This window comes from Zootoca vivipara, chromosome 2, assembly GCF_963506605.1.
Source record: "Zootoca vivipara chromosome 2, rZooViv1.1, whole genome shotgun sequence".
NCBI classification, from domain to species: Eukaryota; Metazoa; Chordata; class Lepidosauria; order Squamata; family Lacertidae; genus Zootoca; species Zootoca vivipara.
The window spans coordinates 95,762,622-95,832,860 of record NC_083277.1 but is presented as its reverse complement, the minus strand read 5'-3'; the positions used below and the strand labels follow the sequence as shown (position 1 = coordinate 95,832,860).

The 70,239-nt window shown below is 46.5% G+C and overlaps 2 protein-coding genes across 4 annotated transcripts; both read left to right on the top strand.

Annotated features, from left to right (window-relative positions):
* Positions 1-6,067: 6,067 nt before the first annotated feature.
* Positions 6,068-36,002, top strand: TIMP2 (TIMP metallopeptidase inhibitor 2). The gene is made up of 5 exons (XM_035104202.2): positions 6,068-6,603; positions 30,663-30,763; positions 32,120-32,228; positions 33,006-33,130; positions 33,272-36,002. The coding sequence occupies exons 1-5, from the start codon at positions 6,474-6,476 to the stop codon at positions 33,467-33,469; spliced, it is 663 nt and encodes a 220-aa protein (XP_034960093.1). The 5' UTR covers positions 6,068-6,473; the 3' UTR covers positions 33,470-36,002.
* A 2,443-nt stretch (positions 36,003-38,445) lies between these two features.
* On the top strand, positions 38,446-69,876 carry USP36 (ubiquitin specific peptidase 36). 3 transcript variants are annotated; one of them, XM_035104204.2, is made up of 21 exons: positions 38,446-39,073; positions 42,049-42,104; positions 43,177-43,495; positions 43,592-43,807; positions 45,970-46,080; positions 46,638-46,740; positions 47,089-47,156; positions 47,517-47,587; positions 48,679-48,761; positions 49,358-49,469; positions 49,752-49,892; positions 50,741-50,841; positions 53,034-53,172; positions 55,584-56,276; positions 57,508-57,623; positions 60,544-61,068; positions 63,962-64,218; positions 65,483-65,641; positions 66,174-66,289; positions 67,418-67,553; positions 68,058-69,876. In XM_035104204.2, the coding sequence occupies exons 3-20, from the start codon at positions 43,243-43,245 to the stop codon at positions 67,547-67,549; spliced, it is 3,396 nt and encodes a 1,131-aa protein (XP_034960095.2). In that variant the 5' UTR covers positions 38,446-39,073; positions 42,049-42,104; positions 43,177-43,242; the 3' UTR covers positions 67,550-67,553; positions 68,058-69,876. The 3 variants fall into 3 exon arrangements, with proteins under 3 accessions (XP_034960095.2, XP_034960096.2, XP_034960094.2); XM_035104205.2 differs by lacking the exon at positions 42,049-42,104 and having other exon boundaries at positions 48,682-48,761; XM_035104203.2 differs by lacking the exon at positions 42,049-42,104 and having other exon boundaries at positions 38,447-39,073.
* The last annotated feature ends 363 nt before the right edge of the window (positions 69,877-70,239 follow it).

Here is a 70,239-nt window from a genome sequence, read left to right as displayed (position 1 = left end):
GCCGGCATACAGGTTCCAAGTCATGTGGCCAGCATGACTAAGCTGCTTCTGACGAACCAGAGCAGCGCATGGAAACACCGTTTACCTTCCCGCTGGAGTGGTACCTATTTATCTACTTGCACTTCGACGTGCTTTCGAACTGCTAGGTTGGCAGGAGTAGGGACCGAGCGACGGGAGCTCACCCCATCACGGGGATTCAGAAAAGAAAAAAAAACAGAGGACGGGCTTCTGTTTCCCAGCCCCCAACCTATAAAACTGCAATAAAATGCAGTATCTGTAATTTTTCTGCCCTATGTGGAACCACTACTTTCATATCCTCTTATCCAGGATAGGGGTGAGTTGTTGCGGGAAAGCTAGATGTGTTGTTATTTGTTTCTAAACTGCCCTTCACTCCACAGGATCATAGTGTGGTATACAGCAAAGTAACACATCACAAATGTAATAAAACAGATTTGAACCATAGCATCAAATTCACCCCCCCAACTACAAATCAGCTGTGGACATTGTTCCAATACCCAAGCCTACCCTTTCCCCCCAAACATCAGCATAAAGAAGTATATATTGAGCCATCAGCAAAAGTTCATCAGTGAAGAACACAGCCGTATTCCAAAGGCGAGGGAGTTCCACAAATTGTCCAGGGCTGGGGGAAGAGGGCACAGAGAAGGCGGCCCTCTCCAAGGTCGCCACATGGTGAGCCAAGCTTATCTGTGTAACCATAAAAAGGGCCTCCCCTGCAGATCATAAGCCAGGGCTGGCAGGTATGAGAAGAGACTGATGCTTTTTCATGTATTTTGGTCTTAAATTGTCCAGGGCTTTATACGTCAGAGTTCAGCAGCAAATAAGCAGCCAGTGTAGCTCCTGGAGGACTGGTGTTATATGAATTCCCCTTGCTGTATCACTCAAAACTCTAGCAGCTCTGTTCTGCATCACTTGCAGCTTCTGGAGGATCTTGAAGGATAGCCCAACACAGAGGATATTACAATAGCCTAAACAGGAGGTGGGTAAGTGTGGTTGGGCTATCCTGGTCAAGGAAGTGTTGCAGCTGATAAACCAGAGATAGCTGGAAATAGTCACTCCTAGTCACCTACTCTCCAGTGACACAGCCAGAACCAGGAGTACCCTGCAATTCTGCCTAGTACATGCTGTTTCTTTAATTCCCAGGTTGGTTCCCAACCCAGGATTTCTATGAATGTGTAATGCAAGTGTTAATAAACCAGAATGATTCTGGATGAAACCATTATAAGGATTTGTGGGGCTCACCCTGCCATTTGGCAGAATGAAGCCATCTGGTTTAGGCAGCATAGGGTGGGGGGAATTGATGAAAGCTGAATTTGTTGCCTGGATAATAAAGCAGGACTTTCTAAAGTGTTGGCCCTAGCAGGGTGGGGCCCCCCCACTTGATTCAGGCAGGAAAATGTTTTGGATGTGCACTGAGAATTTCGTTAGACCAGCACCCTCCCTCCCCCCACCTCATGCCTGGGTCTGTGCTACAGTGGGTGTGGGAACTGCAGATGTCTGAGTTCCAGGATTGGACCAGCCCTTGGCCTGTGTTTACTAAGTGTCCACGCTTTCTGTGCTGTGAGCAATAAAGCCCGCAAATGGCTGCACATGTGTTTCCATTTATCTCCAGCCATGACTCACTGCTGGGCGCTCAGCCGGCTCCACTCCCTGGCCGTCAGCAGGACCCGCCTCCACCCTGGCTTCCTGACCTTAGCATTGTCAAAACACTCATGCAGATCCTTCTGCGCCTGTTGCAATTTTTCTGCACATCCCCAGGGCATTCTGAGGCTGCTGTACTGCGACTGGACCTCCTTCTCTTCGGCAACCTTGGCCTGAATTTAGAACATGGGGTCTGGGAGGGACCAAGTGGTCAATGCCATTGGCACGTTCAGAAATAAGGATGGGGTGGGAAAAGGGCAAGATCTGGTGACTACATGAAGTGCCATGGTAAAGCAGCAGAGTTATGACACAGAAAAGTTTGCCCTTGCCTGTTTTCAACAGAAGTGAGTTAGAGAGGAGCTCAGGGCAGTCATAGAATCATAGAGTTGGAAGAGACCACAAGGGCCATCTAGTCCAACCCCTGCCAAGCAAGAAACACAGTCCCGAAGCCCAAGGAGAGGAACAGATTACAGAAAAGAGAGATAATTTTTTTTCCTTTTATAAAATGGATCACATGCTCATCGTGAGCATGCTACTGATCTTGAATGGCCAGGCTTCCCATCAAGATAGAAGCCATCAGTGGAGGTGGCCAATTAGGGAGAATGAGGCACTGCCTCAGTCCGCCCCCACAGCCCCTGCCTTCTTACTTACAACCAGTCCAGAGGCCTTGGCTGTCAGCTTTGTCCTCCTTAGTCTCAGCAGGGAGGAAGATAGGGACAAAACCAGAATGAATTGGCTGTGTTTGCACCTGTCATTGGCTTTGGCTCCATTTCTGCTGACCTTATGCTCTACCAGTCCCAATGGACATCAGTCACCACTGGAAGTCAGTTGCTGCTGCAAGGAAGAGGCATCATTCAGAATACCCCTAACTTTGGAATTGTTTGAGGAAAAGCAGGGGGGAAGCTTACGGACAGCAGCTTAGATTTAGGGAATGCAGCGCCCAACAAACACACTGCTCCTTCAGCATGTTCAGGCCATAGCAGACCCCTAACTTATGTGGAATTACCTGGAACCTGGCTGAGATGAATGCGTGTGAAGAATATACAATACTATGTTGTACAATTCAGTTCAACTTAGTTAAAGTGCTTGGGAAGGCCTCTCAAGCTAATGAAAGGGAGACGCTAGAACATAGTATCAGAGGCTTTTGCCTCTTGATGTCATGTTGTTCTCACTTTCCTCTGTGACTAGACTCATGGTCTGAGGATTGAGAAATCCCTGTATTTTGGAAAGCAGCAGAAGCCACTTGGAAGAAGAAGCTGGGCAGTCTCCTGCCTTGCTGCCAACAGCTGAAATGCATTTCCTCCTCTTGCTATGAGATTCCATCTGGCACAACAAGGGTGGGAACTTACCATGTTTTTAAGAGTTGAGCTGCAGCGCTGAAAACAACTTCCGCAGCTTAATTCGAGCCAGGTCTCAATGGCATTTCACCTCAGAAACTATTTTCAGTGCCTTGGTTCATCCCTAAAACATGAAAAGGAGTAACAAATAAACAAGGTGGCACTATGCATGTGCAGAAGCCCTCTGTCTCACTGGAGTAATCATAAATAGCTCCCCAACATCTGGGATCAGAAGGCTGGTAGCAGTAGACCAGCTGATAGAATTCCAGGTGTTTTCAAAACCTTCGATTCATCACTGATAACAAAGATCAAGCTGGTCTAGAAATTTCACGTTCTGATCTGGAAGCACTTTGGTATCCCAGTGGTGAAGCTGCTTTATATATTCTTCTAGAACTCCTAGCATTTATATGCTGGCATTAACCAACTTCCTCAGCCCCCTGGAGAAGACAAAGGTAGAGAAATTGGAGGAACCAATTCACTGATTTTCTCCAAGGGAAGGAAAAATTATCCAACAATTTCTTGGTGGTCAGACTCAGTATTATTAGTGGCACTAGCACAGATTATTTCTCTACCCACCCCCCATTTTGGTACAGCTGGAGAAATGTGTTGTGGAAAGGTGTATTATTGGTTTCTTTCTGCTTTCCAGCCTTCGTAAAGCCGTGCTGTTTCTTTCTGATGAAGTGTGCATGCATACCAAAATAAAAACTTAGTTGGTCTTTTAGGTGCTACTGAAGGAATTTTTTTATTTGGTTTCTTTCTGTTCTTATTTTTATCATGTATTTTGTGCGAGGGGTTTTTTTATGTTGTCAACCACCCTGAGATCTACGGGTTATAGGGTGGTATACAAATTTAATAAACAAAACAAAACATTAAACAGCTGTGCTGGTATCCTGGTCACCATTTTTGTATCCTGCACAATATTCTGGAATCTAGCATACTTTTGGGTTGCAGCGAAAGGAAAAGTGGCAGCTGCTGCAAAAATTGTGGAAAATATTCAGAGAAAATTCTGCAAAGTAACCTTTTTCTAGGTGGGGGCAGGTGAGAAAAAAAATCTCAATTATTTTTCCTCAGAAAAATGTTGGCCCAGCTCCGCCATATTTCCTCTGGCAGCCTCCTGTCAGAATGCCTTGGGGAGTTCTATTGCCAACAATGGCTGCCTTGCCAACAGTGGCCGGGCCTTTTTTTTTTTTTAAGGCCACATCTGACATAGGACATCACTGGAGGACTTATCTCTCCTCAACTGTCACCCACATCACTTAGAGGCCTTCTCTCGCCTCAGCCATTATCAGACTGCTTCACTGGGAGAGCTGGCAGAGCTCAACTCCAGTCAGCTGTGCTGTGACAGGCCTGCTCCATCAGGCCTCTTCTCCCCTCAACTGCCATATGGGGGCAGCCATTCCATCAGGTGGCCTCCATGTGAGAGATAAGGCTCATTTCACCAGCTTAGGCACCTGAACAGTGCCAGCTGGTCAATATGAACTGTTGAGAAATTGGTGCCTGAATTTTGATTTCCCCCACTATATCCCTGTCCCTTTCACTTGTGTGTCTTTTTTTTAAATATATATTCTAAGCCTGAAGTTAGGGACCGTCTTGTTTTACTTGTAAGTCAGCTGCTGTGGGAGACTTTTTGGCTGATGCTCTAAATAAATCAATCAATAAATAAATCCTTTCTGACTGAATGGCCAGTTGACTTGTTTTCTGGATGTTTAGCTCTGCTGAATTAACATAAATGCATATCCCAGGGATCCTCTCTGCTGACAAGGAGCCAGGAAAACTTGGCTGGGCTTGCTGAATGATATTGGGGGCAAGATTTAAGGAAGGGGGCAGGAGGAACCAGTTTATATGGGTTAATCAGTGCCGCATTATTACTATTATTGTAGATTTATAAATAGACTTCTACGCTCAACTGAAGGAGATTTATAAACATACCATGAAAACAACTTTTAAAGCATTTTTTTTAAAAGTAGAAAAGCAACAACTTTGGACTGAAAGACAATACAAAATGAAAATCTAAGGCAGATATCTTTTTATTGAGTTGGAAAAAGCTTGTGGAAACAAAAATATATTCAAATGTTTCTGGAAAGGACAAGGGGTGGACACCTGTCCTATCAATTAGGATCAGTTAGGATCCTGTTCCACAGAACAGGGGCACCCACCCTAAAAAGCCCTGCTGTCGGTTATTGTGGAGTGACCTCCTCATGTTTGAGGGTCTTTGAGGGAAACTCTTCTGCTGCATGCAGTGACCTACAAGGAATAGAAGTAGTAATATATTGGGCTCACAGGTTTTATAGGGGGGTACTAATAATGGAGACAAAATACCAATATTGTGTAGCAGGGTGCTACGTCCTCACAGAGCCTCCTTTTAATCACATTTTTACAGCAATACTACTATTATTCTCTCTCTATAGAAAATGCATGCTGCCTTGTGGAGCGCCAAGCACACGCCTGGCCTTAAATAATTTATCTAAATCATGTCTATACACACACAAATATATATAATTTAGCACTCCTTCACAAGGTTCACATTATGAAGATGGAATTGAAGGTTTAAGTAGGGCTGTATGCGCTTACTCTTTTAGCAATGATAAACTATATACTATAAATCATTATATTACTATCTACAAATCACTATATTATACCCAGGGGTGCCAACTTGAATAAAATATTGGGGGGGGGGCAGGTAAGCCTCGCCCCACATCACAAGACGTGGCACACGCGCACCATTTAAATGTCAATGCCCATCAACTTTTTTGGGGGGGAGGAGGAAGCCCCCTCAAATATTTTATTCGTGGGTTGGGGGCGAAGGGACCTCGGCCCTAGGGGTTAACTGCCATGAATCTGTATCTCCGATAGCGCCAGGCGTGTGCTTGGCGCTCCACAGGGCTGCATGCTGTTCCTGAGCGGAGAGCTCCAGAGGGAAGGAGCTGTCAAGCAAAGAAAGCCCGCACGGGTCGCCAGAAGCCGAGCCTAGCCGGGACCGGAGGCGAAGGGATCGAGCAGCGCAAGAGGGCTGCCGGGAGCAGGCGAGCCGCCCGCTCTGGCCCAGTGCCACGGAGAGGAGGGGCAGCGAATCCCCAGAGCCCATTAAAAAGCCAGGCTTCGCCGAAGCTAGGAGAAGAAAACACCTCCATAGAAGGCAGCAGAAGCAGCAAGCAGCAGCAGCCACCACAATCTGCGAGGCTCCGATTCTTCCAGTGGCGGGATCTTTTTCCAACCCCCAACCAGCCCGAGAGAGAAGGCCGAGTGCAAAGCCCAAACTTTCGCGACTGCCTGCTGCTGCCGCCGCCTAAGCGCCAGGAGTCGCCCCGGGATCGCCACAGCAGCAGACGCAAAGAGAAGCACAGAAGATCGAGGCGGGCGCGCGCGCGCGTGTCTGGATGAGGCGGCAGCAGCAGTGAGCAGTCAAATCTCGCCCACCCGCCACCCCTCCTTCCTTCCCTCCTTCTCTCTCTCTCTCTGTTGGTCACTGTCCGCAAGATGAGCGCTACGATCCCAAGCCTCTTGGCCTCGCTGGCCGTGTTGCTCCTGGGAAGGATGGACCGCCTCGCTGACGCCTGCAGTTGCTCCCCGGTGCATCCGCAACAAGCGTTTTGCAATGCAGATGTAGGTAAGAAAAGGACGGCCACCCTCCCCTTCTCTGCGGCTCCCCTAGTGGCTTCTTACGCGGCGTGATCCCACCCCGCATTTCTATCTTTCTCTATGCCCCCACCAACCGCCGCCGCCGCCGCCACCGCCCGGGAGCCGCCTTCGCTCCCGCTGCAAACTCACTTGTTAGCAGCCAAAACAACCCCACCCCTTTATCCTGCAAGAAAAGAGCCGCGGTGCGCGCGGGGAAGGGAAAGGGGAGGTCGGTTCCCTCCTGCCCTGGCCTTGGCCAACAGTTGCTATTGTTAAGGAGGCTTTGGGGTTCATGAGATTGTTCCGCTGGCCCCATCGGTTTAAGGCACACGCAGTCACACATACACACACACCCCGAAGTGCAGTTCTCTGCTGGTATTGGCCGCTTCCCCCCGCCCTAGTACGCCCGCTCTGACCCGATCCACAGGAATTCATTGGAAAGCACAAAGGCAACCACGGACTCAAATTCCTCTTTTCTGACGATGGCTTTCTGCCTGCAAGATGCAGGCTGCCAGGGTTTGGTGGGAACAGCTTTGATACAGAGGGGTGGGGAGAGGTGGTGGAAAGGGGAAGGGAATGAAACCAGGAAATGAAAACTTCACAAAGGCAAACGGAAAACGTCGGGCCATCTTCTCTGAGTCGACTCGGTCACCTTAAAAAAATTCATTTGCCAAAAGAAACAGGGTGGGAGAGAGCCACATACTCCCCCACCCAAAAAAACCAACCCCCCCAATTGCTGAACAGTTCTAGTGTAATTTAGCATGTGCACCTAGTTCCTATTTCCATTTCTTGAACTCAAGGTACAGCTGTGCTGTTATCACTATTCTGGGGGTTGCAAGTTAATTTCCCTTGAACTAATTTGGTGGCGCTTCAAAATGCAGGGCTGGGCTGACAGCCTACACTACAAGGAGATCATCATCTAGTGGAGGAAGCCGGAGAGACAGATGGAGGGAGGCATGGGAGGATCTGAGGCTACAGAGCCTGTCTGATGGCACCAGAAGGGAAGCTGCAGGGCATGAGGAAGCTTGGTTGGGTCGGCGCAAAGCGGAAACCAGATTTCCATCGACTTACTGTATATAAATATCTTCACAGTTCCCTAAGCTCCTGGCTCAGGGGAAAGAAGCTGTTTTCTTTCCTATAGGAGAAGCTCTGCTCCCTTGACTATTTTTGCTGACTGCTGTTGCTTTTAATTGTCAGTACCGGTAATAAACAATAAACCTTGGCTTCCTACTTCTGGGTGCCTTGAGCAATCCTCCAGGGAAACAGTATTTTTGTAGCTAAGGGCCTTTTTTTGGCCCATCCGCATATCCTTCCTATGCAGTAATCAAGCTAGAGGCCCAGGTTGCTTAATGAGCAAGGGCTCTGAGCATTCTATATACAGTATATATATAATTTCATCATACCTGTGGCCCTTGTTGATCGGAAACAGCAAGTGTAGCAATGTTTAAGGAGAGGCATAAAGTCATAGTCACAGTATGTTGCCTCCTCACTTATTGCTTCTTAAGAGCTTCGTGTAGTAGAAGTTCCTCACTGGGTCATAAGAACACATTTAAAGCACATGGTTTCATTCAAAGAATCCTGGGAACTTTAGCTTGTTAAGGTGCTGGGAAATGTGGCTCTGTGAGGTGCAAATGACCGTTCTTGGGGTTCTTTGTGGGAAGCCATGTGCTTTAAATGTATAGTGTGCATGTGACTTGTGTCTGCCCAAGAAGCAGGAATGGAGACTGCCCCTTTAGTACTTGTGTGTATGGGTTTAGCTTTGCAATCCTTTCTTCATCATGAGAACAGAGGAATAGGGGCGTTCTCTTTCTGCACTCAGGGTCTCCTGTGTCTGATCACCTAGTCCAGGCAGTCAGGGCATAATCTAAGACACTTTGCCAAGGCCACAGAACCTGATTTCAATGTGAGGGTGTGTAGCCCTGGAAGATGTGAAGTAATAATACAGGAGAGGGGGTCTTGCCCTCACTACTGAATGAGGCTCCCCAATATTTGGGATTAGAGAACAGATTTCCAGGTTATTGGGTGTGTGTGGTGTAGGCCTGAGTCTCCAGGACTTGCCTTTTTAGAAATTAACTACTGCAAATCAGTGGATTCCCTTTTTGGAAGAGAGGAGAAAAGAACCCCGCCCCCCTTTCTGGCTGTCCAATCTGGATCTCTGTGGGCCTAAAAACACAGAGAAGACCTGATTTTGGATTGTGTTTTCTGTTCCACCTGCTGCTTCCCTGGCTTTGGGATGTGCAGGACTTTAGAGACCTTCCCCCCCCCCCAGGCGGAGCAGTGCACCATGGGTACTAGCTTTCAGTGTGAGTGGGGAGAAGTCTGCAGTGTGGCCTTCTGCCCAGCATTGCTGGGGCCCTCATGAGAAAAATCAGCACTGTGTCTTTCCATCTTGATTCAATCAAGAACTTCATCTGCCAGCTCAGCTAAATGCTGAAGAAGAGGGCTTGATCATTCCGTTTTGTGATGTCACAGTGTGCGTCCTTTGCACTTGGCAAATGGTGAAAAGGGCTGAATGGAGAGCGAGTGAGAGAGGCTGCCTTGCCCTTCTCAATGCTGGGTCACTCACTGGTGGCTCTTTATTCGTAGGCGTTGCCATTCTCTTTTCCTAATTTGCTCAGCTTGGAAGCTGCTGAAAGGCTGAGCCTGATAGGGCTGGGCCTCAAATTCCACTTTCCCTTGTGAATAATCCCCTTATTAAATCTTAACCTATTAAACAAACAGCCCTGGCCCCAGTTTCCAGATCTTGCTCTAGAGATGGAATTTGAAAATGCTCTGGCAGGGCAGCCTCTCTGCTGCAACAGTCTCGTCCATTAGAAGTTCCAGACTCTCAGGCTGCCCCAGCCTGCCTTCTCTGATATTGTAGTGTGTCCAGGAACTGAGCAGCTGCTGTCAGCAGCAGCCGTTTGCGGTTTCACTTTGCTTTTCAGTGTCACTTCCCTCCACACAAGTAGACATCTCTGAGATATGAGAACCAGTCATTGTATAGTGTCTGGAGCACATACTCTCAGCATATAAAGCCTTTCATGTGGGAATCTGGTGAGACCTCACAGGACCCTTTTCACTCCCTGCAACTAGCAAGAAAGATCCTTTTAACCCCCTTTAACAACAAGCAACAGTTTTAGTTCCCTACTGGCCATGCCTCAATTTCTATCAGGCTAGCAGAGAGGATGCCCCTAGCCCCATGCACTTTATAGTCTGGAATTGGACTGTAGTTTACCTTGCTCCCTTCTGTTTAGTATCCTTTCAATTGCACACCAAAGCCCAGTTTATAGTTACGACAGACTTGAAGTAATCTGCCAGTGTGCTTTATTCTGTAAATTATTGATTTGTGATATGAATGGATGTGAAGGTGACAAAGGCCTTTAGCAATACTGTATGCAGAAAAGTTTATTACTATGTATAACAAGCAAGTAGAAAGTCTATAGAGGACTGTTAGTAGCATAATAAAAATAAGGGTCAATATGGGAGAGAAGCCATATTGGTTATTTGGAAAAGAGAAAACAAAATGTGAAATCTAACATGCATTTCGATCAGTGTTTCCTGATGTTCAGTTTGACCAGATGTGATCTAAGCTGTGAAACAGTGCTGAATACAGCTATTTAAAGATACATCTTGCTATAGGGTCTGCCCTCTTCCTATGCAAATGAGTTTTTCAGACCTTTTATTATGTATTCATGGAACACCACATTTAAAGGTACTTTGGGTCCAGTCTGTTTAGGACTATGTGCATTAATACAAGAACCTCCTTGGATATGGTCTGGTAGCAAATTGGTAACCTCTTTTTAATAGGTACAGTTTGTTCATAAAAGACTTCCCAAGATAGTTTGTTGGTTAAAGAGTGTTGATTGTGTGAATAAAAGCAAAGGGAATTTGTGGGAATTACCTGGCAGGAAATGTGGAATGGCAAAAACCACTATTTGGAAACAGTCAGTACAACTATTGAAGTGTCACCCTCAGTCAGTTCTGCTGTGTGTGTGTGTGTGTGTGTGTGTGCATAGGCGTAGCCAGGGGGGCAGCTGCCCCCCATCAAGTAAACAAATAAAAATACTTAACTAAAAGTAAAAGTTGTAGAAATATTCTGACAGATTTTTCTGAGCACTTGGGTCAAAAGAAAGTAAGTTAAAGTAAAAGTTGTTGAGACATTTCATTCTGAATCTGCTAGACAGAGCCAGACAGAGGATGATGACAGGTCGGTGTCCTGCCCCCCCCCAAACACAAATCCTAGCTATGCATGTGTGTGTGTGTGTGTGTGTAAGTTATATATTCACACATAGGCTTTGTACACACCGCACATTTAAAGCACACACGCCTCCAAAAGAGTCATGGGGACTGTTGTTCACCCCTCAGAAAGCTATGTTTCTTGTACCCATAACAAACTACTGTACAGTTCTCAGGATTCTTTAGGGGAAGCCATGTGCTTTATAGGTATAGTGTTTACACAGCCACCCTGTTACACACGGAGAGTTGCTTTTAGAAATGATGAGTTGGATTTTAAAAGACGTTTAGACAAAAACAGTAAATGGGTTATGGATTTTTTATCCATAGTGATTAGCCACAGCTAAATAGAAACTCCTCAGTCAGAAGCAGTATACCTCCAGTTATCAGATGCTGGAAACAGACTATAAGGGATGGGCACTGCCTTCATGCCCTGCTTGTCAACCTTCCCAGAGGCATCTAGTTGGCCGCTGTTAAGAAAAGAATGCTGGACAAGATGGACCTTGGTCACACCCAGCAGGGCGCTTCTTATGTTCTTATCCCTTTCTCTCTCATGTGCAGGCAGGCACACATATCAGTTTGCAGAGAGAGAGATTTGTGCTGTTTTTATTCCTCTCGGGAAGCCCTCTTGGCTGACACGGCCCATGGAGAAACAACAGATGTCTGTTTACTCTGCTTGCATTCCATCGCACTGGCTTGTAGTAGAGTCTATAGAAAGCAGCCATGCTGCATTTTACTGTTTTCCTTCCCCTTCCCTGCAGTTGCTTTCATGTCATCAACTACAGCACCAGTTCATGGTGGCCTATGGTGCTATGATCTACACACTTTAATTGGGGTCCACTTCACATCTTGGCTCTGCAGTGGTAACTTTGTGCAGCATCATGCTGTGGATGATTATATTTGTCCTCCTGGCTCCTATGAGTTCCCCAAAAGCACTCCTCTCTCCACTCAATTGCCTGTCAGGTTAGATCATCTGGATAGGACTTGTACTGAGCAAGGCCAAGGAACAGGGCTGGGATTGCAAATGGGTTTGTGTATTATGTTACATTTATTCACTTTTAAAACATCCAGATTCTTCCAGTAAAATATGCAGATTCTGTGTTCAGTATAATTTGGGCTAAACTAATGTGTCACTTGGAAGCATGTCAGGAATTTAAAAACATTTAATAATGACACACACACCCCTCCGGATTTTCATTGGAGCTGTAGTGTGCAGTGATGGAAGCCTAACAAAAATCCCACCCCGCCTCCATGATGTTATTAGCCTTAGGAGGAAAAACACCCTTCCTATGTGCTGTGGTCCTGATAAAAATCACTTCCTGCACCTATTTTATTATTTTAAAATCCCCAATGTCCTTTCAAGTTATACACTTAACATCATATGTGGTTTAACATTTAGTTGCAGCCTCAGAGATTTCTAAATACTTTGTTCACAAGAAGTCCACCCTGATTCATTTAAAGTTACTGACCTCCTGCGTGACTCACATACTCCTCGCGAACTGGAGCAGAGCTGTATATTTCAGGCTGTTGCCTGTTCTTGGGATAAAGAGGAAAGCCAACGGCCAGTATCACTGGTCCAAGCCAGCTATTCCCTTTTGCCTGGAGCATGACAAACCCTGTGAAGTAGATTCGGCTGAGAGAGTGTAACCCTGTGAACTTTGTGGCTGCGGGGGCTGGGGGTGGAATTTGAACCTAAGTCTCCCCAGAGCTCACCTGTATCTCTGACCTGCTATAGATTTCCTAATATACAATGTAATTGGCAGAGAGAACATGAAAGTGTATCCACCTCACTTTCCAAACCAGGATTTTCCCATGTTAACCATCAATATTACCAACTTCTTGCTGTATTTCCCCTACCATGGACAAGTTGTTTTACCCCCATTCCCTGCACCAGAACTGTGATCCAAACAAAATGCCCCCCAAGTGCTTTTGGCATGGGAGAAAAGCTTTCATATGTGCCAGTGGCAGTTTCCTTTCCCTGCCAAACAGCCACTTCTAGGGTGGTATTTTTGCTGGGATTGTGGAAGAGTCAGGAAATGGTTAATAAAATAAAATAAAAATACCCTCACTGCAGTCTCAATCCCATGGCTGCTATTTAAAGTTTTTAAAAGAATCACATATTGCCAGGCTATGCATTTAGATGTAACGTATAATTTGGCCCTACACAAAGAACTGGGGGAAAACAAAATATAGGATCTAGATGGGGAAAGGCAGAGCATAGGATTTGCAGAAAGACATGGTGTGAGGCAGAAAATTTTCCAGTGCTCAATTTTTCCTTGCAAAAAAATATATGCGTAAGTTCATTAGTAACTATAAATTTTGGGCATGCTTGACAGTTTTAAAGTTTTTAGTTCTGTTTACTAACCACAACTCCTATTAGCTATGGCCAGTGGCCAGGGATCATGGGAGATGTAGTCCAGCAACATCTAGAGGGCACCACATTGTCTTCCTTTGCTCGAGGACATCAGGATATTTTCCTTCACAAATTACCCTAATTCACCATTTCCTGGAAAACCCTCATCACTGCCAGAGAGGATGAAAGCGGACAGGAGAGGTTTTGACAAGTAGTTTTTGTAGGAAGAAATAAAATCGGTTGATACAATCCTACCTTTTGAGAGTCTTGAGAAGATGGAAGAAGTATGTCATGTCATTTAGGGGCTTGTTTCATTCATTCTGCCGTATGTGTTGGTCTGCTTCCTGTGAGCACTATAGCTATGCAATGCTTGGAGATAATTTGGTGATTCTCAAATGTGTTTGTATTTTGGATAGACAGAATTGACATTTGCCAGGGGTAGGTAGGGCACATCTGCACTGTGTATAGGTGCTTTAATCTTTGCCAGCTGGGCAATGCAATGCAAGCAAGAATGCCACTGGAGAATTTGGTGTCTGGAAACCAGTGGACAGATTCCCCGTTTTAAAGAGGATGTCCTAGGTATAGGTTGTGCAACATATTGAATAAGGTGGGGGATCTCTGCACTGTAAACTTATGTAAGAGTACTGGGAGTTGTAGTTTGGTGTGTGCGTGCGATGAGAATTCTTCCTATACAATGCAATCTTGAACACTGTAGCTGCCCAGCTATCAAGAGCATGAGACTTGTCCCTGTAGAACCACTCTGCACTTTCTGCTTTTTTTGTAGCTAGACTGTAGGTGGAAAATAATAAATGTCTTACCTTGTTGTGGAAGATTTCATAACCTGGAAGGGCTCCCACAAGATGTAGGAGTAGCTGCTGTAGCTAATTTGGGCTGTATTCAATTCTAGCTCTGTGGTTTCTAATCCTTCCAAAGCACCTGACTGATACCCTCCAGCCCCAGCTACTTAAGCTGCATATTTGGCACTTGTGGGCCGTTAGACTAAAGCATAAGGTGCTCTCCAGAAGCAGAGAGGGTATTTGGGCCCTCTCTATGGTTACTAGAAGGGATGTAAGTGGCACCACAAATGAAGTACAGAGAGGGGCAATATATCGCTCATAGGGAGTTTTCCTGGGAGCCTGTGATGTGCTGAGCTCAGCTATGCCACTGAGACTAGCAGAGATGTTAACTGTATCTGTGAGAGCAAACTTAGCCTGTGTTGGGCACAGGAACCCTATAGCTGTGACTCATTTTTGAGAGGGACCACATCTTGTACTGCACAAGGGCTGAAGGGATAGCAACATGAGTGAGCAACCAAAAGACTCTGCTGATGCTGTTGTCATAGGATGAGAAGGGACTTAAGACTGCCTTTGGCCTTTGCATACGGGAAAGGAGGGGGATAAAAACCCCTCTTGCCTCTGTGCCATGTGGGAGAAGAAAGTGGGCGAAGTGCTGGAGGCCAAATAGAAACAACTCTAGGGGCCATGCTCTCAAATATCTTTGGCTCAAATTGGCATTTTCCTTACAGCAGGCTTGCTTCTGCTATTGGGGACTGGGTTTTTTTAAGTGGGGGCATTTGTGAGTGCCTTCAGACTGTCGCTGTTTTGTGGGAGAGATTCAAGTGCATACATGAAATTTAGGTTTGCACAGTTAAAGTAGTTTGAAGCGCCCAGTTGCCTTAGCACAAAAAAATCCACTTAAGAAAACAGCATACTTTTTTCAGTTAGGGAAATGGTGGGGGAATGTGCTAAGAAATGTGGAATGAACAAATGATTAACAGGAAAGCATGTAAACACCCCCCCCCCCACACACAAATCAAGATGAATGCTCATTGTTGCATAACCTCCCCATAAAGAAATAATAACAAATGCTTACTAAAGATAGGGCATAGTTAAATCACCATGTAAGCTTTGTAGAAGCAAATTAGGATGAATGCTCAATAAACAGGCTGTCTGAAGGAGCCCTAAGTGTTGGACTTGGGAAGAATAAGTTGTGAGAAGTGAAGGGGTGTCAGTGTCAAGTTCTGTACCTGCATGCCCTGTTTTGCTCTTACCCCAATATCAGATTTAAACAGGTACCATAATGTCTGTGTCATGGAAATTTTGGGCTTTTTTTTGTTTGCTTCTATCGTGTTTTTAGCCACATGCTACATCGAATGCATTCTGTCTAGGACTGGACCATGCCAAAATTGTGTGCTGACTAATAAATCCACTTGCTGGGACTTGTTCTTTCTGGGCAACTTCTTCCAAAGATTGGTGCCAGTCCAACAGCTTGTGACAAGAGTCTTGTGCTAAGCATATCGGAATGCTGGCCCAAAGGCGAGGAGAACAATTCATTACTATGGACCAAAGAAGGTTGGAGACTTTTTCCAGGTCAAAGTGGACAGAACAGATAGTTGACTCATAATCCAAAATCCATCAGAGTGTCTCCTCCCCATTTTAAAGCTGGAGGCTGTGTGTCTCATACTTGAATGTGTCACTTTATTCTGACATTTTACTCTGGGAATCTATCCGGGACATCTGCCATGGAATCCATTTAAACCTCATTATTATTGTGTTTTGCATTGCCAGTGCTTCAGATCTATAGATTATAGCTGGGGTCGCATTACTACTATGTACTTTTTAGACTTCCTGTCTTCTGTTTACACATATCCTACAGTTTCTGAGAAGCTTTACTGGCTTTTCCCATGTGGAAAGTTCTGCATTTTTTAAAAAAACTGTATTTATGACTGGCTTTGAATCTCATACTGTATACCTATTTTTAATTCACATCTCTGTTCATTCAGAGTCTTTCACCCATACATACATAGCACAGATTCTCCTGGCTAAGGAGTTTCTCACAGTTCTCAAACACTCACTCAACCGTTGGTAAATCTGGCACATTGCCTCATGATGTGTGTTGTGGCTTGGTTTTCTTCAGCTTCTTTGGGTTTGCCTTGCTGTGTTTGTTTCTTACCTTTATTATCCTCACTTCTTCTCTAGTGATTTGGTCCCTGCTTTATATGCACTGAGTGTGGAATGTAGATTATCTGTGAGAAAAAGAAGTGGCGACTTGACCTTAGTCTACCCTGCATTGGAGTGAAAGCACTCCGCAAGTGCAGAATTAGGTTTCTTGCCTGCTGTTGCGTTTGTGGTAACATCCCTGAGGGCAGTTCTGGAGCATCTCCGTCATTCCCCTCTACCCCAGAAAACATAGTTGTCAATGAACTCCCTCTTCATCCAATAACACAGACCCTCCAAGTGTCCCTATTTTCCAGGGACATCCCTGATTTAGAGAAGCCACCCCAGTTTCTTATTTGGTCCCGGAATGTCCCACTTTTCCTTATGATGTCCCTATTTTCATTGGAGAAATGTTGGAGAGTATGGAGTTATCCGACCCCTGAGCTGTTTGAAGGTAATCCTGTACAGTATAGGGAAGTTTTTTTAATGTTTAATGTTTTATTATGTTTTTATATATGTTGGAAGCTGCCCAGCGTGGCTGGGGCAACCCAGTAAGATGTGTGGGGTCTAAATAATAACATTATCATTATGGAATCTTATGTTCCTATTTTCATTGGAGAAATGTTGGAAGGTATGAGAACATCTCCCACTTGAAATTATGCCAGTCAGGACATGCATGTTCAAAGGCCTCTCTCACTGTCTATCTGGTTTAACTCCCCTGAGGGCTGGAATGTGATTTTTCAGAGCAGCAGAACCCACCTAAATGCAGGGTGCTAAAAGATAAGTTGACCTTTGCAGGTGTTTGAATTGGGGCATCCAGCACATGGGAAACCTTTGCTTTGAGAGACTCAAACCAAGTCAGCTCTATGGCCATTATTCCAGGTTCTTTCACATGTGATAGGGTGAAACTACGTGGGACAATCTGCTTCTGTGCCTGCATTAGGTCCAGAAGCCACACTTGTAACTGTGTTGATGTTGATGTGGCATGACTTGTCCTGCATCAGAGTGTTTAAAGGGGAATGATGTGGCATGGGATGGCCTGGCACCAATACCGCTCCAGAAAGAGGTACCACAAGCACTCATCGGATTTGTTTGTATCAGAGACACAGGTGGCCTGTAGAGTTGTGGCAGTTCCACACCAGACATTTAAAGCCCATTCAATGGACATTTAAAGCATATTACTTCCCCCCAAAGAATCCTGGGATCTGTAGTTTAAGGTTGCTGGGAATTGTAGCTCTGTGAGAGGGAAACTACAGTTCCCAGGATTCTTTAGGGGGAAGCCATGTGTTTCCATTGAGTGTGTTTTAAATGCATGCTGTAGATCTGCCCTTGCACTAGTAAAGACTCTCCTTAGGTGGTAGTGAGGTACTAATTAAACCATACCCATCAACTGCCCCAATTAAATTGGGACATCCGATTTTGGGCGGCTGTGCTCTGAGGAAAAGATGTGAGGGTTGTGTGACTTGCGTGGGAGCACGTCCCAAAAGACGCACATCCCGCTTTTCCGTGGTGACATGTTGGAGGGTATGCTAAACCCTGGGACAGGACGCTCCAGGAAAAGTGGATTAAGTGGATTCTCCTGGGGGGGGCAATTCTCTCTCCCTTACAAATGCAAAAGTTATCTATGCAAATATTACCCTTGGCAATTCCTGCAGATATCAGGAACAGCGCAATACATTTTACTGCCTGAGGCAAAGGGCAAGATGACGCCTCCCTCATTCCATGCACAAGAGTTGAGATGGTAGCTGAATCCTGTTTTAACAGTGGTGATGGGCCAAAGGCATCCACTGCACCCAAGAGCAGTGAGCTTAAGGGGTGCATGGAAGGACATGTAAGTTAGCACACAACTGTCTGCTTCCCATCTGTCAACATTTGCCATGTGAGGCTGATGCCTTCCTTTGCCTAATGGTAGTGCCTAATGGCAGATATACTTGGAAATGGAGGGAGTTATCATCTGTGCTAGATGGATGATCTCAGTAGCACTTCTCTTCCTCAGAAGTTCTTTATCACACTTTCCCTTTCCCCATTTCTCAAAACCATGCAGTGCACAATAGGGGTTATAAAGAAGGATTGTGCTTTACAATCTAAATTCCCATCTGGTAACCATAGAAACATAGAATTGGAAGGGGCCCGAGGGTTAGGGTTGTGTAGTCCAGCTTTCTGCAATGCAATAATTGGTAATTTGTATGACGCCTTTCCATAGTTAAAACATGCTCAAGGTGGCTTACATCAAAATACGATGAACGGAAATCAAAAGTGACAACCATGCTCAGTTAAACTCATTGGTGCCATTCCTTGACCATCAGGCATATACTTGTTGTTGGGATTGCACCGTACAGAAAAAATAGGAAAGGCTAGAGAAAGTATCATCATGCATTTGAAGTGTGTGTGTGTATGTGCACTGTAGACAATAACCTATCAGCACTGCATTTTTAAGGCAAATGTAGATAAAATCAAGAGGGTTCGGATAACAAATGGTTTGAAATGTGTCTTACTTGTTTTTAGAGCTTTGTGCTATTTTTAGATATGTTCTTAGGTTAAATAAGTTGAGTATACAGTACTGAGCATCACTTGTAGATCTACAGATTCATGTTCCACCGTAGTGCGCTTTGGCGTTTCCTAAGTTCCTTTCCATGATGACCATAATCTGTTGGGCTTCTTGGATGTAGACTGAGGATCCTTCTGTTTTGCAGGCGAAGGGGCTAAGTGGTCTTTTCCATTCCACCCCCCCCCCAAATTTGCAGTAACAGCCTCAATCTCTTACACTGTCGCTTCATTATGTTGCTGAAAGGTTAGGGACCCTCCAGACTGGTGTGTTTGTGTGTTTTGCAGGTGTATTCTATAACATGTCATTGGTGCAATAATAGTGCATTTGTGGTGGGTATATATTGAATTGTCTACACATCATTCCACTTTTATTAGCTGTTCCATGATGCTTTCCCAGTGTCGCTGCTATTGCTATCTAGAGAGGCACTCTTGTGCTACAGTGCAACAAAAGCAGGACAACCCTCGCCCCTGCTTCACCCTGGAACATTACAGGGTCTTAGCATGAAGCTTGCAGGAGCAAACAGTATTGAGAGCAGGATCACATATAACTGCCCCATGAGCACAAATAACAATGAATGCCTGGTAAAAAGTACGTCTGGAGGGGGCCTTAGGATGTACTTGTGGATGCAACTCTGTGTGCATTCCTTGTGTCATTTTACACAGTCTGTGCATTTGCTCTGAAGGAAGGTGTGCACCCTCTGTTCTACATGTGCTGTATGTGCTCTGTATGTGCTGTATTTGCATCTTCTGTTGGAATTGGTGCTAATTATTGTACAGTTTTTGCTCTTTTTGTGGTTGTGGGTTCACAGCTTTCGGCTGACCTTGAATGGGAGGGTAGGGTTTTGCCTGTGCTGTCATTCTGGGATTTGGAGACACTTAACGTGTCTCCATGGCCCAGTGTAACTACGGGATCATGCCCCCATCCTCTTTCCTCACCTCTGAGCTGGGGCTACAGGGACCAGAACCTATAAGCATTGAGCTAGAGAAGGGCTTGCTGCCAGCAAGACATCTTACTGTGTTGCAGACCTTTCCGCAACTGATCGTAAGCCAAATCCCCTTTGCCTTTCTCTGGAGACTAGAGAATTTCTCTGAATCACGTTGAGCCTTGGAAAGCAATGACACTGCTTTGCAAGCCTCCCTGGCGTACAGCAAAAGGGAAATATTGGATCTCGCAAGAAAAAGAAAAGAAAAAGAAGTAAAGTGCTGACTAGTGGTGAGCTGATGAGCATGCCTGGGGCCCAAGGGTAATAGCTACTATTCTGTAAAGCTGCATTGGTTTCTCTGTGTGTGTGCACACGTGCACGCACTGTGTGGCTATTACTGCTCTCTCCTGTTGCTTCTCTCCAGTGCACTATGCTGTGAGTGATAAAAGTGATTATATTGCTGCGCTCTTTGCATTCTTTCTCTTTATCATATAGCCATCTCTGCTGCAATCTCAGTGCAAAATGATAATAAGCTAGTGCCCTAGAAGTAATATTGCACAGAGCTAGGCCCAGATTCCCAACTTGGTACGAGTCTTCGCAGGGCACAAACAACAAGCTTATAAGCAAAGAAAAAACCTTGGTTACAGCTTGTGGGCTGTTTAGAGTGAGACAAACCTTGATCCGGGGTTTGGACATAAAGCTAAAGCATGGCTTAGATCCTGGTAGTATGGCAGCAACAGAAACAGGGGAGGTGTTAGGAGGCACAAATTTCTCACTGTTGCACCTGCACATTTGCCCATTCATGCTAAGCCATACTTTGGCTTAGCATTATCTGCATGGTGCAGAGAACTGAGGAGTTTTTCACTTGATGCTGGGTCAAGTGATCATTCTTCTGCGCCAAGAAATTCTGAATTATCCAACCCATATAAATTGTGCTAATAATTTTGCATAATTTATCTATTTTGCCTAATTTATTTCTGGTTTTGTTTTCCTGGACACATGGCAACCCTGTCTTTGACTGTCCCTGTCTTGCCATAAACTCGCCAGCCAGCCCTCAGGTGTGCTGGGGACACTGCTATCCTGTTGCCAGCAGCACTGACGTTTGAACCACTGCTCAGTCCAGTCACTTTCTGAACATGGAAGTGGGTACATTATCTTGTTCTTTGGCCCAGGCAGCAAAATGGGCCAGATCTGGGAGCAAAGGTTTGGAAGCCCCACCTTCAACTACTGGAAAACTTGTTTGTTCTTCAGGCTCTAAAATTTCAGCAGGGATTACTCACACTTTCAAATGTACCTTCACAGTCATAAGGCCTAGGAACTTGTACGTGCTGACTTAAAAACAAAGTAGAAACTGAAATTCTCAGGAAACTGGATCCCATAACCTCTCTGGCTGTCTGTACTTTCTGTGCTCCTGTGAATTGCCATCTCAAACATATCTCTGTTTCACAGAGAGATAAACTTCTGGAAGCTGTTCTAAAAATGCAGTACAGCAGCAAATAAGTGGAGTAAAGGTTGATTTGGTGTACATTACTCCAACTTCTACACTTCATCAAAACCATGGGCAGGGAGCCTCAGCCTTTCAAGCCTTTGAGACTTTTCCCATCTCAAATCTGGCCCTTCTCTGCACCCTCCTCAAGTAACTTTGCCTGTCTGGAATTGGTTCTTGAGGTACTATAATGCCTCTTGCTTACATGTAAAAATCTCTCTTTTTTTGCATGGCAGAAATGAAGTCTACTGTACAAAGTTTAGAGTCAATATGTTGCTCCTCCCACTTTTGTATCTGGCCCCACCCACCATCTGGAAAGTTGCCCTTGAGGAAATGTATCCTGTCCTGGCTGAAACAGGCCCCTGCTTTGTTGCATTGCTCTGGAGCTGTTAATATTGCCTTCTTTTCCCTTTTGAAGACCTGTCACTTACAGTAGACCCTGAGGATGAATCAGGCTTCCTATATTGCACTATCAAAACCATAGCTGCCAACAAGGAACAAACCAAATTCCCTGTGGTTTAGTTTAACTTAATTCCTACTTGATTGTTGACCCAAGAAAAGCATCCATTCTGATGACGCCAGCAAAGACTTGTATGCTCAAAGGCCAGGCTAGGGACTGCTGTGGGTTCGTTGTCCTTAAAGAATTTAAACCAAAGGGAAGTCTGGGTTACAGTGATGCAACTAGCTCAGTTGCTGACATTTACTGAGAGAGAACAAAGACCCAGTGGAACTACCCAGTATGCATGTGGCTTTGACTTGGAATGGATAAAACCAGAAGGCTTTCAGGGGAGGGGGTTTTGCACCCCATTTTAGGCAAGGTTTTGCAGTCCGCAATGAAACAATTTATCTTCTAGTTAGCATGCCGAAAGATAACCTTGCTTGACAGTCCAGTCTAGGATACCAGTAGAAGCTTTTAAATTTTGCTTTACTTTGTCACTTGCTCCATACCTTCTTTTTGCCCACTATCTTAATAACATCTTCTTTAATTCATAACTGGAGCAGTGTAACTGAGCATCTGAAATGAGGCGGCCAGCTTTTGGCACATGCCAGTCTCCACAGAGGTGGAATATCTTGCATATTCCCCTTGCTCTCTTAATGGGGCTAGGTGGCATTACTAGGGTTTCCCAGAGAATAAAGGCGTCACAGCAGCATGTGTGGAGCATGAGATGTTGAGCAAATGGAAGCTTGCTTGTGCTGGTTTGGGGAGCAGCAGGGTCTACCTGGGATCATTAGGTTGCTTGCCATCTATCCTTACTGTTCCTTATTTCTAGAGATTCCTCTGTCTTCTCATCCTGAGCAGACTAGCTTGCTCTGTGCAAAAATCAGCATTTGGAAGGGCTACTATTAATATGGGGTCGGGGAGGCTTTTTCCATTTAGCAAATGTGGGAGAGATGGCTCTGAGTGGCTGGAGAAGATTTTGAAGGTAGCACTTGAACAGCATTGATTTCTTCCCACACCCATCAAGGAACTGGGAGAAAGAGCGTCAGCTTTAGATAAAAGCAGGTTGCTTGTCTGGAACGGCTCCTGATCTAGAAGCTTTGGTGGCTCTGGGATACTTGGGCTGCTTCTCTGTCTATGTGCAAGATGTATGCCATTCCCCTGCCCTCTTGGATCACTTCCAGCCTTCAGTGCTACCATTGCATCTTCCTGAGCTGGATAATAGAACAAGCACATCTCTTTACTCTTGCCTCTGGTTTGAGGAGAGGCTTGATAGGTTAGCCCAAAAGTCATGTGTTTGACTGAAAGTCAGGAGGGAGATAATAGATTACTCTAATGCATTGTACGTAGGCCTGCTTTTGAAGGTTATTTGGAAGCACCAGTTAATGTAAAATGTAGTTGCTATGGTGCTAAATGGGACTGTCTGTTGGGGACACAGGCAGCAGTGGGAGGCAGTGATGGCCACCAACTTGGATGGCTTTAAAGGTGGATTAGACATATTCGTGGAGGACTAGGCTTATCAATAGCTTCTAGCCCTGATGGCTGAGTTCTTTCTCCATTGTCAGAGGCAGTATGGCTCTGAATGCCAGTTGCTGGGGGTCACAGGTGAGCAGAGTGCTGTTGCGCTCATGTCCTGCTTGCACGCTTCTCATGGGCATATGGTTGGCCAGTAGGAGAACAGGATGCTGGACTAGATGGGCCATTCACCTGATTCAGCATGTTCTTATTGCGTTTTTATGGCACATTTCATAAGATGCTGCATTATACGGAGAAAGATTATTGGTACGCCTAGCTCAGAGTTACCTGCACTGACTAGGAGCGGCTCTGCAGGATTTCAGAGAGGGGTCTCTCCCAGCCATACCTGGGGATGTAGGGGATTGAAGTTGGGATCTTTTGGATGCAAAGCAGATGCTCTACCCCTGAGCTACAGCCCTTCCCCATCTTCCTGGTGCTTTAACATTTGAACTAATCTGTTTCCAAGCACAATTCAACGTGCTGAGGCTTACCTTAAGTCAGGGCAGTGTAACTTTTCATACCAAGCGGGCCACAAAAGTACTTTGACACAGAACCCATGGGCCACACACTGCCCTTCGCTTTCCTTTGGAGGGGGAGTGAAGCCAAAAATTGATGCTAGAGCCTTCCCACCTGCTTCCCAAAGCTGGGAAAGTGCTCCTTAGGCCTTGGAAAGGAGGCTGGAGCACCCTGTCAGAGCCCTCAAGCCTTCTTCCCAAAGCCCAGTTTTGGAAAGGCAACAAGAGGGCGGTGCAGGAGGTGGGGTGGAAAATGGAAAATGTTGTCGAGGGCCACCAAAAAGGCCCTGGCCTGCATGTTGGACCGCCCTGCCTTAAGCCCTCCATGGCAGGGAACTTTGGTCATATTCCCTTGAACTTGGTCATATTCCCTTGAACTGTGGGCATTGCTGAGGCTGTCCATCAGGTGCCCTTGGGGTCTGAAGTGATGCCTTTATCAAATGACTTTTGGTACCTACTTTTGATTACTTTTTTGGTACCAGACAAAGACCTCTTTGTTTTCCTAGCTTTTTGACTTTTGTTATTGCTTTATGCTGCTGGTTTGATTTTTGTTGTTGTTTCATCTCTCTCTCTCTTTAAATACTGTGTTTGTTTGTTTTTAATTGTTTTTGTGAACTACTCAGGAAATATTTATACAGAAGGGCGTCTTATAAATTCTTAAGTTAAATAAGATGAAAAATGGAGAATTCCGCTACTAGAACCACAATCTGTACTTGCTGAAACAGACATATTTGAAACTTCTACAAATAGCTTCTTAAACAGCCTGCACCCATGACCTATGTTGTCAAAGGCACACATTTCTCTTGCAAGAGAGGAGTTCAGTGCTAAGTTGTTAAACCTCCCAGCTCTTTAAAGCACAAATCTCCATTTGCTTGTAGGGCTGCAAGGGGAAGACAGCACATAGGATTCCTTTTCCTTGATCTTCTCTTTGGGATTCATGAACATAAATACATACAAACACACACTCTTCATTCCTTTTCCCTGATCTCTGGCTTGGCCGAACTGCCGGGTGCTTGGCTTAGAAAGTGCAAAGCAGCAGTTCCCTTCTACAAAGCCACACTGTTCAGAACAAAAATCTTCCTTCTACGAGGTTGCATTTTTTGCCAGTGATTCAGCAGCACGTGAGTGGAAAAGCCTGGAGCCGTAACTATTAGCCAGGCCTAAAGACTCTCAGCTGCTGTCACACAATCGTCTGGGCCAGGCCAAAAGCATCCAAGCCAGGCCACAGCCAGTTTGCAGCAAACGGAACTCCAAGCGGGCTCTGAAACTGAGCCTGATGATGGATGCACCATATGTGCAATGATGGGAGAGGGCCCTGCGGACAGAGATGTGTCCTCCACTTTCCTGAAATGCTTGAAACTCCTAACTAGGATTAATGCTGAAGGAAACAGTGAAAATCATAGACCTGGAGCTGACTTGCTTCGGCCCAGCATTTCACACTGAGAGCCTGCCACGTTTGCATGTCTTAAGAACCCAGGCTTTCCAGCTTATTGTGGTTTATTGTGAACAAGCGACTCTTCCTGGCTCGAGTGGCACAAACAAACCAAGAAATGTTGGCTTCCCATTACATCCAAACAAGGAATCGTGGTTTGTTGCTCCCTGACAAGTAACAATAGCTAACCAGCCTTCTGCCATGGTTTGTTGTTGGCTTGCTATTTAGAAATTATATAACTGCACAACTGCCTGCATCCCACCATTTAAGAGTTAACACATGTCCAGTGCCATCTTCCTAGTAGTTTAGAGGCAAAGGCAAACAAGTACCATCCATCTTGCTCGTGACTACCTTTAACGTGCCTTCCTTCATTTTTCTGTTCTCTGAATGTAGCTGGTTGTTTCAAGCATCAGTAGAGTTGAAAAGGACCCTGTGGGTAGTTGATTCCAGGGGTGGCCAATGGACTGCCCACAAGCTGCATCTGAACCACAAAGCAATTGCAGCTAGACTTCAAAGGCCTTACTAAATTTTATTCAGATTGGGTGCGTGTGTTGTTGTTTTTAAAGTGTTCACAGTTTTTTGGTGAGGTTGCACTTTAAAATTGTTTTCAGAAGCTGTGAGCAAGAAAAAGACTCCACTGGTTTGTGTTTTGCATGCTATGCCCCTGCTGATAACCTAAACTGAGATTATCCAGTTACTTACAGTGACTGAGCAAGCCACACCTTGCCCGGCATGTCATCCCAAAATGTCCCTAACCCTTTTATATTTTACACGACACCATTCTGAACAATGTCGGATTCAGAAGCAGCTGGCTGCAATGGCCAGAGCAGACAACAGCTTCTTAAAGCTAATGCCTCCCTCTCTCCCCGCCATTGTGTCCATCTTGTTTTCTCTCTGGAGTTGTGAAAGAGTGGGAACATCAGACCCAAACATGAGCTATCCATCTCTGGGCTGGATTACTGTAGGCAAGATAACTAGCTCAAGGGGATTTGACACATTTCAGCACTTGCAAGCCTCTGCTACTTGTGTTGGGCCATCTTTCCTGTGAAGCTTTTCTTTGGGAAAGCAGATCACAGATGAAGCGGCGCTCTATCCAGCAGAAAGTGAGGTCTATACATGGGGAGTGGGCCCTGGGTCACATGACCTAGCTAGACATGGCTTTGAACAGGTGGAAGTCTCTACTTGCCGCTCCCGACCTACAGAGCACCTTTGGGGGGGGGCAACTTACACCAGTGTGAATTCTGCTGGCTGAAGTTCTGCTGGATAAGCCCTGGATGAGCCAGGGCGAGGGGCTTAGGCTGGCGTGTCTCCAGCTCAGCAGGGGGTGGGTGAGGACTCAGTGGTCGAGCACATGGTTTTTACACACAGGGTCCCAAGTTCCACTCCCTGCAACCTCCAGTTAAATTATCTTGGGCAGTACTGCTGGAAACGACCCTGTTTCAGACCTTGCAGAGTGTCTCTACCAGTGAGAGTAGACGGTATTTAGCATGGATGGCCCAACAGCCTGACTTGAGGATTGGAAACCTTTTGTAGAATATCTAAATGTTGTAAACATGTAAAAACGCAAGTAGGATTTGATTGAAGAACAGCAATAAAACATGTATCTGGAAGCAAGAGAAAAGGATAGGGTACAGAGTATTTATAATGTGCAGCAATATTAGAAAACATGGGGAAACCATGGAGGGGTAGAGGGTAGGTCAAATGATAAATGACTATTAATTTGAAAGTATGCATTGTCTATTAAGTTTGTAAACTTTTGAAACTTATAAATAATTAACAACAACCACCAGCCTGACTCTCCATAAGGCAGCTTTATATGAGGAATCTGCCAGCCAGCAGGATGTTGAGTCAGGTTTGCATATGAGGAAAGAATGATACGGTCTCTCTCAACACAGAGAAGCTGTGTCCAGTAAAAACAATGAGGAGTCCTGTGGCAAGACAAAGACTAACAAATGCATGCCTCTGATAAAGCACGATGTGGCTCCTGGAAGCTTTGTGCGGCAATAAATGTGCCTCCTTTTTTCTGCTGCCCGCTACAGACTAACATGGCTGCCCCTCTGGAATTCATACTCAATTACGCTGATTGGCAACATGTGTATGGCATTCCAGAGTTTACTGATGGAATGTGTTGCTCTAAGATGTTCTGAGTAGGCCTGGGCGGTGTATCAATTTGATACATGGCCCAGGAACAGCTTGATGGCCAGAGTTTGATGGCGCCTTCACCTGGTGGTATATTGCCGGTGGGGCAATATTACCGTCTCCACTGCCTCCTTCCTCCCTGAGCTGGGCGCTGGCGATGTCCAGAGCAGAGATGGTTGCACCCCACTGCCTCTAGGGTCCGGGGCCAATGCAGCTTGTTCCGCCCTACATTTTTCAACATCGTGATGTATTGCAATGTTGGGCTGGTGATATATCACAATGTTGAAAAGCCGATATCGCATAGCCCTGGTTCTGAGGACCTGCTGGTGCCACTCAGGACTGCTGGAAACAGGGTTTCCCTCCCCCTGAGAGCTACAATCATTCATGGTTCAATTTTCAGTCAGGGGTAGGGCCGTGGCTCAGTGGTAGAGCAACTTCAGTGCATGCAGAAGGCCCCAGGTTCAATCCCAGGCAGGTAGGGGAGGGAGGGACCCCGGTCTGAAACCTCGGAGAGCTGCTACCAGTTAGTGTAGAGTAGACAGTACTGTGGTAGATTGACAATGACCTGGTTCAATATAAAGCAGCTTCCTATGTTCCTAATGTCTAAGCTGTTGTTGTTGTTGTTGTTGTTGTTGTTGTTGTTGTTGTTGTTGTTGTTGTTGTTGTTGTTGTTTTAAAAGTAAATTTCTAGCCCTCATAATTGCAGAGAGAATAATGAAAGTGGGAGGGCTGGGTTGCACAGTCTAGACCTAGGCCTACAACTCCCATGATCCCTAGCTAAGAGGACCAGTGGTCAGGGATGATGGGAATTGTAGTCCAAAACATCTGGAGGGCCGAAGTTTGGGGATGCCTGGTCCAGACCAAGTCATACAACAACTTAAGCACGAGAACATCCAAGGCATTAAAGGACCTATAGGCTGCTTTGCCTGCTTGCTTCCAGTTTCCTCTGCGGCACAGAAACAAGGCAAAAAAATTTATTTACCAAGCAACCCGGTTACTGTACTAATAGATATACAGCATATGTCATATACAGTACATTGTATTGGGACGACTGCTGCCACCTGTGGGTTGGTTTGCTTATGTTTTCTAAGGGCACAAAGTGCTCTGTGCGCACTTAGGTGTGGTATACCCAATTAGTTCCTGCTATCTGCTGGTGGCGCAGTTGTCTTATTTATTTATTTATTTAAAAAATATTTCTGTGGCGCTGTATCATCAAAAATATACCCTGTTTCTCATATTTTAAGACATACGCATAAAATAAGCCATAGCAGGATTTTTAAGCATTCAAGGAATATAAGCCATACCCCGAAAATAAGACATAGTGATAGGTGCAGCAGCAATGCCGGCCGCAGCAGGAGAAGGAAGAAAAAAATAAGACATCCCTTGAAAATAAGCCATAGTGTGTTTTTTTGAGGAAAAAATAAATATAAGACATGTCTTATAATATGAGAAACACGGTATCACAGTGGTTTGCAGCAATATAAAAACGAAACCAAACAATAAAATCATAAGAAGTTAAAAACAAGTGAAAAGCAAAAATAAATTAAAAGCAAACACCACTAGACCATTGTGGGGAGTGTGCTCTTCAGTGTGTGGTGGTTCTGTTGGAGGCGAAAGTGTGGGCGATCATGCCTTCAGGCAAGGATTTGGTTTGACCTTTAATCATCATTTTTGTTTTCCCTGGTGATGTATTAAAGTTTAAGTTTATAGTGCTTGCTTGCTTGGAGCGTAAAGTTTTGTACCAGTGTCTTTAATGAACAAATAGTGTTGGATGGGAGAGAGGTAATGTGACCCAGAGCTCTCTCATTGAGGTACACTAGCTGAAATATTTGCACTGACAGAATGTTGGCCTTAGCACAATCTTGAATTCCTCCCTTAGTATTTCTCTAATTTTGAACTTTTTTCGGGCATTGTGCCTGGCACCATAGTGCACAATGTTGCCAAAAAACAGTTACCACAAACAGTCTGCTCTCTGTGAATGAACAACTGTCCAGCGTAATATGTTACCCAGACATCAACGAATCTTTCTACATGCCAAAGCCATGTTGATCATGTACCTCTAATACCATTTCTCTTTGTGGACCTCCCTGGACATATCTGAACAGTTTTGGTTGATGCAACATTTAGGTTAGGATTCATTCAAACCAGTTCATTTATCTATGGTAACAAATTGATTACCATATTGCTTTTGCAGGCTATTTGCAAAATTGCTTTCGTGACAAGCTTTTTATCCAAGACACAAGGTTCTATCCCTGCCTCTCTTCGGCCAATAAATCACTCAGCATCTTGCACACAGATTGCCTTTGCCCTATACCACATGCCTCTGCTGTGCCTTTTGCAAATAAAAATAAGCTTATTAACTTTCACTTTAAAGGCTTTTTCTTAAAATGCTTGTTGAAATTGAAAGATCTTGGGCCAAGTGCTTGAAGTTCAACAGGGTGGGGTTGGACACTGTTTCAGTGCTAAGAATTTCATCCTCCCATTATCTCTCTCAATAAGGCTGTGTATACACTATATATTTAAGGCTCATGGCTTCCCCCTAAAGATTTCTGGGAATGGTAGTTTACTCTTCAAAGAGCTGCAATTCCCAGTAACCCTTAAAAATCCACAGCTCCCAAGGTTCTTTGGGGGAAATAATGTGCTTCCATTGTGCTTTAAATGTATGGTGTGTACATAGCTCTGCATGTGTGGGTTTCAAGCTGAGTGGACTTCAGTGACAGGGGGACAGGAAGGCAAGGCAGGGAAGATTCTGACTCCTGGCTTCGCTGCCAAGGTGGGTGACAGTGTGGTTAGGGCTTTTATTTCATTTGGCATTTTTGTAAATCCACAACTTTGAGATTTGCTCAACAACTTTTGGGTTTTCTTTTTAAAAGCTCAACAATTTCAGTGGTTTCTTTAAAAAACACCAACCCTCAATAATTTTGGGGTCTTCCTAAAAAAAAAAGCTCAAGGATACGAAGGGATACATTTTTTAAAAATCCCAATTATTTCCCTCCAGCAGCCTATTTTGAAGATTAAACTACCTGAAGATGAAGTAGAGGCCAAACGTGAAATATTTTTGATTTGGGTGAAGTTTCTGTGTGTGAAATTGGGCTTTCACTTTGGATTACTTCCACCTAGGTGAGGTTCCGAATTTTAATGGCAAATACATTCAACAAGAGAAGGCTATTAGTCTCCACACTTGATAACAACCAATATCCCTACAGGAACATGTTTCAGTTGCAATTTCAGTCAACCCTGTCTTGGAGACTATTGCAGATCTGTGACCTTTTGTTCTGAAATAAATACAGCAAGGAGGCATTTTCAGCCTCTTCCTATAATCAAAGAACCGCAGAGAATAATCAGGGGATGGCAGTATATTGTTTGCAGCAGAGATGTCTCCAGGGATTAACATCTTCAGGCTTTACCTGCTGCTGCTGCTGCTGAGTGTGGCAAAGGGTGGTGAGTGAGATTCTCTGTTGCTAGGATTCTAGTAAGCCTTGGAACGACTGGACCCAGTACTGGTGTGGCATTTGTCTACCAATTTCCTCCGTGTCTTTATGTTTCAGTGATCAGAGCAAAGGCTGTCTCTGAAAAAGAGGTGGACTCCGGTAATGACATCTATGGAAACCCCATCAAACGCATCCAGTATGAAATCAAGCAGATAAAGGTAATGAACAGTATATCGGAATCCTAATTATATGGACCATAACTTAAAAGAAATAATGTCTACACACACACACACACACACACACACACACACACACGCAAGTAACTTCCAAACCCATTGACTTGCTGCTGTTCTAGCTAGGATAATGCAGCTGTTTTGCTAAAAGATGAAATGGTGCCAGAAAAGGCTTTGGAAGCTTATAGTTACCACAATCCTCCAAAGTAGTTCTCAATATCTTAAGACATTTTTATGATGGTGTCTTTCCAACCCCGGGTTCTCAAGTGCCTCACTCTGGCCCAACAGAACTGACTGAAGAAAGGGGGGAACTCCTCTAGTTCAGGCTATTTTATGGGTTAAAAACACCCCATAGTTTGTTATGAGTGCTGGGAATTATAGTTTTTTCAAGGAGAAGACTACAGTTCCCAGGATTTGTTGGGTGGAGTGGGGGGGAATGTGCTTTAAATGTATGGTGTGCAGGCAGCCTTATGCTTAAGGACACCATAGGCATGGGATCTAAACCTCCTTCCTGTCCCTAGTGAGGGGTGGCTTAGAAGTCATATTAAAGTGAATGGTGAGGGACAAGGTACATCAGAGGGAGATACCAAGTGGTTGAGAGGGCAAGAACCATGACAGGTTGCTTGTAGAGGAAAAACAGCAGCACTTCCTATATTTCTGCATATACTTCTGTGGGAAAAGCAGAGGCAATGCCATTGGAAATAGGCCTGTTCGGGGCTGAGTAGAAGGGGAAATGGCTCAAAGAGTCTCCAGAGCAAATGCACGTCACCACTTTCAGCCCTAGAGAATGCTGGGATACTTGGGCATCCTGGGCCATGGTCTTCCTCGTGAATTGGGTCAGTGCCTCCTGCTTACCTTTGAGGAAAGCCAGCTTCTGAGTTCCTCTAGTACAGCTGTACATTCTTCTGTTCTTTCAGGGCAAGCATTTTGCTGGAGGGAGAGGAGTGGTGGAGCGAAGGAAACATTTTGTAGTTTCTCTTTCTTTTATGAATGTCACCGCACTTTTACTGATCTTGCATACAGTATATGAATAATAATAACAAACAGCAGAATCCCTTCCACCCTCCCTCCCACTCCCTAGAAAAGAATATACCTATACCAACGTGGGATTCTATGCCATGAACAATAGGTGGTCTGAAGCCATGAGTGCACTTGTTTTTGAACTTGTACATCTCCCTGAGAGTCTTGTTACTGAAGGGTGGATTGAGTTTGTCAAAATAAATAATTCAATAGGTCCATGTGTAGCTTCTCCTGCTTGAGAGTGCCTTGTATGCTCGTTTACACCAAAGCTGGCCTTGCTGTATTCTGCCCATGGCTTCACCCAGCTTCTTCCCCTTCCAGATGTTTAAAGGGCCCGACCAGGACATTGAATTCATCTACACGGCTCCTTCTTCGGCTGTCTGTGGAGTGACGCTGGATGTTACTGGCAAGAAAGAGTATCTCATTGCAGGTAAGGAATATCTCTTGCTGAGAATTATTGTCCCCAAAAAGGCAAGGAAAAGGAGGGCTGTAATGCTTTTTAAAAACACTTTATACATGCCATTTGGAGCTGGAGGAAAGTTAAATAGGGATTGAATGGGATATCATGGTGTTAGGTTGGATGTTCAAATCCTTGCTCTAGTTAGGAAGTTCAATGGGTAAGGACTTGAGCAAGTCACTGTTGCTCAGCCTACACTACTTCACAGGGGATTTGGTTGTAAAGCTAAAACACAGCTCTTTGGAGGAAGGGGACAAATATGTAATCAGCTTCCTTGGGATGTAATCAGACTGTGTCCTGTTCTTGCTACTAGTCATGAGGATTAAATGCACTCCTAACTACAGAATGCAATCTGCCCTCCATTGTGCAAGAAGGGTTTGTGGCATATTGCAAACTGCCCTATAGTCAGTATTGTGCAGCTGAGATGGCTTTCCCTTTAAATGATCTTTGTGTGTAGAGCTTTGCACAGCACCAGCTCCTGGTGTTCCCTTGAAAGGGTATCTGTTCTTGTCTGGACATGAGCAAAGCAGACCCATTGGTCTAACTCAGCATGTCAGTTCTCCTGTTATGATAGGAACGTGCTTTGTTTGAATGAGATACACACACACACACTCCTTCCCTGCACCCCATGCACACTTGTTTGTGTTTGTTCAAGATAAGACACTTGATAGGGTGGTGTGCTTGATGAGGGGTGTGTGTGTGTAACCATAGGACAACCATGCCCCAACTAAAACCACTTTGCTCTTCCAGGAAAATCTGAAGGCAACGGCAAGATGCACATCACACTGTGTGACTTCATCATTCCTTGGGACTCCCTCAGTGCTACCCAGAAGAAGAGTCTAAACCAGCGGTACCAAATGGGCTGCGAGTGCAAGGTAATAAACCAAATAATGAGACCATTTCAGCTTGTTGTCTTCCTACTAATCTGTATGCATGAGCCTACTCAGGAGAAGCGTTTTGCTTTAGCTGCAGTGATGGCAAATCACACAAGCCAATTGTGTCTTTTATCTCTGCAGATCTCCCGATGCCCTTCCATCCCCTGCTATGTCTCTGCTCAGGACGAGTGCCTGTGGACTGACTGGGTGACAGAGAAGAACATCAACGGGCGGCAGGCAAAGCACTTTGCCTGCATCAAGCGGAGCGATGGTTCGTGCGCGTGGTACCGTGGAGTGGCCCCACCCAAGAAAGAGTTTCTTGACATTGAGGACCCTTGAGTCCCCAAAGCCATGGCAGTCCAGTAGCCAATAGCAACAAAGCCGGCAAGATATTAGACTGGTCCACCTTTGACATCACTTCCTGGAAACAGCATGAAAATAAGGTCTCCTGGGCGGGCACAACAGTGGTGGAGGGAGGGGCTAAGGAAAGGGATGTCTAGGCCACTCATATATTGCTTAATCTGTTTCTTCTCCTGTGTAAAGTGCCATGGGGTGGTTTCTTGCCTTTGGGATTGCGTATGCCAATATGCCAAGGCACAGTGGAGGAAACCAAAGTTTACAATATGAGTGGCCAAAAGGTGTTGCCTCTGATTCTGTGTAGCAGGCCTACCAGGTTCTTATTGCCTTGAGAGGGTGCATCCCTTGTTGAGGGGATATCTCCTGCTCCCTCTGTTCCCCCACCCCCCACTGGCTTCTGCCTGTGTAAAAACCCACCTTTTCCTCCATATGCATCACAAAATTAAATCCCTCCATACTCAGTGCTTTGAAGTCGTTCCTTTCTCTTTGCCACATTTGTACACGTGAGGTACAAGTACGTCCCATAAAAACAGCAGCAACACCCCACACACACAGGAACATGGTGACTTTGTCACAAGTCACGATATCCTCTTCTACAGGTGAAGAAAGTTACTTTACCTTACCAGTGACAAAACAGCCTGTTAAGAATGAGCCACCAGGGGGCAGAGGGACAATCTCTGCTTTTAGAGGCAATGTTTTCGGGGCTAATGGGGGGCAGTGTCACAAAATTATTTAAATGGATAATAAGCCCTGCCTATGTGCGCATAAGAGATGCGTGCAGATTCTGGGTCTCAGCTATTACATTTCAGCCAAGGAACATTTGTCAGGGGATTTGGGTTAGTCCATCAAGCCTGCTTGAACCATATGTATGCATCACCCACTTCCTATTGCATGCTTGTGCCATTGATGAAAATCTGGTGCCAAAACCGCGGAAAGACTTGCTGCTCACACTAAGCGTTCAGTATTACATGGACCAAAGGAGTCCTCCTTTTTGAAATTTCTTGCTATGCAGAGTAATGATTTTTAGCATGGCCAAGATGGCTCCAAGTCCTGCCCTATATATAATTTGACGCTTGCGGCAAGCAAGAGTTCTCCAGAAGGCAAGAGTTTTGTGTCTCCCCTCCCAAATATGTGACCGCAAGAGCCGGTGTCAAGGTATACCCCTTATAAACTGTGAGTATGAATGCTCCTTTGGAGTAATAAACCAGACCTTGGCTGCCTGCAAAAGGATCCTATCACTCACCTCTGCCTTCAGCCCCCTTTTCCTTCTGAGCCAGTTCTCTTTCCTTGCTGTGCTCCCCGCCCCCTGCCCCCCCCCCCGATCTCTGCTGCTTTCCCACCCCACAATACCTTAAAATTGATTTGGAGGGTGTCCAGAAGTTCCCCCAGCCAGACCTGCCCCCTTTGGCCTTTTCATGCTGTTCATCAAGGTTAAGTTTTAAAGATGTCATATTGGACCAGTCTGTTTGATTTCAATATATTTTAAAAAAAAGAAAAAGGAAAAAAAATCTGTTCAGTCCAATATAAGACTCCTGTTTTGCTTCCTGTATGGTTATATCCTATGTGACATTTACCTCTCTCTCTCTTTTCTTCTCACTGCTGATCCTGTCCTTGATTTTAATGTTTTCCATTTGTTTTGGCAATCAGTTGTATCATTCCTCTATTATTATTATTATTATTATTATTATTTTATTTTTTAATTCCTTGTTAGCTGTTAGATTTGCACTTATTATTTTTAAAGGGGTTCTGCATTGGAGGGAAGAATTGTCAAAATGTACGGAGGGTGGAGTCCCTCCCATTATTTCTGAGTGCCAGTGGGCGCAGGTGGGGGTGTGTGGGTGTGGGTGTTAGCAATCCTTCTTCTGTCTTCTTCCTGATGCCTCTGCAGCATGCACAGGTCTTCTCTAGAGGTCGGAGGCTGGCTGTGACACGTGACTGCTGCTTGCTAGACAAACTGCAGTTGCGTGACTGCCGTACCAAAACATAATAAGTTTGCCGTTCTAGTAGCAGCGTGGAAAGCAACTGTTCTGAAAGGACCTGTTTTGTGGGAAAGCAGTTATCAAAGGCTCTTCAATTGGCTTAATTTATCGCTGTGGGATTTAATGCCACATGGAAACTTCCCTGATAAGAAAGATAAGATGCACACACAGAAACAATCCAATGCCCCCTCATGTCAGCAACTCAAAATATTTAAAAAAAGGTTTACATTATTTTCAAATCTTTGCTTAGTAAGTATGAAAAAAAAGAATAAGTATCTAACTTGCTGCCATAATTTAAAGCTTATTGGGGAGTAGGGCCGGGATGATGTTTGGTGGGTAGAGTAATATTGGGGGTGGGGGTGGGGGAAAAATCTTTTTTGTTGTTGTTGTTGGATTCTGAAAGCTGAGATTTTCTTGTGCTGGGAACACATGAAAATTGTTGAATAGACAAGCAGACTGTGCATGTCTCTGATGCTTTGTATAATTCATACGTGGACATTTGAGTCTTCGGACAATAAACAGTATTATCAAATAAACCGGGAACAGTCTCTCCTTGTCTGGAGCACACTTTGCATCTGTGGAGGTGCAGACATTAGAAGGGAGCTGCTCAGCCTCTGTGAACCGCTTCACAAGAGTCACCTTGATGGAGGTAGGCGGAGAGTCCCAGGTTTCCTCCAGGCTGTGCTCTCCACTCTCCCTCTTCCCATGCCCCCTGGCACAAACTGGTCTCTAGTTCCTAATAAGATAAATTGTTGGTTCACTGCCCCTCAGCCTATTTCCAAAGGCCCAGCTGTTCTCCCGTTTTGATGACTCCCATGTCCCCTTATTTCTTGGTGTTGGAGAAAACATCACATATGGTTCTCTTTAGTGACGCCAAGGAATTATTCCAGTGACATACAGCGACTCCCACAGAATCAGGCTCTGTGTCAAAATATGTGCTGTTTTTCATCCACTTCATGGAAGAAATCCAGCAAGTCTCAAAACTTAGTGTACAGCATGAGCGGCCCCTGATTCTGGCCTACCAGGTACTTATTGCCTAGAGAGAGGACATCCTTGTGGGGATAATTCCTACTCCCTCTGTTCCCTCACACACCTGGCTTCTGTCTGTGTAAAGACACAACTTTGCCTCCATAAATTTAACACATTAAATCCCTCATCCACACTCAGTGCTCTGGAGTCATTTCCTTCTCTTTGCCGCTTACATTAGGACTCGTGGCTTTCACATACTTCCTAGATTAGTTGTGTGAGCTTCTTGTTTTCCTAGGCAAATGCACCTGAAGCTCTGTAGAGCTCCTACAGATGGGAGGCCTGCCCACAAACATCTAACTTTAAAGAGAGAAGATTAAACAGAGATCTCTTAAGTTACAATAGACTTGCAAATTCACCCCACCTGCTGAAATACTAGATATGCTCTTTAATACAAGTGCCCAGAAGACCCACCTACGGAGCCATCCACATCTGGTTATGTTGCATACAGCTCCTTATTACTTTAATGAGACAAACCCGATCACAAAGAAAGTTGACCTTCCTGCTAATGGCAACAAGCCCATATGGAGTGATGTGGTTATTTCTCAAATGGATGGGATGGATCCATAGGTGACCTAACTCTGTGAGTGATGGAAGAGCTGGGACTCACCAGATGTTGTTGGACTACAGTTCTCATTGGCCCCAAACAACATGACAATGGTCAAGGATGGTGGGAATTACAATCCCAACAAATATATGGAAAGTAACATTGCCAACGCTCGTTGACCACAATCCCATCCCAAGGCACTAAAGGAACATAGCATTGTAATGGGAGTGTTATACTAGATGTCATGGCATGTATTGTTTCTAAAGCCATAGTTCTGTGATAGAGCTTATCTGCATCTCCAATTAAAAGAGGCAAGAGAACTGGGAAAGATCTTTTCTTGAGGCTTTGGAGAACCCCTACATCAAAGTGAGTGATGCTGTGCTGGACCAAAAGGCTGACTCGATATAAGGCAGTTCCATATGTTGGGCTTGAAACTATGTAAGCTGTTAACAGAACACGCCCCTCCCCCAATCCTGTGTATATGGGTGTATAGTTGAACCTGGACCAGGGATGCCAACTCGAATAAAATATTGGAGGGAGGGCAGGTAAGCCCTGCCCCACATAATTGATTAAAACACTATTTCATTGCATAGTATTGTTACAGTCCACCCCAAACACTGTAGAGCCATTTTTGCCCTCAACCAGGGACTGTGCTTCTTTGGAGAATTGAAGACACCGTGGAGGCTGTTGTAGCTTTAAGGAATATGATTTATTTACAAATCTACACCTGAATATGGACGGAGGGAGTCCAGGCCTTACAAAAAGGTCATCTCAAGAGGGTCTTGTTCCCCACAGCAGTGCAGTACCGGAGTCCAACGCATCTCTCTTGCCTTCAGCCATCCTTTTTTCAGTTTTTCGAAGCCTGCTGAAGTCCCCAAACTCTTCCTGTGACATCATGCCCAGTTACTCAGGCAACCTTCCAAATCTCCTGTCTCTGTTCACACCTCAGGGTGAAGGGAAGGACAGTATTCTTCCATTGCCTGTATTGTTTCTGAATGGCCCTAGCCAAAATCTTACTATTTATTAATTTACAGGCTTTTGGGGGGGGGTCCCCCTAACGGAAACGTCTCTCTCCCACAAGTCACCACGGGAGCTCTTTTTATTTTGAAATTGTTATTTAGAGCTTTTCTGCCTTTTAGTTTTCCCTTTACAGTATTAATATTTTTCTCTGTCCAAATCTCTGTTCCTGCCTTGTCCCGGAAGCCGTAACAAATGGCTTAGCTAGTCAGCCTGGACCTAATTCTACATTTCCTCTAATTTTAGAATCTGGCAATAAAAACCCGCAGAGAAGAATAACTTAAGCATAAGACAGGAAAAAGAAATCTACCGTGACGTGCTTTTTGTTTGTTTTTTAACAAATAAGGTAAATCACGGAAAGCTCAAAAATACTGACGAGTTCCACCTACCCATCCACGCCCCCCACGCCACCGCGCGCAGAAGAAACCCCTTCACATTCACGCCCCAATTTATTTCATTTTTCTGCCCCTGCGAGGCACGTGGCAGGAAGTGCTACCCCCGCCCCGTCTCTGCGGGACACTGCGCTTTTTGGGTCCCTAATTCGTTTCTCCTCCAGTCACGCGCCATCCTCTGTGCCCAGCCCAGCCTAGCCTTTGATCTTTACTCATATATCTATGCAAAACAAACACAAACACACACTTATCTTTTTCTTTAAGGGGAGGGGGAAAAGAAGAATTATTTTTGCAGCGGACAAAAGGTAGCAGCTGCATTCGAGCAAGCGCAAAAGAGCCAAGACTTGGTCGAGGCGGCTGCCGCGCCAGCAAATGCCGGGAGGGCTACAGCAGGCGGCGCTGCCTTCCCGAAAGCGACTGCAGGGCGGGCTCCGTTGCGTCAGAGGGAAACGGGCAGGGCTCCTCTGCTTTCTCCACCCCTTTCGGGCGAGGATTGGGCCCGGCGCGGCGGCAGCACCACCAGCTGCGGCCTAGCAGCAGCAGCAGCCCCAGCTAAGCTCTTTCCTGCTCTCCGACGCGGCGTGGACACGTGGTTGTATGTCCGCGCACGCGGGTCCCCCGGATGGTGAGTGTGGGGCTAGGAAGGGGGGTGGCGAGGGGGGTCCTGGCCTGGGGTCCGGCAGCGGGGAGCGGAGACGAGCTTTCCTCCCCCCGTATTTAGTAAGGAGGTGAGCAGGAAAGCGCTTGGGTCGTGGTAGGGCGGCGGCGGCGGCTAGGTGAATCCGTGGGGTGGATCGGGGTTCTGAGTGGGTGTGGGCTGGGGGTTTGCCCACCTCCTTGCCTTGCCTCCCTTACGCCCGGGCTGCGTTGAAGAAGCAAACCTGGTGCCTCCGTCTCCAGTGCATTAGCCCGCTGCTGTTGCCTCTCGGTTTCTCTGGGCCGGGATGACCCGAACCGGCGCCCAAGCCTCGGGTTCTCATAAACAAGCCCCATATAGATCAGCCCCCCCCCCCCAGGCGCGAGCGGCGGGGCGCTGAGGAGGTTGCTATCTCTTCCACAACAAGGACTCCTCCGCTCTTGGCTGAGGGGCCCTGGGCACGATCTTCTTGGGCCCTTGAGAAAGCGCAAGGGTGTGGGTGCCCTTTGCACCAAGGCGGCGATTGCGTTCTGGGGCACCTTGGAAGCGGCTGCTGCTGCTGCTGCCGCCGGGTTAATAATGCTCAGCTTGTGGGGCGCGCGCGGGTGTTGGGGATGGAGATATAGCCTGTGTGCGCGGGCACCGCTTGCTGGGCGAAGGTGGCTGGGGCCTGTGCACGGTCTGGCGATGGAGAGCAAGGTGGGCTGGGCTCTCTCTTTCTCTCCTTGATAGACAAATCAGGAGGTGGGGGGCGCGCGTTCTTCTAGATCTGGGCCATAAAGCAGCCTTCACTTCTGCCTCCTGCTACATCCTGTTCTGCTGGCATTCTGATCCTCTCAATGGCCCTTGTTAATTCGCTATGTTCCTTGGGGGATGTCGGCTTGCTGAATCTCCACTGGGCTCCTCATCCCCATGCAAAGAGCTGAGGGTTTCTTTCCCTGAGCATATGTCTGCAACATAGCTACTCTGGGCGAAGCTCGTCTTCAACCATTACAATCTCCTCAAGCATCAGCTTTGCCTGCTTGCTCTTCAATCCCAAGGGCACACACAGGAGCACCCTTCTCTCGCCTCCGTACTATTTGTACCCTATATAAATGCCCTTGACTGCTGATGTGGATGCTGCTGCTTTGGCAAGAGTTAGCAGAGGCCTGCCGTGAATGGTGAGGGATTTGTCCCACATACAAAGCAATTCTCTTACCAGTCAGTTGCCAGCTATGACTTTCCCTATGCCCCCTTCCAAAGCAAGAGGTAGTTTTGCCCGTATAAGGTATTATTATTTATCCAATTTGCATATTGCCCTATGTACCCTTAGATCTTAGATCTTGTTCACAACAAGGTAAGTTGATGGAGCTGGAGTTCATCAAAAGCATGGAAGGGACTAACTAGGTATCTCCATCCTGCTGGGCACACGATGGTGCTAGGAATGAAGTATCATTGTGTAGGACCCATTTCAGCTCCTCTGGGAGAGAAAGACACCACTTAGTGCCTCCAGTGGCGGCTTCTTAGGCAATAACCGATAATGTAATAGCTGTTGTAGAAAGGTTCGATGTCATGGGAGCTTCAGGTGAGCATCATAACATGTGGAAGATGCTCGCTGGATGCCTTAGGAAACCTCCACATTAGTAACTGAAGAAAGTGAAGTCTCCCTACAATGAGCTAGCTACTTACTTATGTTAGCTGTCCCCATCTCCCCTAGATTGTATAGTGCAAGTATTATTTTTGTTGTTGAGCTGGGCAGAATAGTTGCAGCCTTTTGCATGAAGAGCTTCTATATGTACAGTACTTTATAGGACGCAGAGGAGGGTGTTTTAGTAGGACTTGTGTTGATGGAAGCCTCTCTCGTTATGAAGGCACTTAAAAGATGGGTACCAATGTTCTGAATTCTACTCTGTTGGGAGAGACACCTGCGGTTTCTATCGGGGGTGTTCTGCTTCTTCTGTTTACTAGTCAAACCTGAGTTCTGTCTAGGCCAGGCATCCCCAAACTTCGGCCCTCCAGATGTTTTTGGACTACAATTCCCATCTTCCCTGACCACTAGGGATGCACCCTAGCTAGGGATCATGGGAGTTGTAGGCCAAAACATCTGGAGGGCCGCAGTTTGGGGATGCCTGGCCTAGACAGAACTCAGGTGACACAGTAATTCTTCCTTACATTGTAGTGCTAACCTCCCTATCAGAGGAAGCGGCAAATCTCAAGCCTTCCAATTATATAGGTCTTCATAGGGATTGTTTGTTACAAACTATCTTGTGGCTAACATTGTTCCAGCAGTTGGAGAAAAACTAAAATATACAATCTTCCCTTTTGTAAACCAGTTCCCAATTTCACTGCAGACTATTTTGGGAGCTGGGCCATTTTTAAAGGCGTGGCCTATGGAATGCGGGGCACAAATATTTTTCTTAGTGATTTTGGGTGGGTAACTGATTCAGGGGAAATTAAATAGCAGGTGATCTTGGGTTACTGGGTAGGATGTTTATGTGGGAGAAATGGCAGTGTAATCCTAATCAGGTCTACTTGTAAGTAAACCCTGTTTAGTTCAAGGGGGCTTACTTCCAGGTATGGAGTCTTGGATCACAGCCCAAAATAATTTGAAGCTACTATAGAGGTGATTTGAGAGATAATCAGTGCAGGTAGCTGTAGGGCAATTTAATTGACCTGGAGCAGGATCTACTTAGGAGGTAATTGAATTGAAGAGGAACTGATTTGGGGTCATCTGGGGTAGAGTGAAAATGAATGGAAGAGTTTTATCTGGGGTGATTTGGATGGGTTGATTTGTCTTCTGTGACATTGCAAAGTTAAATTTGCATTGTATAGAAATAAAACCAGCATATGCAAACTTGTGTCTATGAACCTGGGCCCCAAATCCTTTAATCCACCTAGCCATAATGCTACTGCTTGACACCTTGTTAGAGTTTTAAGGGGCACCTTCACAGTGAACACTCTTAAGTCCTTGTTTGTCTTCTCAGGGCAGTCTTCTGCGTGTTGAGGAGTGGAGATTGTTGGGCCCAGCAAAAAAAGAGAGGTATGCTAAAGAGGTGCATACTTTGACACTGATTGAATTGCACTGATTGAATTGCAGAAAAGCAGGCCTGCTAGACTAGACTTGGGGTGTATTTATTTTGCAATTTTTAATCCATCAGACTTTCAAAGAAGTGAGTTTCTAGCTTGCATGATGAGAAAAAAAATTGATGTATGTATGAGCTCTGTTAGCTGCTGCAAATATAATAGGGTGTGTGTGTGTGTGTGTGTGTGTGTGTGTGTGTGTGTGTGTGTGTGATTTCAGGCCCAGGGGTTCACTTGTGGCCATTCAAGCTTCTCTAACTAGGCCTCAGGGCTCCCATCCCCAGACCATGTGCCTCACCTGCCCTGCTTCACACGTCTCTCCCCCCCCCTGCAATGTGTCCTTGATCTCTGATAATGCTTCTTGTTTACCTGGGATAGAGAAGATAGAGAAGCGTGTGCATTGAAACTAGCCTACTGTATGCAGGTAAAACGTACTGGCATTTGACACCCCCCCCCCCATGTTTTTCTTGTAGCAAGGAGACAGCATTGGTGTAGCTGCTCTTGCAAATTTATGCTGCTTAATCCCACCTTTGGGAAAATGGAATTTGTAGACACATTCCCTGCTTGCCCGATACAGAATACAGTTTGGAACGGTGTTGGAGCATTCTGAGTTAAATGCAGATTCCCTGGAAATGGCGTTTGAAATTGAATTGGTGGTGGCGGCGGTTTTATATATTGTGTTCTCGGTGTTTCATGACCCTTTAGAACAGGCATCCACAAACTGCGTCCGTCCAGATGTTTTGGCCTACAACTCCCATGTTCCCTAGCTAACAGGACCAGTGGTCAGGGAAGATGGGAATTGTAGTCCAAAACATCTGGAGGGCCGAAGTTTGGGGATGCCTGCTTTAGAAAATTAAAAAGAGTGCTTGCAGCCCCAAATGGGGAGACAGGAGTATTGTGAATAGAGATGGAGGCAGGAGGGTAAACAAAGGAGAATATTTGTCATAGTCAGCCTTGTAGGCTGCAGAAGTAAGGGGCTTGTGTGAGAGGCTTGTAGGGGGGAAAAATGGGTCAAATGCTTTCTTTTCCAGCTCTGCCCCACCGAGCAAAGTCCCCTTGCTAGCAGAGCAGCCTCTGCCACCCGCAAGTGATGCACCATGCCCATAGTGGACAAGCTGAAAGAAGCCCTCAAACCTGGGCGGAAGGACTCTGCTGACGATGGCGAACTGGGCAAGCTGTTGGCTGCCTCCGCCAAGAAGGTTTTGCTGCAGAAGATCGAGTTTGAACCAGCCTCCAAAAGCTTCTCCTACCAGCTGGAGACGCTGAAGAGCAAATACGTTCTGTTGAACCCCAAGACGGAAAACCCCAGCCGGCACAGGGGCTCTGAAGAGGGACCCATCCGGAAGCAAGGTGTGCCCGTATTCTGGGGGGAATGGTTCTGTGGGAATGGCGGTGCATGTGTGCCCGGCCTCGCTGACTTCCCCTGTTCTTCTTCCTCTCTGACAGGCGGTGAGCACACATTGGGAGGAGATGGAGTTCCAGCCCCGCAGAAGGTCCTCTTCCCTGTGGAGCGCCTCTCTCTGAAATGGGAGCGGGTGTACCGTGTCGGAGCCGGTCTCCACAACCTGGGCAACACTTGCTTCCTCAACTCCACCTTGCAGTGTCTGACGTACACCCCGCCTCTTGCCAATTACCTGCTTTCCAAGGAGCACAGCCGCAGTTGTGAGTGTGGGGCGTTGGATTGCATGGGGAATGGCTGGCGCCCCTTGGCAAAGCTTGCATGTCGTCTGTCTCTTTTCACTTAAGAGTTGCAGGTAGCAAAGGCTTCAGCTGCCCCCTGCTTTTCATCTCAGTGCCACTCTACTGAGGCTTTTATGAGGGGTGGGCCTGGAACAGCAATGCATAACGGCTCAGTCCTTCATGGTAGTAAAACGGGAGCACAGCGGCTAAGAAACTGAAATCGCAGTGCTTCTGGGTCAGATTTTGCCTGTGCCATAAACTGACCTTTGGTCAAGCTGTTCTCTTTTAACCTCATCCTCCCCATCTCTTGTATGGCTTTTATAATGCCCAGAACTACTTTTCAGGGTAGGGATACACATTATAAAAAGAGTGCAAGTGAAGTGCTTGTGACCACTTCAAGCTGCTATGCAGAAGCTTAAGTGTTACTATAACCCAGGCACCCTCAAACTTCGGCCCTCCAGATGTTTTGGACTACAATTCCCATCTTCCCCAACCACTGGTCTTGTTAGCTAGGGATCATGGGAGTTGTAGGCCAAAACATCTGGAGGGCCGCAGTTTGGGGATGCCTGGTATCCCCACTCCAAAATCCTGCACAAGAGAAATTGGACTCTGCCTCATCTTTCTGAGCTTTGGTTTTCTCACAGCCACAAAGAATCGTGTTCCATTATGCTACAACTCTGCTTGTTTTGCATTGGAAAGAACATTTACTCCATGCAGGGGCTAAAAATTTCTTATTCCGTCGTGTCCCCCTCTTTTCTGAAATGGTCTTGGGGTTTCAGGGAGGGGAGAAATTAAAACATTTTGGTTTGAAGCCTGCTTTTTGAATGGATTTCTTGTATGAGAAAATGCTTCCTGTGAATTTATAGTGCTAAGATATGCTTCCACTTGGGTGTGTTTGGAGAGAGGGGCTTGAACGATGGAGCATTATTTGGCCCTTGTTTCTCATGTTGTCAAAGTCTTGGGGCATCACTTGTCACAAGAGGGGGCTGTACTGTGCCCAGCCACAAGAAAGGGGTTGCATTATTATGTGAGCTTGAGGAGGGGGTTCTGCTTGAAACAGGATGCTGTTGGGAATGGGAAAAGATGGTGTGTGGATCCAAGGTCAAATAACAGGCAGTGCGCCTTGTCCCCTCCACAGAACTGTGTTCTGCAGCTGGCAGTTCCCTTGCAGCCCTGTGCACTCATGCTTGCAGTCAGTGCCTGGGAGGCTGTGCTAACAGCTGCAAAGGAGCAGAGCCAGCATTTGGGTGCACGAGAACTGCTGCTCTAAGCATCCGACTCATCCTTGTTAGAGGAGCGCTGACTCCTAGTTAGGGGAGTGGACCTGAATGGAGGGAAGCAGGTAGACAAAAGATGTCCCTCCAAAAAAGGGGGGGAGGGATGAGGAGGAGCCCTTTGGATTATGGCAAATACTGCTTTGCATCTGCTTGTCGGCTTGATGTCCAGGCTTGAGAAATCTCATGCATGGCTGTAGCATTTTGGTTACCTGACCGTCTCGGCCGAGTGGGCTGCTTTTCTGAGTACTTTATGATGTGCCTGCAATGGGGCTAGGAAGCTATTCCATGCATCTGAGAGTGGTCTGTTCATGTAAGCTATTCTAGCAAGGGATTGTTGATGCTAGCCATGGAGGAGATGCTTACACAAGCGATGGGGTTCCTGTGCCCCTCCAAATAATGTTGGGCTCCTAATCCCACCAGCCCCAGCTAGCACGGTCAGGGGTGATGGGAGCCCAACAGCATCTGTGGGGCCACGTGTTCCCCACCCCTAGCCTACAGGTAAGTGAAGGCTCTGCGCTCCAATTCAATTTGCGTATTGATTATATCAGGGAGTAGCTTTCCTTGTCACTTTAAATTGCCTCCAGCAGAGAAGAGGCAACTTTTTTCTTGATGCTTATGCAGCTACTTCTGCAGATGGTTAATCATGAAGCAAGAGCAGTTACATGGCCCTCAAAGCCCACCTTTCTCTTTCTTTTCCTTTGTCACCATTGGCCAGCAGGTTGTTTATTTAGCAGTGGCTGCCAAAATGCCCTTCTCCTAGGCTGAGCTCTTCTCGTGGCTTTTCTGTCTCCATGAGAGTTGCTCCGCCAGACCTTTGTGACCAGTGCAGCCTTTGCATGAATTCATTCCTGATCTCTTCTCTTGCAGGCCACCAGGGAGGCTTCTGCATGATGTGCGTTATGCAGAATCACATGATACAGGCTTTCGCCAACAGCGGCAATGCCATCAAGCCAGTGTCCTTCATCAGAGATCTCAAAAGTAAGCAGTGGAGGGAGCTTTGTTTTGATGAGGCTGAACAGCGCCGTTATGATGCATCTCACCAGTACATACAGGGAAAGGGGCCAAAGATCTCTTAGTTTGAAGTGTTGATGCGTGCGTGTGTTGGTGTATGCATGCCATGCACTGCACTGCACATGAAAAAGCCAGGTGCGCAGATCTCCCCATTGTGGAGCTGGAGACGTGGCAGCTGGGCGTGCAAATAAATAAATACATAAATAGATTTGAGGTATTTTTGGCGCTCCTTTCGTTTCTTTTAACCATCCAACTGAAGTTGCCCGTATTTAAGAAACTACAAAAGGGAGATTGAAATGCACTCTATGCTGTCCTCATCGGCATTTTGCTTAGTTATGTTGAGTTCTGCAGAATCTAGAAGGGCTTGGGGTTTTCGTGTGTGTGTGCGCGCCTGCTAATAAGCTTCATGTAATTCCTGTGCCCCGGTCAAGTGTCAGCGATGCCTGTTACCTTGGCATGAGCTTGACCTGCCCTGGGAGGGCACAGGAAGCCAAAATTCAGAGTCCTTTCCCTCCATCTGGCAGAGATTGCTCGTCACTTCCGCTTTGGCAGCCAAGAGGATGCTCACGAGTTCCTGCGCTACACCATTGATGCCATGCAGAAGGCCTGCCTCAATGGTTACACCAAGTATGCACAGCTCCCTGTCTCTGGTGTGGGGAGGGGCAGGGCTGTACTTTTTCACTGGGTCGCAAAGAGATGGGCAGGTTGAGATCTTGCCACCTCCCCCTGTTGTGCAAGTAGCTTCTTGGAAGCATGAACCTTCACAGGTGGAATGTGGGTGGGGGAGAGGGGGGCATGCTGGGTAAGTCGCCACTCAGCTAGCGGTAGTGGCTGCTTCTCCTTTACCCAAGGAAGCAAAAGCTAGTAGTCCTCCCTAGGGAGGAAAGCCCTAAGGGCTGCTTTTGTGTCCCTGCCACTGTTGAGGCCCCTTATTGCTTCACTCTCTCCTTAACCCTTGGCTGCTTTTCTTCCCAGGCTGGATCGCCAGACCCAGGCTACCACATTGGTGCACCAGATCTTTGGCGGCTACCTCCGATCTCGTGGTGAGCACACCTTTCACGCCCTTTATGCTTGAAGCGTTGACCAAGTCCTAGTGATAACTCTACAACTCCAGCTTTTCCTTCATTGCCCAGCTGCGCTTCTGCAATGCCCACCTGACTTGTGGGCGCACACAGCTGCCGATGTCCCAATACCGTGAGAGTTTCCTGTGGGCTTCCTTTGGCCTCTGCCCAGGTTTTGAAGAGGATATTGGGAATTGGGTGATTTAGCTGCTTCCCGTGCTGGTTTTGCTAGCTGCTGAGGTGGAAGCGTTGATGTCTCGGATGTCCCGTTGTGAAATATGACCTTGGCAGGCAGATGAGGCCATGAAGAGTAGGCAAGCAACTGTTCTGCTTTCTTTGCAGTGAAATGCTCCGTGTGCAAGAGTGTTTCGGACACTTACGACCCCTTCCTGGATGTGGCTTTGGAGATCAGGGTATGCCAGTGTTAAATCATCGCTTTCACCTTTTATTTCTTTTCAGTAGTAGGCCTAAAGAGGGACATAAGCTGACAGGGGATTTGCAAATGTGAACGGATTCATGGTGCTTTCCTACTTATACATGAGTGCTGTGTGTAGGGAGGCATTTAGTATGTAGCAAGCAAAAGGGGCATATAGGCACTCAGTTGCCTGTGCATGGCTGGTGTATAGAAAATGAAAATAATGGTGGGGTGGGTTGGGGAACCTGTGGCCCTCCAGATGTTGTTTGACTCCCCAACCAACATGGCCAATAGTGAGGGATGATGGGAGTTGTAGTCCAACAACATCTGGAGGGACAGAGGATCTCCATACGCTGGGCAGGAAGAGAAAAGGGCGTCCCATCTAAGCTAAGATAACAGTAGCCGGGGAGATAGTGGGTGAATGGAACCAATTCCTAAAGAACTAAAGAGACATCATTAATGATAAAAATAAAAATAATTTTATTGTTTATACACCGCCCATCTGTCTGGGTTTCCCCAGCTGCTCTTTTCAGAGTTCACCTGAGTGTAGCGGTGACTGGGAGCAGCCGCCGAGACCACATAACACCAGTCTTGAAAGACCTACGTTGGCTCCCAGTACTTTTCTGAGCACAATTCAAAGTGTTGGTGCTGACCTTTAAAGCCCTAAACAGCCTCGGTCCAGTATACCTGAAGGAGCGTCTCCACCTCCATCATTCTGTCCGGACACTGAGGTCCAGCGCCGAGGGCCTTCTGGCGGTTCCCTCGCTACGAGAAGCCAAGTTACAGGGAACCAGGCAGAGGGCCTTCTCGGTAGTAGCACCTGCCCTGTGGAACGCCCTCCCACCAGACGTCAAAGAGAAAAACAACTACCAGACTTTTAGAATACATCTGAAGGCAGCCCTGTTTAGGGAAGCTTTTAATGTTTAATCAATTATTGTATTTTAATATTTCTGTTGGAAGCCAAACAGAGTGGCTGGGGAAACCCAGCCAGATGGGCGGGGTATAAACAATAAATTATTATTATTATAGGTAACCTGAGCTTTAGGTGTGATTTCTGTATGAATGACCCTATTCTGTTTCTGATTACAGCAGACCGCCAACATCGTGCGGGCATTAGAGTTGTTTGTAAAGGCTGATGTGCTAAGTGGAGAGAATGCCTACATGTGTGCCAAGTGAGTTGCCTTCCTCTTGACCTATCCATCCGTCCTGTTTGGTACCTTTTCTTTTGCGCAATGACACCTTTATTTATCTTTTAAAAAAACAAAAACACAGAAGCATATTTCTAGAATGGAAGTGCTAACTTATGGGGTCAGGCAAATCTGTTCTGCTCCACAGCTTCAGTAACTGCTGACTCACTCTTAAAAAAAAAACTGTAGGAAAAAGAAAAGGGAGGGGGACTAGGCTCACCTCTTAGCTATTTCTAAAGTGGTGATTTGGGTTGGTGGTGGGAATAATGAAGCAGAAGAGAAGCTTGGGTATGTATCTTCACAGTGTGGGGTATTTTTTAATTTGGTGCATCTGCCTTCTACTTGAAACCAAGCCATTTCCCTGATGGTTTCGAGGCCGCCTGCAGGGCAAAGGATGCTAGCTTCAAATGCAGGGAAAGACTTAAAAGCCTTCCCACCCCCGGTCTCGTGAGGAGGCAATTGTGCAGCTGCATAGCAGGAGGGGGGAGTTCTCAGGGCATCCCCCGTTTTCACTGAGCCTTGCAACGAGGAGCCAGACTGAGTGCATGCCCACCGTTGATCTTTCCTCTTCTCTGTGACAGGTGCAAAAAGAAGGTGCCAGCCACCAAGCGCTTCACCATCCACCGGCCGTCCAACGTCCTCACCATCTCACTCAAGCGCTTTGCTAACTTCAGCGGGGGCAAGATCTCCAAGGTGCGTGGCGATCTGGAAAGTGGGGAGGGGGCACGAAGACGTCCCTTCTCCCCTGGAAGAGGGTTTGGAGGAGCGTGCTTGCCTGCTGTCTTTCTGACCTCATGCCAAGCCTTTTAAGGGTGGCTTTCTTAAGAGCGTAGATGTTTCCAAATACTGTCAGCCTAGGGACCACTCGTGTTTCCTGGATGAGACGCTGTGTTTGTTTTTCCTGTTTACGCACCAGCATTCTCCCCTAAGAGCATGGGACAAATCCCCATGGATGCTTTCCCTTTTCCCTTGCAGGATGTCGGCTACCCTGAGTTCCTGAATATCCGCCCCTACATGTCTCAGAGCAACGGTGACCCTGTCATGTATGGCCTCTATGCTGTGCTGGTACATTCAGGATACAGCTGCCATGCGGGGCATTACTACTGCTACGTCAAGGTGAGTCCTTTCGTCTGTCGTCAAAGGGCAGCCCTGCCAGTGGAGAGGGGTGCTTTGCACCCCAGGCTGTGGGGTGGTAACGTGAAGCATTGGCAAGCATCAGTGTGGAAGGCTGAACTGCGTGAATGCTCTTCAGAACCCAGCTGGGTTTAAGTGGGTCTAGCTATCTTGCTTGGAATTCCTGCTATCTCACTTTGGCTCCCTGCTGGCATTCGGAGTGGCCAGGCTTTTAATGCTGCTGTCTCCAGAGGTTCAACAGCAAAGAATCCTGGTGATTGCAGATGGTCTATCTCTGGAGCTCTGATGTTCATGTCCAAATGTTGTAAGTTGGCTGGAAGTTGTAGGAGGCAGCCTGCTGGAAAAACATTCTCTTATCTCTAGCACAAGAATTATCCAACTAGGTTTATTGACCTAGTTGGTATTATTCCTACCCAGAGAAGCCAGCCAGATGGCAAAGGGGAACTTTAGAAGTGGGGTGACTAACCTCCCTAGGGTTAGTCTCCAGCACTTGGTATTGTTATCAGTGCATGTGGATGTTGGATTCCTGGCTATCGTGACTTGCAGCCACTGGTATATCTATTCATGAATTTATCTGGTCCAGTGTTTCCCAAACCTGGGTGTCCGGCTGTTTACGGACTGCAATTCCCATCATCCCTGACTTCTGGACTTGCTAGCTAGGGATGATGGGAGTTGTAGTCCCAAAACAGCTGGAGACCCAGGTTTGGGAAACACTGACCTAGTCCCTTTTTTCAATGGACCTTTGATGGTGTGGAGTAGGTTCTTCCCCTCCTGCTGAACTTCTGTGCTGTGTTGTAGCTACAAATCCTCCTTCCTCTTCCCATTTTCAGGCTAGTAATGGGCAGTGGTACCAGATGAACGACTCGATGGTGCATTCAAGCAACATCAAAGTTGTGCTCAATCAACAGGCATATGTGCTTTTCTATCTTCGGTAAGTGAGGCACGGTATGGGACCTGCTGTTGGCAGCCTCTCTTCATGCCTGTTCCTTGGGGTGCCCTTCAATCCCCCCCATCACCTTTCTGCTGATCAAGTGGAGTGGAGAGGAGCAGAAGTCCATTTTTTTTTAATGGAGGGAGGAACAGGCTGGGGTGAACTGGGGGCGGTGATAATAACACGGTTGTTGCTAATGCTGGGAAGACCCTTGCCATTCTTAACCCGTCACTGTTTTAGCAGGGTCCCCAGCTACTTCTGCCGATGTGGTTTCCTTTTCATGTTGCTGTGATGTAATCGCCTAAATATCATCTCGTGTAAATGGACAAAATATGCAGAGGGAAGCAGAGTGCCTGGCAGTGTTCCACAAATAGTAAATAGCAGAGAAAAGCTCAATAATATGTACATTTTAGAAAAGAAAATTTAAAAACCAATTGTGTTTAGACTCTTTCAATAAAGTCTTTCTCAGTGATAAAATGTACATCAATGCTAATGAGTAGCCGCTCTGTCCAACTGTTCAAAGGCCAATATATGCTAGAATACAGGTGGGTTTAAAAAAACACAAAAAACTCTTACTATTCAGCATTTGCACTTCCCCTTTTTGTTGATGTCTTCAGTCTATGAATGACCTCACACCAAGATCTGTAGAGATGTGGTGCTTTTCCGTTGATCATTTATAATCAATAATAAACCCGGGTGTTACATTTTCATGCACAGTCTATAGCTGGCAAAGAGTTACGTAAGTCGAGAGGTTTTTGTGTTTTAGATATTCCTTTGTGTGCATATTGTTTTCTGTTGGGCTTTTTGGGTTGTTTACTGTTTATGGGCTGTGGGAAGAAATAATGTTTCTCTTTTCATATTTTGATCACATGTATAAAATGCTATTTTATTATTTAAGGTTGTTTCCTTAACTTCTCTATTTGCTTTTCTTTTTTAAATCTAAGACCAAACAAATACTTCTGTATTCTTTTGTATTTGTAAACTGTAGCGCAGTGGTAGGGAACCTCAGACCTGTGTCCCTAATTAGGTGCTCCAGGACCTTCCCATTTGGCCTGCAATGTGGCTTTTTTTGGGGGGGGGGAGAAAGCCCAGCTGCTCATCACTTCATGCTGTTTGATGCCGGGGAGTAACTGGTGAAGCTCCGGTGTCAAATTCCAAAGAAATGCTTGAGAGTGCACACTATAAATGTGCAGTATAGTTGTTAGAGTACCTGTTCTCATGGTGGTCTCCAGTGACTGGTAAATAATAATAATAATAATAATAATAATAATTTATTATTTATACCCCGCCCATCTGGCTGGATTTCCCCAGTCACTCTGGGCGCCTTCCAACAGAAAAATAAAATACAGTAATCTATTAAACATTAAAAGCCTCCCTAAACAGGGCTGCCTTCAGATGTCTTCTAAAAGTCTGGTAGTTGTTGTTCTCTTTGACATCAAATGGGAGGGCATTCCACAGGGCGGGCGCCACTACCGAGAAGGCCCTCTGCCTGGTTCCCTGCAACTTGGCTTCTCGCAGTGAGGGAACCGCCATAAGGCCCTCGGCACTGGACCTCAGTGTCCGGGCAGAACGATTGGGGTGGAGACGCGCCTTCAGGTATACTGGACCAAGGCCATTTAGGGCTTTAAAGGTCAGCACCAACACTTTGAATTGGAAACAAACTGGGAGCCAGTGGAGATCTTTTAAGACCGGTGCAGCCCTTCCTACCTGTCGGAATGGATTGCAGAGCGTGCCCCAAATCTGGGTCCGGACGATCTGCCAGATCCAAAATAGACTCACCTTGGCTCATCAGCCACACCCAGTTCCCCATCTTGGCTGTAATGTAATCCTTGATATTGAAGAAGGTTCACAGCACCACCTTTCTCTGGCCAAAGATCAGGGCTTTAATCCCTGCTCTATTAAACCTTGCTGCCTCGGTTGCGTGATCCTGCTCTGTGCCGGGAACTGGATTGTGCAGCCAAAGCAGGATTGAATGTTGTCCTCCCATCCACCAGCTGACATCACCGGTGACATCAGCTGATGGGCAGGTGGATGTGGTGGCGGGGGGGAATGGCCTCCCTGGGCTAAATTAGTCCTGGTGCACCAAGATTGGCCTAAGAGCTGGTGGTTTCCCCTGGTCTGAAGAGTAGGGTGACCTCTAAAAAGAGTGATAGCAATAAAGTACAGGTTCCTCCTTCTTCCCCCTTTTCAAGGATCCCAAGTACCAGGAAGAATTTGGAGGGGACCATCTCCAAAAGTACATGTCCTGCAACCAACCGAGGAAGCATAGTCTCCGACCACATGAAGAAAAGCATGACCAATGGTGCCCTCGCGTCACCGCTGATGAGCAAGGTGAATATCTGCATAGTCTGCCTGCCATCCAGAATTTCCCACTGTCGGAACTGTGTGTACTTTGAACTTCAAAAGGAAAGGGAAAAGTCTTAAGCTGAGCAGTGCAGATTCTGGGCTGAGGAAAAACTAAACCCGGTGACCTGTAAAAAACAAACAAACCCCAAAGTAAATTGAGAGCAAGTACCCTGAAGCTCCCTTCAGCCACTGAAAAATATTACGCAGTCTCCTTTCTGACTTGGTATGTTATCTGCACACTTTTCATCAGCAGCCATAAGTGCTAGCAAGTTTATTTTTGCAGCCAGGCAGCCAGCCCAAGACACTGTTATGAATTGTGGGGAGTGTACTACAGAAGATTGATGAAATTGTTGGGTTGATCTAAATCTGGAAGCAGTCACAAAACTGGCATTTTGAGTGTTAATTTGTGGAGGAACTAAAGCCTTGTTCTGCCCCCAGCATCTTTATGGGAAACATGTTTGCGGTTTTATGTAATGGATTATTGGGGGTGTCAGTAGCTGGGCATATAAGCTTAGTGCTTCTGTTCCACACTTACTCTCACAGAAGTGGTAAACCTGTGAGTGGATTGTACCACTTCAGGCTGCAGGGGGGAAGGCTTACATGACTGAATGCTCCTTTACCTAGAAAATGAGATGGCAGTGAGAGGTTTGAGCCTAGCCATTTCCCTGGCATTCCAACTTCCTACGGTATGTGAAGCATATCAAAATAACTCGAATATGGGGGTGCATTCCCTTACACGAGCCCTCCTGTGGTGTCAGTTGGTATGGTCAAGGAAGTTACTCGTTTTACCCCCCCCCCAAGTACTTTTCATTAAGTTGACAATGTTAAAACAACTTAACAAAGAATATAATAAGAGAATACAATCATTACAGTTGGGAGATAAGAAATAAAGTAGCTGTTACACTCAGTGAGTTAGCGCCCAAGTAAAAGATTTTGTGGCCTAAAACTGCGTCATAACAGGCAGTCTATTGTAATAATCAGAGATCATCTCTGAAATAAAGTATAGTGGTACCTCTGGTTAGGTATGCAGGTGGCGCTGTGGGTTAAACCACAGAGCCTAGGGCTTGCCGATCAGAAGGTCAGCAGTTCGAATCCCTGCGACAGGGTGAGCTCCCGTTGCTCGGTCCCAGCTCCTGCCAACCTAGCAGTTCGAAAGCACATCAAAGTGCAAGTAGATAAATAGGGACCGCTCCAGCAGGAAGGTAAACGGCGTTTCCATGTGCTGCTCTGGTTCGCCAGAAGCAGCTTTGTCATGCTGGCCACATGACCTTGAAGCTGTATGCCGGCTCTCTCGGCCAATAACACGAGATGAGCGCCGCAACCCTAGAGTCAGTCACGACTGGACCTAATGGTCAGGGGTCCCTTTACCTTTACCTTACCTCTGGTTACAAACTTAATTCATTCCAGAGGTCCATTCTTAACCTGAAACCGTTCTTAACCTGAGGTACCACTTTAGCTAGCACGTGATTTCTGTTTTCATCCTGAGGTAAACTTCTTAACCCGAGGTACTACTTCCAGGTTAGTGGAATCTGTAACCCGAAGTGTTTGTAACCCGAAGTACCACTGTACTCTTAGTAGCAGCTGAGAATTTAACTATTCCAGGCATTTGTTTAAACCAGTGGGACTTGGTGTCTGTGAACCTGCTGTGTTTATAGGTAAAGGTAAAGGTACCCATGACCGTTAGGTCCAGTCACGGACGACTCTGGGGTTGCGGCGCTCGTCTCGCTCTATAGGCCGAGGGAGCCGGCGTTTGCCTGCAGGTCATGTGGCCAGCATGACTAAGCGACATCTGGCTAACCAGAGCAGCGCATGGAAACTGCTAGGTGGGCAGGAGCTGGGACCGAGCAACAGGAGCTCACCCCATCACGGGGATTCGAACCGCCGACCTTCCGATCAGCAAGCCCACAGCGCCACCCGTGACCCTGTTCATACAATATATGAAATAAAATCAAACCAGGCATTTTGGCCTCTGGGTAGTTTTAATGTAACATGATTTCTTTTCAAGGAGAGGGCAATTTGCCAAGTCTTGGTATACCAGTAATCCGAATTGCCAAAATCAAGTTTTCCAGAACTTGGCAATTGTAGCAGTCAAGACAGTCCTCTCTTGTTTTGAGAACAAGGCCAGAGCCCACAGACTTGAATGGTAATAAAAGCATCAGTTGCTTCCCAGCGGATCAGATGGGGTAAATCTTAACCCTGTGTAATGTGTAAGTGAACTGCATGACTTCCATGCAGCAAGATAACCTTAAATGCAGTCTGCTTATACATCTGGCAGTTTGCGGGTATTGCGTTTGGATTGGTCTGAACAGTTTATTGAACAGGGGGAGCAGCTCCCCATTTTGTGGTGTTGGCTCCACCTGTCTTCTTTCAACACCCCTTATTTTCTGTCGCTACAGAGGCAAGATGTGACTCAGGCCAGGAAGACGTTGGACCCTGAGGAAGCTGGCGTCCCCGTTCCCCGCAGCTCCTTTGCTTCCAACTTCAAACCCCAGAACGGGACGCTTCCTCCTCCTTCTCCTCATCCGAAGCTCATCCCTGCTGTTGGGTTCTCCTCTCCTAAGCTCCCTGCCAAGCTGTCTTTCCTAGACGACTTCAGCAAGAGGTCCAAGAAGCAGCCTCTCCTGCCACCCAAAACATCTCAGGACTTCAGCGAGGCCGCCAGTGTCAGGGTGGAGACGGGCAAGCAGAGCTCCTGGGGGGACAAGGGCTTGGCGTTGTCTTCACAGCCGCCAGAGGCTCCCAGAGGAGACCCCGAGGCCAAAGTTCGTGAGGAAGGCACAGAGGTGCCGAGCAAGGCCTCCTCGCCTTTGACTTCTTCCTCCTCGTCTTCTTCCTCCTCATCCTCTTCGAGCAGCTCCTTTTCCTCCAGTCCAGCACATCGCCCAGCCAAAGGACTCCCGCAGGCCACAACGGGCGTCAACGGCTACTGCTCCTCTCAGGAATCGGACTGTGCCTCTGGGAAATCTGTTTCCGAGGACTCCAAGTTTGCCAAGCTGAAGTCGCCTTTGCTGGCTAATGTGACCAATCTGGAGCTGGGGAATACCATGTCCCCCCCACCTGCAAAAAGACTGGCCCTCTCTGCCAGGAAGGTGCGTTTTAGGGGTACTTTACCTCACCTATCTCCAAAATGGTGGCAAAAGGAGTGGTGATTTGGGGGTGGGGTGGGGTAGATTCAGGCAAGGGGCCTTTCATGCTTGCAGACTCGATCACATATCATGCAATCGTAGAGTTGGAAGGGACCACCTAGTCCAAGGTTTCCCAAACTTGGGTCTCTAGCTGTTTTTGGACTACAACTCCCACCATCCCTAGCTAGCAGGACCAGCGGTCAGGGATGATGGGAATTGTAGTCCAGAAGCAGCTGGAAACCCAAGTTTGGGAAACTGAGGAATATTTTGCCCAAAGTGGGGCTCGAACCCATGGCCCTGAGATTAAGAGTCCCATGCTTTACCAGCTGAGTTGTTTTGTATGTAGGAGCCCAGGGAGATTCATCACCTGGCCAGCTTGTAAGTCCCAATCACTTTCTGACTACCCTCCTTGCATACTTGAGGGCAATAGTACAGTCCACACAGAATGCTAAGTCAAATCATGGCTTGGTGTGAAAAAGCAAACATGCAGGTTCCCTGATTCAAAGATTGCGGCCACAGCACTCCTCTTGTGCTGCCCAGGGCTGAGCAGTGGCTTGGCCCAGGTTCAGATGCCGTTCTGAGCCAAACCATGGCTTGGTCCTGGGTTGCATGGCAGCAAGCAGAACCTGGGGCGGAAAGTGGCTGAGATCTCCACTCCCGGAACCGGCGTGCGCCCTATTCGTGCGCAGCCATGGTTTGGTTTGATTCTACCCGCGAACAACCGCTCAGTATTCTTTTAAGCAGGTGGCTTGCCTTGCATTTGCCTTGTGTGCAGGGGGACCCTGTTTCCCAAGAGTCTTTGAGTGAAACTTGTGTTCTGTTCGGTCTCCCCTCATTCTTGCCCCTTCAAATCCTCTTGCTTGGTGAGGCCCACATTAAAGGAGGCATTTCGCTGCTCGCAGGGCCAGAGCAGAGAGACCCTGCTTAGTGCTTTTCTTTCCTCTCTCTGAAAACAAGGAATATGGGAAGGTGCCTGTTGCCCATTGTTTTATTCTAACACTGTTCTGTCTTTATACATGTCCTTCCTTCTTTTCCCTTTGTTTCTAACAGCAAACACTTTTCTGATTCTTTTTCCCTGTCCCACCCCCACCCGTTCTTTTGTTTTCCCCCCTCCCCTCTCTTCTTGCTCTGCCCCCTGGGGTCACGGAAACCTCTTTTTAGACCACCAAGTTTTTATTTATGTCAATAACTACAGGGCAGCAACACACTGCAGAAACTGAGCAGCAGTGAGCGCCTGGCGCCGCCCTACCCTCCACCAGCTGCTACAAAAACCACCCACCCCGTCTGTGCCGCTGCGCTCGATTATCCCAGGTGAGCTCCCGGGGCCCTTGCAGGGGGGGGGGTCGGTCATAACCCTGGCCTGGCTTTCTGCACCCTGTCCTTGCTGTGTGGCTCTTTGGCTTGTCATAAGAAGTCACTGTAGCGTTTGGTACTTTTCTGAAGCAAAGCCTTTCTGGATTTGAGGGTGTTGCTGCAATTGCTAGCATGTGCCTTGAAGCCCATCAGTTACTGGGTGTTGTGTCTGGTTTGGGTACTTTGGGCAAATGGACAGGGAATGAGAAATGTCACCCCGCTTGGACATTATGTGTGAGAGCAGCCTCTGTGTTTTTTTAATCAGGTGTGTGTGTGTGTGTGTGTGTGTGTGTGTGTGTGTGTGTATTGTATGTGTGTGCGCCCACACATATATATGATTAGGGTTGTAGCCAACGGCTTGTATCTATTGCAGCACTAAATAAGCATCCCATCAGCACAGGGATTCCTGCTTGTGCAATGGGACTCCCCCCCCCCACTCCAAATTTGCTACAGAGGGTTGGAGGAATTCCTAGAGCAGATTTCAAGGGCGGTGGGGCCGGGGGAGTTCAGTTGCTGAACTGGTGACCCTTAGGCTAAAAGGACACTTGCTCAGTGCTGCATTGGATGCAAGCATCTGTTAGTCCTCAGAGTTGACCAGTTGCAGAGAGTCGGCATGACCAACTTAGGTCATTAGTTTCAGTGGGTCTACTCTTATCTTCATTGGATGCAACCCTATAGTAAGTACAGTGGTGCCTTGCAAGATGAGATTCATTCGTTCCACGAGTTGTTTTGTATTGCAAAAATTTCGTCTTGTGGTTTTCCAATGTAAACAAAGCAAAGCACACACACAAAAAGCAAAAAATCCGTCTTGCGATGCACGGCCATAGAAAAATTCGTCTTGTGAGTTTTTCGTTGAGCGAGGCATTCGTCTTGCGAGGTACCACCTGTATTAGCAGATTAGTGGCAAGCATAATCCAATAAATATTTTTAAACTTACATACATACTAACAGCCACACATCACTTAAAATGCATCTGTTTTAAGACAGTATAATTGTATATTGCTTTAAAAGTAGCACATGGTTCGCTTAATCATATGTGACTCCAGTTACATCAAGTCAGTAGAACAAAACTTCCAATCTCAAAGGTACTTGTTCAACTCCCCCCCTTTTTTATATTGATTTCACCCATGCTCCTCATATTTGACTTGTGTTTCAACCTACATCTCACCAAATAATCGGGGTTCACTTCGTCCTCCATTTTATCGTTCTGCTATAAAATGAACTTGATATCTCAATTTAATATCACGTGGTCAACCTTCTCTGCCTCTGTTTATGTTTTAAAATTTCACCATATGTTCTAGGTCCCAAACTTTCCCTGATTCAAGAGGGTCCAGTTTTCCCCAAGCCTGACATGTGGTCACACAGGCTGCTATTGCTATAAGGCGGACTGTCATTTTCAGATCATCTTGGGGTCCCACAATTGCTTTAAAATAGCCAGATAATACTACTAAAGCAGGTGCATGCAGGGCTGCATTCTATTCTGGGCACCTTTCTGTGGCAAAAGTGGGGCGAGCTAGGAATGTAAATTTTGTCCTTGCACAGTAGGCCAGTTTCTACATATGCTCTAGAATCCTACATCCAGGTAACCGGATTTCGATGGCACATACCAGCCAGATAAAAACCCTCAAGAGAGGGTGTGAAGTAGGATTGGCGAGGGCTGTGGCCCGGGGAGAGGGATCGTGGCCCACGGATGGTCGTGAGGGCCATATCAAGGCCTAGAGTGGCCACATCTGGCCCCTATGCCTGAGGTTCTGCATCCCTCTAGTAAGGGCTGTCTTGGTAATTCATAATCCAATACATGACTCCAGGCCACTATCTCTAGCCGTATAACCTCACATCAGTCCAGTCTTCCTTCCCCACTCTTTTTACTAGCGCTCAGTTGAGAGTCTTGTTGGCTCGCGTTGTTCATCTGAGTTCTCCAGGGACAAGTGTACTTCCTGGGCGCAGGTCTGCCAAGCGTCCAGCCTCTGCAGAGGTGCCCATCTGCATTGCTCTGTACTGCAAGCTTTTTGTGCTACGGCGAGACTCTCTGTTCTTTGAGACGAAACTTTTAAAAGCAATACAAATGAGCTGATACTTAGGTAGCAGCATCTGGCATGCTTTGAATACAGATGGAACTTAAGGGGTTGTTTATCCTGCAAGAAGCAGTGCAGAACAGAGCAATAGAAGGAGGATATCTCTAGGGAAATGCCCATGCAAGGCAAGGGTGTGTGTGTGTGTGTCCTCACTGCTCCAAAAAAAACCCCAAGAATTATTGTGAATGGCCTTAAAATATTCAAATATAGCTCCACAACCTGGTGAATATAAAAATCTCAAGCACCAAAAGTGCCTTGGCGGGAGAGCTTTGAATTTGGCACTGAAATAACTCCTCAATTAGGGCATAGAAATCCTCCAGCCCAGAAGAACTCCACGCCTGCATTGTGGAAATGTGCTAGCCTTCACTGTACAGATGGAGCTAGAAGTGGCATGGAGCTTAGTGACGAAACATTGCAGGGTCATTGAAGCGGGGTTGGGCCTTTGGGATAGGGGCAGAAACCATACCAGTGTTAAGCCTGTAAGGAGCTGAATGTTTATTAATGCCCAGGGCATGTGGGGTAGTCTGCCTCTGTATCCCAGTTGCTGCGGATCACAAATGGGGAAAGTGCTGTTGTGCCCAAGTCCTGGCTACTCTGAGAACAGACTGCAGAATTAGATGCATGAATCTAACAGGGCTTTCCTTTGCTTCGGTTGACAATGCTTTGTCCTTCTGGGTGATGTAAGGGACCATTTACATTGGGAAAGAGGCTGGCACTGGCTCCATTTAGAATGGAAACGGGTGTGGTCTTCTGCCGCTTTGGAGTCGGTTGACTCTTAGCTTTACCTGTGTGTGATTCTCTAGGACGCCCTCATCTGCTTCCAAATCTTCAGCGCCTCCACCGCCGGCCAGCAGCGCCTTTGTCAAACCCTTGCCCAGCTTCAAATCATGCTGCCTCTCTGCCACCCCTCTGCCACCACCTGCGGTGCCCAAAGAGGCACTGAGCCACTCTTGCCCAGACCGGGACAAGAGGCCTTTCCTTGCCAGCTCCAAGAAGAGGAAAAGGAAGCGTAGCCTCTCGGAGGAAGAACAAGGCACCCATTGCATCCCAAGCACACGAACCGTTGGTGCAGAGGGAACCTGCCTCTCCAACCCACCCAGGAGGAAGAGGCAACTCGAGGAAAACGGCAGCCCTGGAGACTCCTCTCCTGAACAGGAATCTGACTTGGTGGCAGCCAGGAAGGGAGAGGAAGAGGGAATAGCTGGAGGCTGCAGGGTAGCAGATCCTAGTCTAGCTAATTCCACCCAAAAGAGGAAGAAGAAGAAAAAGAAAAAGAAGCTGCAGCAGACAGAGGAAGACTGTAAGCCTTTGCTGTCCCCTGTGAACAGGTGAGTGTGTGCTTGGTTGTCTTTTCTAGGGGAAGGGCTTTGCTCGGAGAGAGAAACATGAGCTCTTGACATCTCCACCATCTGGAGGTGCATGCCTGGGGATCCTTGGATCTTGACTGTTTCCACACACTAATTCCTCATGCTGTAGAATTCTATCACTATATTTTATCTGTGCAATCGGAATGAATTTCAGGAACCAACGTGTCTTTTCTGTGCAGCCAGAACAGGAGTAGTGAACAACGTTATAGGTAAATGAGGCTTGTCTTCACTTCACCCACCCCACTCCCCTGCTCAGTTATGAAGTATATTCTTATGTTATGAATAGTCTGTTGTCACCATTAGGGAAAAAGAGGTCAGAAATAGGCCATTGTATATATGGACTGTCCCTGGATCAAGTAACTTTCCTTCCTTAAGTTCTCAAAGCTCTTAACTTAGCTCAAGGTCGTCATCTGAACTAGCCAGATGTTTAACTTCGAATCAACCACAGTCAACCCATCATTTGAAAAATAAGACTTTGGAGCTGTCTTGCCCCAAAGTGGCAACTGGACATTCCATTTTGGCGACTTTTGGCGATTTTGGTTTGAGGAGCCATTTGGTGCCTAGCTTATATATCTGAGTTTCTAACACTGTTGGGATGACAAGCCATGAAGACTTAGAGGACAGAACTTCTGTGCCTTTAATTGCCTTGCTCTCTTTTGAGTCTGGAAACCTTAAAGAGAAACCAGCAGACCCTTTGTTCAATTTCCAAGCAAAGGGTCTGCTGGTTTCTCTTTAAGGTTTCCAGACTCAAAAGAGAGCAGGGCGATTAAAGGCACAGAAGTCCTGTCCTCTATTGAGTCTGGCAACCCTACCTCCTACACTGCAGATAACATTCCTTGTTATCTGTGGTTCAAGGGTCTTTGGGCTTCCCCCCTGCCCCCTCCATCACCTTCAATAATAAAACAAGTGGAGCCTTTGAGCCTAGTGGGACCAAGCATTGCCCTGGGTTTACACCAGTCCTTCCTGCTGCCTTTTGGACCAATGTTTTGCATAGGAGACAAAAGGGCTCGCTATGCATTTATATGCAAATTCCAAACATGAAGATCGCTATACATGCGAGCAAAGTCTCGAAAAAAAATGCTGGACCAACCTGATGCACTTTTATATTTTTTGAGGCTTCAATCCTGTGCAAGCTCACTTGGGAGTAAAATCCGCTAAGCAGAGTCGGTTGGTCTTCTGGGTAGAGATGTAAATGTATTAAACAGGCCAAAAAGTACTGCATATAGTTCAGTTACCCCAAAAGTTCCTCTTCCCCGTCCTTGTAAAATGAAAACTCTGCGGGAGGGGGAAGCATGCCTCCCAAATTTCCAGAAACCTCTTATCTGTGTATAACTAAAATAGGTTTTCGGATTACAGTATGCTGCTGGTGGTGGTACAGAGTGCTGGGCGTTTTGCTCAGATGCATTTTGCAGAATATACATCTGCCTAGAGATGAAACTGACGGTTTCTGACTGGCATGCTCTCTGTACGCCTGATCCTTTTAAGCAAGACCATGTAGCTGAAGGCTGGGGTTGCCATACATCAGGAAAATTCCTGACATGTCCTCGCTTTCGGGTGCAAAAATGGCGTCGGGGGAATTTTGCCGAATCACCAAAATGTCAGGGAAAACCCAGATGTAAGGCAGCCAATGGGGGGGGGGAAGCAGCAGAAACAGCTCCAAAAGCTTAGAATCACTATTTTGGGGGGAGGTTTTCCCCAAAAAGCTCAACTTATTTTTGAAATACGGCGACCCTACTGAAGGCTAAACTGGACCCCCTCAGGAGCATGGGCTGCTGGTTGCTGGATAAGACATGCCTGCCTATGGCATACATTTTGAAAGGAAATCATTTAAATATGCTTACTTTTCTGAGTGCTTATGCAGCCCCAAACAGCACCATATTGGCACAGGTATAGTAGGCTTGGGGTGACCTCAAGGTTTACAGAAGCAATCTTCATCTTTGGAATTTGCATATAAATGCATAGCGAGCCCTTTTGTCTCCTATTTCATTCTTTTATGCAGGAAGTTCTGTTTTTATGGAGGCCATTTTAAGAGATTGATTTTTATTTTTACCTATTTATTAGATTCATATACAGTGGTGCCTCGCAAGACGAAAGTAATTCGTTCTGCGAGTCGCTTCGTCTTGTGATAATTTTGTCTTGCGAAGCGCAGTTTGCTGTGGCAAAAAAAAAGCAACAACAAAAAACCGCCGAAAAACTTCGTCTTGCAAAGCGCGGCCATAGAAAACTTCATCTTGCGAAGCCCCGAAAACATTGCAAAACGCTTTCGTCTTGCAAGTTTTTTGTTGCGCGAGGCATTCGTCTTGTGAGGTACCACTGTACTGCCCTTTAAGATCTCTGGGCGATTCACAGAATAAAACATGGGTTCAAAACAAGTAAATAAGTAAAACAAAACATCAGAACAATACCCCCCCCTTCCCACAGACACATTTAAAAGGCTGTAGAGTTTTAATCATCCAAAGGCCTGGTTGAAGAGGAGTGTTTTCTCTTGGCACCTAAATATATATAATGAAGGCACCAGGCAAACCTTCCTGGGAAGACTATTCAACAAACAGGGAGCCGCCGCAAAGATGTTGCCAGCCTCTGTACCCTAAATGGAGGGGGCACGCAAAGAAGGGCCTCAGATGATGATATCAGAGTCCAGTTGGGTTCACATGGGGAAAGGGGGTCCTTGGGGGTGGTATTCTTCGTACTTCCGCATTGCATTCAGATACAATTTTAAAGCAGGTTATTTTAAAGCAATGGCTGCTGATTGCACTTTTTTCGGTGTGTGTCTGGGGAGGAACAGTTCTGACTTTAAAAAAATAAATGAATAAAACTGAATGGGTTGGTTTTTGTTTTTTAATCCACTTTGCAGCTGCCCTCCACAGCGTGAGGCAGAAGCCTGCCTAATAGCCCATGAGCCAGTGGAAGAGTCCTGTAGCCTGAAGAAGAAGAAGAAAAAGAAGCAGCAGCTTCCTTGCCCAGCTTCAGACAGTGGCAGCCCTGCTGGAGAGAGTGAGCACCGAAAGCACAAGAGGAGGGAGAAGCAGGGGGGCTCTGTGCCAGAGGCCAGCAGCCCCCAAGAAGAATGGAGAGAAAACGGCCTTTCCTCTGCTAGAATCAGCCCCCCAGGTTTGAGACATATCTATATCATGGTTAGCTGGGTGTGTGTGGAGAAAGGAAATTTGGAGAGTGCGGGGGGGGGGGCGGTGGCAGCATACACTCATCCTGTACCCCCCCCCCCAAGTCCAGATCAGTTCCTAGATTGGGCATAGGGGAGCTGGCACTTGCTGCAATTCTAAACTATAAACAACAATGAGCAACACGTCGTCTAATAATATACTGGCAATATTTTTTTATAACACTATACTGTGTCAAAATACATAAATGGAAGATATACAGTATGTGCCGTGGATTCACAAACTAGTAAACATCAAATAAATGTCCATTCTGCCTCCAACTGAGTGATCTTTAATAGTGACTTATCACTCTTCCTATTTCGGTTCGTGGGACATTTATTTGATGTTTATTAGTTTGTGAGTTTGTGTTGCTCATTGTAGTTTAGAGCAGTGTTTCCCAACCTTGTGCCTCCAGATGTTTTTGGACTACAGCTCCCATCATCCCTAGCTAGCAAGACCAGTGGTCAGGAATGATGGGAATTGTAGTCTGAAAACAGCTGGAGGCACAAGGTTGGGAAACACTGGTTTAGAGTATTCTGTTTTGCAACACATGGGATTTTTGTTGTTGTAGCAATTCTAAACTAGACTGGGGTGTAGCAGTGACACCTGCCCCAAACCCAGAGCTCTTTTTGGGACATGGAAGAACTCCTTACCTATTTACATACACACACACACACACACACACACACACACACACACACGGTTTCCTTATGTCCAAACGAACCCAGCACCTACGTAAAATGTGGCTGTGGGTTTTCTCCCAAGGTTTCCTCTCCGTTTATCCCAAGGCTTCATAGCCTCTCCGTTTGGTTTGTGCACACCGGGCATCTCTTCCTAGGCATGCAGATGAGCTCTGACGTAACCCCCACAACTCTGACATGTTGACGCCCAACAGCCTAAGCTCAGTTAAACAAGCCTTTGTGATTGATTCTGGGTGCAAACCCTAGGAAGTTGTGCAGTATTGTAGTTGCTGGAAATGTTCCAATAGTCTGTTGGTGTTTTGCACACGTCCCCCCCCCCCCCCCCGCAGGTGTAAGTGAGCATTTTACCTTGGCCTCTGGACCACTGGGAATGCAAATCACACACCTGTTCCTGGGGCTGTGTTTCTTTTCGGTTCTGTTCCCTTGGTTTCCCTGGCACTGCTCCAGAGTGGCAAGTCAGACTTGCTGCGTGACATGATTGTGCCAGTACTTCTTACCCCTTCCTTCTTTCCACAGTGGCCTTGTCCTGGACTGGCAGCCAGCTTAGACATGGGGACAAGTGCTCCTGGAACATCCCAAGTCCAAAGAAGGAAGTGGTACATCAGAAGCATGAACGGTTTGATGTGGTCCAGGAGCTGCTGAAGGATTCTTCAGATAAAGCTTATGGAAAGCAAGGTACCGTACTGCTTTAAGGAAAGGGGTTTTCCCGTAAACAGATGAGGCTCTCCTGCTCCTGTGTTTTGGAAGGGGTTTTCTCCTCTTAAGCCACAGTAGAAAAACAAATAATGGAGATCTTTGACATTCTGAAACGGCACCCCATGTTTTATGATAGAAGTGCATGTAGATAAGACGGTGTCCCTGTTTCTCTATGTGCGCTTCTGGTGATAGCACCTTGCTGGCTTCTTCAATGGAGAAATGAGGAAAGGGCAGAGGGCTGGGATAGCGAGGAAAGATTGCCACCAGGGCCGGCCCACCTATGAGGCAAGCGGAGGCGACTGCCTTGGGCGGCAGGACCCACAGGGGCAGCAGACCCTGATGTATATCTTTATCCCCCACCCTGTTCCTGATGTAGATCTTCACATATCCCTTCTTCCCTGGTGGGGAGGGCGGTACCATTTTGTGGTTTGCTTCAGGTGCTGAAATGTCTTGGGCCGACCAAACGTGCCACGATTCCCAGCTCTTCTTTGCCAATGTGTTTCCTCCACAGTATTGACATGGGATGGCGAAGTGTCGGCCATCAGCCAAGCTGCCATGCAAGATGCTGTATGGTCTCAGAGCCAGACAGTCCTTGACGATTGGGATGAAGAGTTTGACAGTGGGAAGGTAAGAAGCCTAGCCTGTTGCAAGCCTAGCCTAGTGTGCTCAGTTACTAGTTTGGATTGCTTTTAAAACAGGCTTCCCATCTTGAAAAGCATATGTTTCTTCAACATGCCTGCCTGCTCACTTGTTGCTAGAACAATGAAAACATATCTGCTTGCATTTATAATAGAGCTGTTATATGAGCTATGAGCATGAGCCAAATTTTAGGCTTAGTGGGTGATCCTAGTGATAGTCAGGAAGACATGTACATGTGAAAAGGATCTAGGAGTCTTGGTAGACCACAAACTTGACATGAGTCAACAGTGTGATGCAGCAGCTAAAAAAGCCAATGCAGTTCTGGGCTGCATCAATAGGAGTATAGCATCTAGATCAAGGGAAGTAATAGTACCACTGTATTCTGCTCTGGTCAGACCTCACCTGGAGTACTGTGTCCAGTTCTGGGCACCACAGTTCAAGAAGGATACTGATAAGCTGGAACGTGTCCAGGGGATGGCAAGCAAAATGGTCAAAGGCCTGGAAACGATGCCTTATGAGGAACTGCTTAGGGAGCTGGGTATGTTTAGCCTGGAGAAGAGAAGGTTAAGGGGTGATACGATAGCCATGTTCAAATATATAAAAGGATGTCATATAGAGGAGAGAGAAAGGTTGTTTTCTGCTGCTCCAGAGAAGCGGACACGGAGCAATGGATTCAAGCTACAAGAAAGAAGATTCCACCACCTAAACATTAGGAAGAACTTCCTGACAGTAAGAGCTGTTCAGCAGTGGAATTTGCTGCCAAAGAGTGTGGTGGAGTCTCCTCCTTTGGAGGTCTTTAAGCAGAGGCTTGACAGCCATATGTCAAGAATGCTTTGATGGTGTTTCCTGCTTGGCAGGGGGTTGGACTGGATGGCCCTTGTGGTCTCTTCCAACTCTATGATTCTATGATCTTTTGGATCTCAGTCTCATTGATCACTTGCTGGTCGCCTCCGGGTTGTTATTATTTAATTAGCTTTTGTCCACCCCACCAGCTGCTTTCTGGTGAATGGAGTGGGATGGGGGGGGAGAGATGTCCTTTATACGCTTCACTTGGTGTGGATGGCAGCTTGGATGCTAGAAGCTGGAACAACCACACACTCTTTCTTCTTGCCGTAGGTGAAGAAAATCAAGAAACTCAAGCGTGAGCGGAGGAGAAATGGCAATGCCTTCCAGAAACTGCAAAGCCGACGTAATTTCTGGGCCGTGACACATCCCGCTAAAGTTGCTAGCCTGAGCTATTGGCTTTGAGATGGTGAGGAACTTGAGTGCAGCCGGCCAGAGGGATTTGGGGAATTGCAGTTTATGCAGGTTTCTGGCAGTGGGCAAATGGAAAATTATTCAGTGGTGGAAATGGCTCGTATTTAGGACTGTGGTGTCTGTGTGCGAGGGGTGGGAAGGCGTATTTGATTTTGCAAATATTAAGCTCGTGTAGTCCTTGTTTAGACTGATTACATTATTCTAAACATACCGTAGAAGTTGGATTCTTGTCTTTTACAACTCCCAACTTCTGCCGAAGGATTTGAGCAATGACGAGGGAATTCTTGTAGGACCTTCTACAATATGCAGATGTAGGAATTCTGCAAAGCAGTGTTGCCAGAGATCTTATGTGTTGCCCCGATTTTATTTATTTATTTAGCTTGCTTTTTTCAACTTCGTTCTCTTCCTCCTGCTCCTCACACCACCCAGTGGTCAAGAGGGTGCAATCCAGTAACACTTTTCCTGTGGCACTAATTCGTTCTCCATCTCTACCCCGCAGATGAGTTCTTGGCTGCAGCAGTGCTATGGCGAACTCCGGTTCTTTGGAGCTGCCGGTGACCAACACAATACTGTCAACAGTCGCAAGTTGCCAACTCAACAGGACTCACAGGGAATGTCCTCCTCTTGCCTTGAAGGCTCCGATGGATCTTCAGTGCAGTGCCTGGGGAAATGCAGGCACCCATCGCCGCTTACTTGCAAGAGTGTCACGAGGAGCCTTTGCCTGGGGAAGGTCCTGTCCCTGGGTACCTGTGGGCATCAGGCATGGATCAGAGGTGGAGCCAAGGGCAACTAGCCCTTTTGAAATGAAATCCCTCTGTGGCCTCCGCCGCCACCATGTGTCAGCATGATGAGCTGTGATGCCCTCTGCTCCCTTTCCTGCCAAGAGAAGATTGAGAAAGCCGAGAGCTGTGTCCCAACTCCTCAAGAGCTGGATGTTGTTGTATTGCCTGAAGTGGTACATTTGCCCCTTTCCCCACTCCCTGGCTGAGTCATTAGGACAGGATGCAGCTTACGTGGCATTTCTCCACCCATCTGCAGCCCCTTCTCTGGTTCATCCCATTTCAGAGAAGTATGAAATGCTCCACTCTGGAAATATTTTTCAGGACCATTTCCCCACAAGCTGTTCCTGCTGTATAAAACACTTGGGACTTGAGTTTTGTACAGCCAGGAAAGCGGATGGTCAGGTCGTCCTGCCCTGTAACAGTTGTGTTCAAATGCATTCACTGCCAGGGCCCTCGAAAGGTGCTGCTTTGCAATGACAACTTCTTGGTAGCATTCTCCAGCCATAGTTAAGTGACGGTTCATTTGAGATTTGCTTGTTGCTGGAGTGTGTTGCTTCAAGCTGCAGGCAGGGGAAGAAATGTTTGAATGCTCCCCACAACAATAATAATTAAAAAAATTCCATGCATACATTAACTAGGAGTTCTTTTCCACAAAGGGGTGTTCAGACATTCACATCCCCACTTGCAGTCTTGAAACTTCCTTGCGTTGGGTCTTTTCTCCATGCCTCCTCTTAAGCGTTGCCCTAATTAACTTCCGGCAGGCATCGTTGCACAGCTTGTGTGGCAAAAGTTAATGGCTCCAAGAGGACCTGATTCTCTCGCAGCATATTTCCAACTTGGGAGTTTGTGTTGGAGAGAGGTTGCCCGAAACATCACTTGCTTTGGCACCAAGACGGAGCAGGCTGCTCCCTGCCAAAATGAGAGACTCAAGTGTGCCTGTGCCAAAACTTTTTCAATGGGTAGTTGTCAAGCCAAGTGGTGCAAGGGCTCCTGTTCCTGCAGGGCTGGCCTAGGTTTTCCTTTATTCCCTTGCATCTGCTGCTGTCTAGCTGTTAACCTCAGTGGCTTACTCCCAGGTAGGCAGCCTTTACCTGTAACTTCCCCACAAGTGCATGATTGGTTTGGAGGGGCAATCCATGTGCATCCCACCCATTCCTGGCATTCCCAGCATTGCTCGTTCAACTTTGGCACCCATTTTCTCTCTTCATAGATTGGGTGCAAAGGTTGAAAACTAGCTTTATTTTCTCCACCATATCAAAGCAGTTACCAAAACGGTTTTGGCCATTGCATTTAATTTGAGCCTAATGATTTATTATGATTATTACGATTCTCTTTTTTTCTTGGGGAGGGGGGGCACTGACCCTGTTCACTCTCTCAGTGGGGAGCAGTCTCTTCCCCTCTGGCAGTGCCCGTTTAACAATCTCCTGCCAACATGTAGATACCCCAAGTGGGTATTATGCACCTCATGCTGGGGCTTGCTGCAGTAGCCCTAGTTGTAGCAATGGTTCATGGTGCAATAAAGGAATGTTTTGTGTATGTGTGTGTGTTGAGTCTTGTCGATTGGTTTCTCTTGTGATTGATTGCAACAGTACTTCTTCCATGACCGCTCACCTCTTAAGCTTGCCATTAGTCTGAAGCCCTAGCTGAGAACTCCTTTGTTCCACTTGGTTTATCCCCCTTGTCTCAGGCCTTCCTACTCTATCACTTTCTGTTGACACTCATCTATCTCTGTAGTTGCAGTACTGGGGTGGTTATGTTGGGTACTTTTCAAGACATCCTAACACCGTAACACCCGTATGTGCATGCCTTTGCTTTGGCCTATTGCAGAACTGAAGGCAAAAGGTAGGGGGAAGACTTGAGCCCAGCCTCTGAAATAAGGGCATTTGACCTAATCAGTAG

What these genes read in the sequence shown, in the direction of transcription:
- TIMP2 (XM_035104202.2), top strand. Translation starts at nt 6,474, where the DNA reads ATGAGCGCTACGATCCCAAGCCTCTTGGCCTCGCTGGCCGTGTTGCTC. An exon ending in ATGAAATCAAGCAGATAAAG is followed by an intron (nt 30,764 to 32,119) that starts GTAATGAACAGT and finishes TTCCCCTTCCAG; the next exon opens with ATGTTTAAAGGGCCCGACCA. An exon ending in GAAAGAGTATCTCATTGCAG is followed by an intron (nt 32,229 to 33,005) that starts GTAAGGAATATC and finishes TTGCTCTTCCAG; the next exon opens with GAAAATCTGAAGGCAACGGC.
- USP36 (XM_035104204.2), top strand. Translation starts at nt 43,243, where the DNA reads ATGCCCATAGTGGACAAGCTGAAAGAAGCCCTCAAACCTGGGCGGAAG. An exon ending in GCTGCGCTCGATTATCCCAG is followed by an intron (nt 57,624 to 60,543) that starts GTGAGCTCCCGG and finishes GTGATTCTCTAG; the next exon opens with GACGCCCTCATCTGCTTCCA. An exon ending in TGCTAGAATCAGCCCCCCAG is followed by an intron (nt 64,219 to 65,482) that starts GTTTGAGACATA and finishes TTCTTTCCACAG; the next exon opens with TGGCCTTGTCCTGGACTGGC.